Source organism: Malania oleifera, chromosome 4 (assembly GCF_029873635.1).
Source record: "Malania oleifera isolate guangnan ecotype guangnan chromosome 4, ASM2987363v1, whole genome shotgun sequence".
Lineage (NCBI taxonomy): Eukaryota > Viridiplantae > Streptophyta > Magnoliopsida > Santalales > Ximeniaceae > Malania > Malania oleifera.
This window is the reverse complement of record NC_080420.1, coordinates 7,882,445-7,954,533: the sequence shown is the minus strand read 5'-3', so window position 1 is coordinate 7,954,533 and position 72,089 is coordinate 7,882,445. Positions and strand designations below refer to the sequence as shown.

Below are 72,089 nucleotides of genomic sequence, written 5' to 3'. Positions count from 1 at the left end.
TCTTGTCCCAACCCAGGGTAGGTATGTATATACAAGGTTCTTCATGGCTCTATCATAGTTAGGGAAGACTATAGACAAGTATGTGTGGGTAAGCTCTAATCCCTATATACAAAGGTTCCCAATCTAACCCCCATCCTCACCCAAAAGGGGTTTGGACAAAGTTTAAATTGAGCGGAGTGGTTCGCGCGCCCCCAAGGACCTTGTCCCATGAGGGCTAACGGTACTGTGCTCCTTTCTAATCCTAAAGGGTGAAGCCCGGGTAGAGGGCTAGTGAAAGTGTGTGATTCCAGATTTAACCTAATCCCGTTATCCCCACATTTATTCACATGCTATTAAAAAATATGGAAACAAGATATTTACAATTAATATATATATTCAAAAGATAAGGAAACACAATATATGCAATTAATATGTTTATTCACAAAAAATTTGGAAACAAAAATAAGGAAACAAAATATTTACGATTAGTATACAAAATATCTATAATTAATTTACTTTTTCAAAATATCTTACAATTAAAATGCTTTATCCAAAATATTTGGAAACAAAATATTTACAATCAATGTTCACAAAATTAGGAAACAAAATATTTTCAATTAAGTAAGGTTATTTGTAAATTATGGAAGCAAAATATTTACAATTAATCAAGGTTATTTATGAATTACTATATTTACAAAATAAGGAGTAATTAAAAGATTTATTAACTTTAAACTTGGGATAATTTTCAATTAATTAATGGCTCAACTCTCTAAGTCCCCAGCGGAGTCGCCAAGCTGTCGCGGCGTCCCGGGAGCGCGTGTGCCCCGGGTGGCGAAATTAAAAATCAATTTTAATATTTTCATAGAAAAATATGGTGTAGGAGTCGCCACTAACCTTTAGTGTGGTTAGAACACATGATTACTACCCCGCTAGGGGTAGAATCGGTCTACATTACAGAGTTAGGCTCGGGAGTTCGGTTACGCGAGGGGAAGGTACGAGCACCCCCTACGCTCCCGTTCTTACGAACGGTACCTAATTAATTTGAAATTATCCCCAAGTTAATCTAATAAATCTTTAAATTACTCCTTTTTGTGAATTTATAAATACCTATGAAAAATAAATAAATAAATAAATAAATATATACATATATATTCCCTCAGAGCTTAGGGTACGTGAAGCCCGAAGGCTCATACCCCCGCATTAAAATCATAGGGATAATAATTAGGAAAATACACTTCCAAAATTTTGAAATTATATATAAAATTTTATAGGAAAATACTAACATGAGAGGTTTTTAATATATGGTAATAGAATAATAAGCCTCACATACCTACCAACATATTATGAATGTCAAAATAAGTAACTAAATACTATATATATTAATATATTAAGGATACATAATACTAAATATAGTCAGGTTCTAATAATGATTAATACTAAACCTATTTATATACTAAAAAATAGCTGATACTAAAAATACTAGGATACTAATAATTAATACTAACTAGATTAATATACTAAAAAAAAATATAATAATGATTGATGCTAAACATGTGATTAAAATGCTAATTTACTAAACATATAACATCCATTAAACCCTAAATCACTAAATATATAATATAAAAAAATACAAAAATGCTAAATATGTAATATTTACCAATATGCTAATATATGATATACATATAACCAAAATTATTAATTTACATATAATGTCAATAAAACACCAAGCTCTTAAATATGTAATGCGACATTATCACAATAATAAATTTACAATATTATAAAAATGCTAATTAATATAATGAATATATGATATCAATAAAAATTCTACCACACTAACATTAATCGTTTAATATATATACAATAGATACCACAAAAATCTAACCCTAAAATATGAACATTAACATCAATAACAAAATTCAAACTTTGAATGTTAAAACGACAAAAAATTCTACAATAATAATAATAATCGTACAACCATAAACACAACAAAAATGTAAACATGAATATCAACATTTAAACAAATATTATAGCGTTATAAACCCTACACCATGAATATTAATTGATGTATAACAACAAGACAAACAAAGCATATATATTGAACATTAAAGCAAACATTACAATCCTAAAACCTTACAATAACAACCCTAGAGCATATGTAAACATTATCATAAAAAAAAAAAAAAAAAACTTTGAAACTACTCCAACAATTAATAATCTCAAACCCCAGGTAAATATAAACAAGAAATTATGTGACTAATTCAACACCAATAAAAAGTTTAACTTAAATAATAACAAATAAATCAAGAACACCGAACATATAAATAATAAAACATAATAAAAAGACTCAAAATATTATCATCTCAATACCTAATCCTAAATAATACAATACCAATTAAACATATATATATACACACATAATGCGACAACAATAAAAACATGAGTATATGACCAAACAGAAATAACAATGCCACAAAGATGCAGTATAACATAAATATACAATAGGATAATAATAATAACTAAGAATAGTAGACCATAAATATCTATATACAAAATAATGCAAAACCATGAATATATATGGCATCAAGATAATAAACCGTGTTGTTGCGGGTTGGATCGCCGGAATCTGGGAAACCAAGACGCAAGAGCTGTCGGAAAAATTGACTCCTCTCAACGATAACGACGGCAACTGCTCCAGCTACTCTCTCTGGTGATGAAAACTAATGATGGAGACGATGGACCAGGCCTCGACGCTCGCGGCTGCCCTGCATGAGGCCGTGCCTGAGGTGTGAGGCTGAGTGTGTGGAGACCTCTCTACGGCAGTGGGTCTCCACGACCGCGGGCGGTGCTGTGTGGGGTGATGCTCGGCTGGCAGTGATGGGGTGATGATGACAGCGTGTGGAACTAGTGACAGAGATGAGGCTGGATCAGCGGCGTGGAGTTTTGATTCTGCGAGACTAGGTTGGTTCCGCTTGACGCCGGTGAGGATTGATGGGCTGTGAGCAGGGGAGTTCTGTTGCAGCGGGGGCTGTGGGAACACGGCTGTGGTGGTTGTGTATGCCAGAGAAGGTGCAGGGGATTCGCTGCTGGGATAGTTGCAGGGCGGTTGTGCTGCTGCCTCCGCCGTGTTGCCAGAGATGGAGAGGATGATGAGAGTGTGGTGTTGGTTTGTTGCAGCAAAGGGGGTTGCTTGTGGGTGTGGGAGTCTGGCCGTGAGAAAAGGAACAGAGAGGGAGACGCGGGAGTTGCAGAGTAGAGGGGCGGCGAAGAAGAAGAAGGAAAAGACCTAGAAGAAGAAAAAGCAGAATGAAATTTTTTTTTTTTTTTTTGCTCCCCCCTCCTCCTTGTGTGCTGCGCCCCCTCTTATAAAAATAATTTTTGAAAAAAAAAAAACCCTAAAAACATTTCCTTTTTCGGTTTTTGGTATTTTTCTTTTTTTTGAAATAATATATACTACTATTATGGTTATAAGGAAATAATAATAATAATAAGGTAAAAATAATAATAATAATAATAATAATAAAATAATAGTAAAAATAGTAATAAAAAAGATAAATAAATAAAATAATAATAATAATAGTAATAATAAAGGTAAAAATACTAATAATAATAATAATTAAAAATAATGTCAATAATAATGAAAATAATAAATAATAATAATAATAATAAACAATATAAATAGAAATAAAAATAAAAGTAATAATAATAATACTAATGAAAAATAATAATAATAATAATAATAATAATAATAATAATAATAATAAATAAGATAATAGTAATAATAGTAATAAAAATACTAATAATAATGATAATAAAAATAATAAAAATAATAATGAAAATAATAAATAATAATAATAATAAAATAGACGTAAAAAAATAAAAATAAAAGTAATATTAATAATACTAATGAAAAATAATAATAATAAAGAAAATAATAATAATAATAATAATAATAACAATAATAATAATAATAATAAGATTAGTGAAAATTAATAATAATAATAAAATAATAATAATAATAATAATAATAAAATAACAATAATAATAATAATAGTAATACATATATTGGGCCTGGGTAAAAATGGGGTGTCTACACCGTGCATATCCAACACCACCAAATATGTAATGACCTCAAATTCCTTAACATAAAATGTAATATATTAAATGGAAAATTTGACCCGAACCCGTGGGTAACGGGACGCCTGTCAATCACAGCAGAAACCTAAGCAGCAGTAAGTATAAAATTTCAATCATCCATCCATAAAACATAATACCAGAGTTTACTACAAACATCATAAAACTGTATTTATACACATCCTCGTAAACATCAAAATAACTCTAGGATCAAACACAAAATAATTCTGACCCTAGTACAAAACCCTCCTAACGGGGTAATATCACTAACTCAACGGCGGCAACGACCCGCCGGTCACTCAAGGTCTCCTGAAAAATTAATTAATGTTAGAGGTGAGACAGATCTCAGTAAGGGAAAATAAACTAAATACAGTTATGTGGTAACATGAATATTTAGCGTAATTATACATATACAGTACATTTCAAATTTTTGTAAACGTTCATCATATCATACTGAATAACCGCATGCTTTCATATTTTCTAATAAGTCATATCATACATAAAACATCTATTATAACTGATAATACTGAAAACATACCCATGATGAATAGCTAGCTAATGTCATGTATTACCCCCCATGACGGGTTGTGCAGGACCCAATAATGGCTGGCCGACCACTGCCGAGTTAAAAATATGTCTGTAAGTACGATGGGCCCGTCACACCCTTGTCCGGACTGCCAGGTGGACGTCTACAACTCTACACTGAAAGCCACATCGACTATCCATCTCCCACCCCCTTGTGGGGTGGTTAGCACAAGTCTGAACATAGATATCTGATCTATATAGTTACGGTACCGAGCTCCTGAAACTGAACTAAACTAACATCCGGGTTCTAATAACATATAATACGTGATATTATAGAATTTTTCATAATTACGGCCTTGTGTCGAACATTTCATAATTACAGCCTTGCGCCGAACATTTCATAATTACGACCTTCCGCCGAACATTCATAAATACGGTCTTGTACCGAACATTTCATAGATACGGCCTTGCGCCAAAATCATACATACATACGTTATTCTGAAAATAATCATTTAATCATATATTTTCTAGAATCATAATGTATTATATACTTTTATAACTTCTTAAATCATACTGCATTCATATCATCATCATATCATAATATTTTCTCACGTAAAATAATATTCATGCCACACATTTGCTGTATAAAACTATACTTGCATTTTAAAATTATACTTCCTGACATCTCATACATATTTATACATTTCAACATATTAGCAGTATTTTTCTCAAACGTACATTTCCTTCGTAATCTATAGATATAATACATACTTTTCAGAAAATAACTTTTCTCATAAATAATAATAATATGCATGAAAATGACTGCTTTAGTTTATTCCTTTACCTAACTACTGAGAAAGCCCCTAAAATATCCTAACCTGACACTCGCAGGATTTCCTTATCAAGACCCTGAAAATAAAAACTCACAGTACTAAACTTCAGTATTTTTACTTGTACATTTCCTATAACTACCGTAAGGTCAAATTTGGCTTAAAAAGTCTTACCTCAACTTAGGGATGATTTCCAACTTGCTTTCACCAACGATCCGCTCTGGCAGATTTGGAGAGGATTTCCCTAGGAGTATCGTGGTGACTTCAGATTGTTGATCCGGCGTAAATTCGGCCCAAAATCAATGAGAGAGAGAGAGAACCGAAAGGAAGAGAGAGAATGAGTTTGCTTAGTTGTGAAGTAACAAAAATCTGAATTTTTTTATATTTATAGAACTAGATTCATCAACGAACCACGTCATTCATCGACGAATCCTTTAATATTTTTGTCAACAAAATTCAGTCCTCGTCGACGAAATTCAGTCGGTTCAAAACCTCTCTCGGTATTTTTTCGTCGATGAAATTCAGTCTTCGTCAACAAATTCTCTTATACCCTTGTCGACGAATCCTGACTTCATCGATGAATTTATTTGGGTTGTCACAAAATCAGCAGATAAAATTCTCCCTTATACATCAATTGGACAACCATAGAGTATCTTACTACATTTCACCGCTGACCAGGTCGGTATAGCCACTAATAACCCGATATCTAATGATTGCATTTCCGCCCCACATAATTTAACACACCCCAAGGACACAAATGAGTGTGTGGCACGAGAATCAAAAAGTACAATAACGTTAAATGAAAACATATTAATCATACCTGTCACCACGTCGCCTGCTATCTCAGTATCACCCGGCGTCAAAGCAAAACCCTAGTTGAGGCCATATTCCTCTGCTAGCCTCCACGTGGCGCTTGGTAGCCTCCTCGAGCAAGTCTAGGAGCAGAAGTTGTACCAATCTATGTCGGACACTCCCTCATCATATGTCTTGGCTCCCCGCACCTATAGCAGACACCTCGCCCGGCATGACACTCCCCCGAGGGCCTCTTCCCACAAGTCAAGCAAACTGGAGGTGGCTGCACACCCTGGAAACCGCGATTCCCGGTCTCCTGTCTTCGGTCTCTATAATAGCCACCTCTCTTCCATGAAGCACGACCGACTCCCTATTAGGAACCAGAAGGTGTGGATCTCTTCTTCTGCCTCTACTCCTCAGCCTCCAACCGATCCCCAATCTTTGCTATAGTGGCTCGGTTAACCAGCTCGGCAAAATCTTGCAGCTTCAGTATCGATACCTGCTTGTTTATTTCTCTCCTCAAGCCTCTTTCAAACTGTCGTACCTTATTTACCTCATCTAGAATGATGTACGGAGCGAAGCGAGATAGCTCGATAAACCTTACTGCGTATTGCTGCACTGACAGCTGTCCCTGCTTCAGATTCAGGAACTCCTTAATCTTAGCCTCCCTGGACGAGGCCGGAAAATACCTATCGAATAATATTTCTTTAAATCGCTCTCACATCATCTACATAGGTACAGTCCTCTGCTGCTCTAATAATCTCACTGCCGACCACCATCTCTCGGCCTCTCCAGCCAATTTATATGTGGCAAATAGTACCCTCTGCTCCTTCGAACACTGCAATACTGCAAACACTTTTTCTATTTCCTACACCCAGTTTTCAGCGACTGTAGGATCTATCCCTCCTGAGAAATCCAGAGGATTCATCTTAATAAACTTCTCAATCGAGCTACCGTGGCATGCCGATGGACCACCCTGTTCCTTAGAACTCCTAAAAATTTCTGCCATAACCTGTTACGCCACGCTGCGTAAGACGACATCTGAATCACTACCCGCAGCGCCTGAGGGTCCAGCACCCTCACTCCTACTAGCGTGGGCACTACTGCTACCAAGGTCCATCCTGAAAAGCAAGTAACTTAACTCAGAACCCCTTTCTCTATACATATCATCCAACTCATATAATATTTTTCCCTAATTAATTCATCTCTCTTGATCTTAATTCAAGGTTCAATCCTGCAACCTAGATACCAAACCAAACGATAGTTTACCATGACTTTCCTGAAATCGTCACCCCAGGAAAATCACACAAACCACCACGGAAGTCCTGCATCTAGACTACAAAACTAGACCTCAAATTCCCTTATCCTATACTCTGGTATTATTACTGCTGCACTCTAAAGTCTATAGAACCTAGAATCCTAGGCTCTGATTCCAAATTATAACGACCTCAAAATCTTAATATAAATGTAATATAATAGATAGAAAAGTCTACCCGAACCCGTGGGTAACGGGGACACTTGTCAATCATAGTAGAAACCTAAGCAGCAGCAAGTATAAAATCTCAATCATCCAACCATAAAACATAATACTAGAGTCTCTTTACACCAAAATAGCATACATATATTTTCAATCTCCCATAACGTTCCAAATACAATTAGGACCTCACAACAAAATAATCCTGATCTTAGAACAAAATCTTACCCTCCTAGTAGGGTAACTTAATAAGCTCAATGGCGGCCACGACCCGCCGGTCTCTCAGAGTCTCCTAAAAAATATATTAAGTTTGGGGGTGAGACACTTCTCAGTAAGGGAAAATAAACTAAATATAGTTGTGTGGCAGCATGAACATTTAAGGCAATTATACATATATAGTACATTTCATATTTTTGTAAACATTCATCATATCATACTGGATAATCATATACTTTTATATTTGCTAATAAACCATATCATACATAAAACATATGTTATAACTGGTAATACTAAAAACATACCCAGGATGAATAGCTAGCTAATGTCATGTATTACCCCCCCCATGACGGGTTGTGTAGCCCGAAGTGGGACTCGACAATGGCTGGTCGACCACTGCCGAGTCAAAAATGTCTGTAAGTATGATGGGCCTGCCGCACCCTGGTTTGAACTGCCAAGTGGACATCAACAGTTCTACACTGAAAGTCACATCCACTATCTATCTCCCACCCCCTCGTGGAGTGGTTAGCACAAGTCTGAACATAGATATCTAATCTATATAGCTACGGTACCGAGCTTCTAAATTGAAACTAAACTATCATCCAAGTTCTGATAACATATAATACATTATATTATAGCGGTCTTGTGCCGATCATTTCATAAATACGGCATTGTGCCTATCATCTCATAAATACGGTCTCACGCCAAAATCATACATAAATACGGCCTCGCGCCAAAATCATACATAAATATGGCCTCGTGCCGAAATCATACATATATATATATATATATATATATATCACACTGAAAATAAATCAATTATCATGTATTTCAAAATCATCATATACTACATTATTACGTAAATCCTAAAAACATGCTTATTTATAAAATTACCGTAACATAATACATTTCATGAAAAATAATATTCATGCCACACAAAACTGAGTAAATCCGTATGTTTCATTCTAAAATCACATTTCTGTATAACAATAGTATTTTCCCAATAACATACATTTTCTCAATAATATTCAGATATAATACATATTCCTTGAAAATTTCTTTATTGATAATAATAATAATAATACGTGTGGAAAAATAACTGCTTTAATTTATTCCCTTACCTAACTACTGAGAAAGCCCCTAAAATATCTTGGTCTAACACCCGTAGGTTTTCCTAATCAATACCCTGAAAATAAAAACTCACAGTATTAAACTTCAGTATTTTCACGTGTACATCATTTCCTATTTCTACCGTAAGACTAAATTTGACTTCAAAAGTCTTACCTCAACTCAGGGATGATTTCCAACTTGCTTTCACCAACGATCCGCTCCGGCAGATTTGGAGAGAACTTCCGCAGGAGTGTTGTGGTGGCTTCAAACTGTCGATCCGGCGTAAATGGAAATCAAAGAAAGAGAGAGAGAGAGAGAGAGAGAGAGAGAGAGAGAGAGAGAGAGAGAGAGAGAGAGAGTTGAAGGGGAGGGAGGGTGGATGATATTTTGTGAATTTTTGACGTTTAAATCAGGTTTTTGATATTTATAGGACTAGATTCGTCGACGAGCCACGTCATCTAGTCGACGAGTCCTTCAGTAATTTTGTCGATAAAACCCACTCCTCATCGATGAAATTTAGTCGATTCAAAAACCTCTCTCGGTATTTCCTTGTCGACGAATCCCCTGTGTTCGTCGACGAGTCCTCTGGTAATTTCTCTTCCTCTTAATTATTTTAAATACCATGTTTATTTGGGTTGTCATGCTAACCCTGGAGTGGTGTCTACGGCATGCAGAAGACGAAATCTCCCCGATTAAATCTTTGAAGAGCAGAGCTGGGACCCGAAAATGATGTATGTTCTTTAACTTTGCAAAGAAACGCAAGAAACATTAAGAGAGAGAGAGAGGAGGGGGGGGAGAGAGAGAGACAGAGAGAGAGAGAGAGAGAGAAACTGAGAGAGATTAGAGAGATTGAGGGGGAAAGAAGAAGAAGAAGAAGGATGCTTCCTGATTGCTCAAGAAGTATCTCCTTCAAAAGTGACTGGTTTTATCATCAAGGATTGGAAAATGGGTGGAGTGCTGGAGGAAGCAACATCTTTTGTTTTAAAGACTGTTTTCACCGTTCCATTAGAGAGCCTCTCAAACTTGGAATCTGAGAAATGACTAAAGCTGTTTGTTGATGAAGTTGTTCATAGATGGTGATCCATTCCAAAGGAATAAGTTCTTTCAGTTCTTCTTTGGGAATTTGTCTTAGAATCTAAAGAATGGTAGGCACATCTTCTTCTCTTTCAGTAGTGATAAGTATTGTATCTTGAGATTGCCCTAGAAGGGGAAGATCCATAGCATGATATTGGAGTCTGTAGATCAGTTGATGATGGAGAGTAGTCATATATGCAGTGGCTACTTGTGGGGCACCTGTATTTGTAGCTGGACCTTTATGCAATTCCTCAAGTTTTTATCTCTCAGAGGAATATTAAAATTTGGGAAGAAGGTGAGGCAAACGCTACCAGCTTGGAGGGTGGTAAGAGAAGTTCCAATAGCAGCATGTTCATACTGAGTGTAAGTAGTATTTAGGAGGGTAATTCTAACTGTAATAGGGAGTCCCTTACGGCCATAAACGGTGAGAAGTAGTCGAACTGCTCCAAAGTGAAGGTGGGTATAACCTTCCCTAATCCAATGATTAATCAGGTCTTGATCAAGCTCAAGATCAACATAGTGTTCTTTGGAAGATGCTAGGATAAGGCAGTTATCAGGGGCAGTGATCTGGACATATTCTTTGACATGGGGTCTATTATAGGATATTAGAAGAGTACGAACCTGACTGGCATGGGATTTTTTTTTGCTTTTGAAAATATTATAGGGTTTTACAAGAGGAAGAGAGGTTTCTTGAATCTAGGCAAAGTCAGGAATATAAGAGTACTCAACAAGGTTGGTGATTTTGGAAAAGGTGGTCCTTTTAACAGAAGAAGGAATAGATATGGAAGAAGAAAGTCTAGTAGGGGTTATTTCGGAATCTTGTGAAAGAGAATACATGATAACAAATTTCCCTATTCACTATCTGTACCTCGTTCTTATGTGGTCGCCTTTATGATCTTAACTTCCTGGACTCCGGGTAAGAACTTGGCTTTTATACCACACAGAGTCGGGAGCCCCTAGATCTATTTCGTTGTCAAACATTGTCACAGAGCCCTTTCTCCAACACTATCCTTCACACGGATTCAAACGGAGACTCTGGGTTGATAACCAATGTTTACCAAGGAAGATCAAAGGGGACTGTACAATCCAAAATTACCCTCCTAAATACTACTTACACTCAGTATGAACATGCTGCTATTGGAAATTCTCTTACCACCCTCCAAGCTGGTAGTGTTTGCCTCACCTTCTTCCCAAATTTTAATATTCCGCTGAGAGATAAAAACTTGAGGAATTGCATAAAGGTCTAGCTACAAAATACATGTGCCCCACAAGTAGCCACTGCATATATGGCAACTGCCAAGAGACCGCCATGGAATTTAGAAATGAGAGAGGTGAGAGAATTATGGGAGAGAATTAAGAGAAGGAGAAGAAAAACAGAAAAGAAGAAGAGGGCAGACTGCTGCTGGACAATAGGGAATTATAGACAGAACAGGAGATCAAAAATAAAGAAAAGGTCGATCCTCTTAGGCTCTCACTCTCTCAGTTTTTACATTTTATGTTGTTTTTATTTAGATATTAATAAATAAAATGCAGTATTTTTTTTTTAAATAGTCATTTTATATGAAAATTTTAAAAAATTTTAAAATAAATAAATTATATTTTTTAAATAGGTGACCCATGACCCTCCCGTTTATTAAACGGGTAACCCATGACCCGCCCATTTATTAAATGGGCAGGTTAGGATTGGCATGTGTGTAACCCATTTAACATTGATTCATTTATAACCTAGCTCGTTGATGACTCGCCAGGACCCAGCCCGCCTGCCCTTTTTGCCACCCCTAGTGTCATGCAAAAATTGTTTATCCAAATAGTGTTGTCTACATAAAATATGTTACCTCAAGTAGTGTCTTCTTTATAAAAGACGCTGCCTCAAGTAGCGCCTTTTTATAAAAGACATTGCCTCAAGTAGTGCCTTTTTATAAAAGAAGCTGTCTAAAGTAGCGTCTTTTTATAAAAGATGTTGAATCATGCTGCGTCTTTTATTTAAAAGGTCCAACAAATAGAAAAATAAAATCACACCGAACTTTTCTAAATTTTTTTTAAATAAATTTAAATTTAAATTCAAAAAAACAAAAAAACTCATCTAGCTTAAGCATTATGTATACCAAAAGGGAATATGTCACATCAGCCTTTTGTTGAGCATCCCCAATTTGAATTATTAGTATATATATATATATATATCCCAAGCTGGCATTGTGATATTTATCTAGTCATATATTATATGAGCAGCCTTTGACTATTTGAGCATGCTTTGTCGGTGGGGATTTAGCACTCATGAATGTCAAGAATTTGACATGTGAAGCAACTTGTTTGTTGGAACTGTGATGGGTGAGTTGGGTTTTAAAATTTTTTTAACTACTTTAATCATGTCATCGAATTGTCATAAATTATATTTTATTTATAATATAAACGCGTATATAAAATTATTAAATTATAAGTATAGGTATACATGTGTACAGTAAATCTCATTTAATTTAATATGAGCATGCAAATAGTTATACCTATAAAAAAATAAGCATACACACATAGAAATTAAAGTACATAAAACAAATGAGAGAGAGAGAGAGAGAGAGAGAGAGAGACATAATATTTGTTATCGAGATTCGATCAAATCAGCTTACGTCCCTCTTTGGACATATCTCTTAAGAATTACACTATTCCTACTCACTTAAACGAGCTAATTAAGATTTTTTTTTTTTTAGTATGATTAGGATTTTTTTTTTTTTTTCATTTTTTTGGCTCATTGAACATGATTGTAGCTTTTGAAAATTTTGACTATTTGTACAAATGAGTTAACGATAAGTTGGTAATTACTATCAATTATTTAACGGTCCATTTGGAATTTAAAAAATATGCTTAAACAAAAAAGAAAGAAAAGAAAAGAAAAATAAAAAAATTCTATTTTTTATATGTTTGCTTGTCAAGAAAAGTGAGAAAAAATATTTAATTTTTAATAATTTTTAATCATATTAGAAATTTTTTTATTTTAAATGGTCTTTGATATAGAGAAAGAAAAGAAGAATAAAAAATATTATATTTTTTTATATGTTTGGTTATCAAGAAAAGTGAGATAGAAAATATTTAATTTTTAATAATTTTTAATCATATTAGAACATTTTTTTAAAAAATTTTAAATGGTCTTTGATATAGAGATAGAAAAGAAAAATAAAAAAGATTCTATTTTTTATATGATTGGTTATCAAGAAAAGTGGAAAAGAAAATATTTAATTTTTAATCATATTAAAACATTTTTTTTATTTAAAATGGTCTTTGATATAGAAAAAGAAAAGAAAAATAAAAAAATATTTTATTTTTTATATCTCCGGTTATCAAGAAAAGTGGGAAAGAAATATTTAATTTTTAATCACATTAGAACATTTTTTTTATTTTAAATGGTCTTTGATATAGAGAAAGAAAAGAAAAATAAAAAAGATTCTATATTTTTTATATGTTTGGTTATCAAGAAAAGTGGGAAAGAAAATATTTAATTTTTAATCATATTAGAACATTTTTTATTTTAAATGGTCTTATTTTTCTTTACTTCTTTTTGTTCAAATAAATTTTTTATCCAGACTGGTCCTAAGTCTATTATTAATGACTTGGGAATAAAATGCAATGATTAGAGGCCCAAGTTTATCGGTCTTTTTCTTGCTATTTAAATAAACTTATTTTTTGGTTTGATTTTTTGGGAATTATATTTCATAATTTTAAATGAATGTCACTGAGAGGCATAATTGTTAGAAATTTGGTATGTGTTTGGTGCTGGTGAATTATGAAAAAGTATATTAATCTATACAAAATTGTGATTTTCGGGTAGAAGTGTGTCTTGACTTATATTACCGAGCATTGAAATTTTGGTTAGAAGTTGGTATTGAAGAGATGAATTTCTAATTTAAATTTTGTCAGTTTAATACTAGTACGAGATGGATATTGTTAATTAAATCAGCATACTTTAACAAACATATCATTAAATGAATTAAATTTTTTTAAATAAATCATTCTACTATTGAATCTCACATCTCATCTTATTTCATTATCCATATTTTTGTTATTACAAATGTATAATCCTCCCAGACTATCTAACTTAAGTGATCTCCCGAAATATACTCGTCTCCTCAAACCGTTTTTCTCTTATTCTTGACCAGTGATCAAAGTCATGACATGTGTATATTCCATATATGGTACTTGGAAAAAATCCAAATAGCCAGATATTTCATACATTGTATATGTATATAAACTACTGCAATAGCATACTCCCTCTCTCTCTCTCTCTCTCTCTCTCAAGTTCTGTCTCTAGCGCTGCATGCCATGCTGGACTGAAGGGGGGACTGCACCCATTGCCACCCCTCCACTTTGTCGGTCCATATTTCCTTGCCATCCTAATAATAGATTATACAGACCGTCAGCAAGTATTGTACCCCACTATAATAAAATAAAATAACTATATATTAAAATATAAGACAAAAAATATATTTATTTTAAAAAGTTATATGAACGTACATCAATTTATTTTTTAGTTTGGTATACCAATTGACAAATTAAAAAAAAATATTGTTTTGTTATTTTTCAAATTTTATGTGTAAATTAATGCCGAAAAACAACATAAACACATGTATTTTTTTTAGAAAAAATAAAAAAAAAGATATGAAAACTATTTTTTTTTTAGAACTATAGCCCTTTATTTATTTATTTGCTAAGAATCTATAATATTAATTAGTTAATTATACCCACAAAATTAATTTCTATATCCGTAGTTTAATTAATTTATATGGGAGGGATGGAGATGGAGGAGTAAGCACTTACCAATGGACATGTCAAACCCACGGGATTTGAGCTCGCGATGTTCTTGACACAGAGCGCAGGCCTCACAGCAGCAATGAAGAAGGCAGTCACCGCAGGGACGCTCTTCCAGCTGATATCGCCTTCTCATCTTTGTTCTGTAAGTGCACGAGTAGATGCACCCACATCCAGTCAACACCGCAAGCAGTGCGTAGATTGCTCCGTTTGTTGCGCATGCTGTACGCACCAGTAATATTATTTTTACATTTAATTACTTATTAATTAACAGCAACCCAATTAATAAGCGATCGTTAATCAATCATACTTCATTAAAAAAAAATTTTGATTATTAGCCCATATCTATTACTTACAGGTTGATCCTTCGTCAACAATCTCTGAAATTTGCCCAAAGGTGATGCACGGGCACCAGCATGTTATGCAACCTGCGTGAGAGTGAATTTAAAGCATTAAATACGCAAGTAATTTTGATTAAATTAAGAGCTTTATTTTACACAAAGGTGAAACTATATGTATAAGATGGCACGTAATTAAATAAATAACTCACAGTTTGAGACGTCGGAGCCACAATCACAGAGGCCGGAGGACCATGGGACCGGACGCCCGGAGGTGGGCTGAAGGTAAGCCGGGGCGCCGGCGGTGATCGGAACACCGGTTGCTGGGGGTTGAGTACCGTACATGGACGGCGCCTGCGTAGCGGTCGGAAACTTCTGATAGTCATTTGAGGAGTGCATGATGGATTTGGCAGCAGGTGAAGAAACCAAGAAAAGGGCAAAAAAATTGAAGCGCAGAAGAGGGTTTGCTTCTTTGGGACAAGATGCGAAGGCTGTTTCTGGAGATTAATAGTGAGAGAGAGAGAGAGAGTCAAGAGTCGGCCATGATTGAGTCTACCCTACTGTACAGCCAGCCATATATGACGTGAAGACCTCATTAGCCCATCAGGGGGGCCCAGAAGGAAGTGGAGGACTCTGAAGATATGAAAGATTGACATTAAAAGATTGGGTTATCTTTTTATATTGCCCGGTCACTGCACACAATGAGCACGCAACGAGAAAATTAGATGGGAATTCTATGAACTTATTAAAGGAAATGGAGAAAATATTATAAAGACGCGTCAAGTTCGTGAGATGCTTACTTTCCTTCCACGCTGTTTAGAACTTCAAAGCTTAATTTCAAACTTGTAAAAAAATTAGGTAAAAAAAAAAAAATTTAAAGGAATTTATTTTTTTATATTTGGTTATTAGGAAAAGTGAAATTAAAAATAAAAAATACATCAAATTTTAATTTTAAAACATTTTAGTCATTGTTGTGCGGAGTTGTAGTATACCAGCGTAGCGGAAACCAGCAAATCAAATTCGGATCAAACAATGCAAGCAACCAAATGATGAATATATGGAAACAATCAATCACAAAAAGAATAAAATAAAGTACTAAGAACACACGACACAAGAAATTACGTAGTTCGGCAATGTGCTTACATCCACGAGAGCAAGCAGCAAATTTTCACTATCAAAACATCAAAGCTTACATCTATGGTTTATATCTCAACCTTATGCGTATAGAAGACTTAGATTATATCTAAAACACTCTTGCAGCAATCCCCGGAAGAAAATCCTCCAAAATCTCTCAATCTACTGATCTCCTGATTCAAAAATCTCTTATCAGCGCTGAATGAAATCGTCGACAGTTTCAACAAACTGTCAACGATTTAATACTGAGAGTTGTTTCTTGCATACTAAAATCGTCGACGATTTCTTCTTACAACCCAACTTCCTTGTTTTTTGCTTCACCATGCTTTCCCAATGTATGCGTTCCACTCAATATAAGCCACATATCCAACAATCTCCACCTTACACTACAAAAAAACTTGTTTTAGTGACGAAAGAATTAGTGACGAACCATCACAAATACGACACTTTTAGTCATGAAATTAAAACGGTCACTAATTTTCGTCTCTAAAAACAAGTTTTCCAGCTCAAACTATAGCGGGAAACAACTTTTTCGTGCTCAAACTATCTCGAAAAGTAATGACATTTTTGAAGTATTAGTGTCATTTTTAATTCGTCACTAATAGGTACTTATTAGTGACAGTTTATGGACAGTCACTAATAGTTCATTATTAGTAATGGTACAAAAAAAATCATTATTAATAATCTTGTATTAGTAACGGTATACACAATCGTCACTAATAATGCGTTGTTGACTGGGAATAAGATCAACACTATTAGTGACGGTTCTCCACAACCGTCACTATTAGTCTATTAGTAGTAATGGCTCTCATAAATCGTCACTAATAATACATTAGTTGACTGGGGAAAAGGTCAACAATATTAATGACGGTTCTCAGTAATTGTCACTAATAGTCTATTATTAGTGACGATTTTTATAAATCGTCACTAATAGTACTAGTCTTATATTAGTAACGGTTTATAATACCATCACTAATATTGCAATAGTTGACTGGAGAAAAGGTTAACAATATTTATAAGAACCGTTATTAATATCCTATTATTAGCGACACTTTTTCTAAATCATCACTAAGAGTTTATCATTAGCGACAATTTTTTTAAACCGTCACTAATAGTCTTGTATGTGTCTTGTACGTATTTGTGGTGAATTTCTGCAATAATTGGACTGATTTTTTTAAATGCAATAGAGTTTGAGAGATCTTTTGAAGTTGTTTATCACAGTAAAAAGGAATGGGATTTGCACAAAAAAAAATAGTGCACTTGGTTCAAATATCGAAATCTATGGGCTGATTGCTCATGAAGATGATTACAATTTGGAAGGCGCAGCCAGTGGGAGACTAGCTTAGTAGCAATGGATAGATAAAAATAGTTGCTCATATTGTCTAGTAAGCAACTTGACATCATAAATGAGAATTTGGATGAGTTGAAAATAAAATACAATGAGTAGAAAAGTATGTCCTTATGTAGAATGCTTGAAGAGAAAGACAGTCACTAATAGTCTTACAATTCAGAAGGGTCGGCTAGTTGGAGACTATCTTCGTAGCAGTGAACAGATAAAAACAGTTGCTGATATTGTCTACAAAGCAAAACATGATAGAAATAATGTTATGGCTAACCTAGCTAGTCTATCTAACACCACAAATGAAAATTGGATGATTGAGTTGAAGTTAAAATACAACGAGAGTAGAATGCTTGAAGAGAAAGACCATCACTAATTAATGACGGTTTTTGTAGTGACCTGAAGAATAATAGCATTTTAATAATAATAAGAGAGAGAGAAAATAGAAACAGAAACAGAAGAAGGCCGTAGACTTCGTCGACGATATTGCATTTTGGAGAATAAAATAAATTCAAGAAATTACAAGGACTCGTTGACGAATACAGGGCTTCGTTGACGAGTGGCTAAGAAATTTCGTCGACGAATACAGGGCTTCGTAGACGAGAAAATACCGAGAGAGATTCCTGGCTGCTCTGAATTTCGTCGACGAATACAGGGTTTCATCGAAGAATTTTATGAAAGACTCGTCGACGAGGTGACGTGTCTCGTCGACGAATCTGGCAGTATAAAAGGAGGAAAACTGGGATATTTGTCATTTCTCGCGCCGCTCTCTCTCTCTCTCTCTCTCTCTCTCAACGTTTCCCTCTCCCTTCTCTCTTCGATTCCGGCTCCACCAGTCGCTAGATCGACGATCCGAAGCTACCACGACACTCTTGGCGGAGTTCTCTGCAAATCTGTCGGAGCGGATCGTTGGGAAAACAGAGTTGGATTTCTTCCCAAATTTAGGGTAAGGTCTTTTAGTTCCTTTTTGGCCTTATGGCAATTATAGGAAATAATGTAGGCGGAGAAATACTGATATTATGTTCTGGCATATATTGTTTTTAGGGTGTTTTGTAGGAAGCCCTGCGGGAGTTAGGCTAGTATTCCATAGGGGCTTTCCAGTAGTCAGGTAAGGGAAATATGTTATGCTAGGTATTTCTTAAAATACTATACAACTTATTTAATTATGAAAATTATGTATTTATGTATGGTGTGGCTTGTGAATATGAATATGATACAGGTATATGTTTTTACGAATGCTAGTTTCATGATTTTACGAATTTCAGTATTATGATTATGCAAATTTCAATACCATGATTTTATGGATTTTAGTACCATGATTATATGAATCTTAGTACCATGATTACATGAATATCAGTATTACAATTATGCAGTTTCAGTGTTATGATTATTCAGTTTTCAGTATTACGACATATGAGTTATAGTACAGTTATGCAACATCATGGTTATTACAAATACTTCAGAATCATGGTAAATCAGATAGATATGTATAGAAAAGTATTATATGTTATCAGACCCTGTTGGACTTGCAGCTACAGAGCACGGTACCGTTGCTACAGATATTATGTTACTTTATGAGTGTAACCACCTATTCAAATAATACGTGGTAATTTCGACCACCTAGGCCTTTGAAGAGGTTAGGCTCCCCATCCAGATATGGGTTGAGGTGGGCAGGTCGACTGACGGAGTTCAATGATTTATTTCTGGTTGGCCAGTCAGGGTAAATCCAGCCTACGGGTCGCACAAACTTGTCATGAGGGGGCATGTCATGACACAAATAGCCATAGGGAACAGTTTCAGTTACTATTACATACGTACGGATTTACAGAAACAGGGACTCTACTTATGTACACTAAAAGTATTTTGAATTATAACCTATAATACTGCTATGTTAAGCAACATGGAAAGGGGTGGTGTATTTTATTATTTACACTGTACTTTTGCCAGTTATTTATGTTTATATGAAAACAGATTTCATGATATATATATATATATATATATATATATATATATATATATATATATAGTAGCTCATTTGCCACACACCAGTAATAGCATATTTCTTCTTACTGAGCGTTGACTCATCCCAGTGTTGAAATATTTTTCAGGTGATCCAGGTAAGCGAGCAGACTAGCCTCGCAAATAGGGGGGCTTCAGTAGTGCCCTGTCAGAGAGTGAGTATCATTTTTGGGAGCGTTTTTGTATAACCCTCACCAGTGGAGGTTATTTTGGGAACTGTGATATATGTGTATATTTTGGGAAAACATGTAGCACTCTGGTATTGTATGATATGGATATGTTTATTCAGTTTATGCTTTTCGTTGCTTAGGTTTATGGATGGATTTGTCCCAGCATGGTATTAGAGCATGTAAAATATTAGTGTAAAAAAAAAAAAAACCCCCCAGTTTATTAAGCAGGTTGTTACAGTTTTTCTAATTACTTGGGCAGTGTGCTTCAAATGCAATGACTAAAAACCATTTGCAAAGATTGATTGACAGAGACTTCTAATGGATCGAGCAACAAAAATTGCCATGAAGTGCAATCAGTGAATGCAAACATAAAAAATGACATTGCCTTGGTAGAATACGTGGAAGCTGACCTAGCTGATGAGTCAAACCATACACAACCCTATTTATCGAACCAGCACCCATCTTTAGCTCAAACTGCAAAGCAGAATGATCCTTATATATATGTCTGGTCATGGACTATGATTGTTCTTAACATATATAGTGGACGAAAAAATGGTAGAGCTGTCATTGATAGTGAATATTTGTTGAAAAGATTCTCTTAATTTATGCATGGGTGGGTTGCTCTTGAAGCTGCTCACAATTCAGCAAGACCACTAGGAGACTATCTTTGTAGCAATGGATAGATAAAAACAGTTGTTGATATTATCCAGAAAGTAAAACAAGATAGGAATAATGTTGTGGCTAACCTAACTAGTGTTCTTGACACCACAATGGATGAGTTGAAGATAAAATACAACAAGAAGAGCATGTCCTTAATTAAGTAGAATGCTTGAAGAGAAAGACCATCACTAATAGTTTATATATTAGTGATGGTTTTTTTTAACCGTTACTAATAATGCATTTGTTGACAGAGAAAAAGGTCAAAAGGTTACCAAGTACAGAGGACTCGTCTCTACGCAGTCTCACCGAGAAGAAATTATCCTCTTGACCTTTATAAGTCGATTCAAGATCTCCAAAGGGTCGGGGTGCGCACCATTAATCATGTTGGTATGATTTGGTAAGAATATAAAAGGTTTCTAATTTCAATTGCTTAGTATTGTTCTTACCCCCTGGCCCTTTGCCTCAATTATACTTTTATTTTTTTTCTCAAGGAATTATTGATAGCATTTAAGAGATCAACTAGGCACAAACCTCACAGAATATTAATATTCTATAGGTGAATTTACTTATGGCATGTTTCTTGATATTTTTTTAGAAGTTAGACGGTATTTTACCATGGCTAATAGTATTTTCTTTATTAAAAAAACACATAAACAATTTATTTAACTATTAGTGACGGTTTTCATAACCGTCACTAATAGTCCATTATTAGTGATGGTTATGAAAACCGTCACTAATAGTGTTTTCTTTATTAAAAAATATATAAATAATCTACTTAACTATTAGTGATGGTTTATTAGAATATTAGTGACGGTCTAAAACCGTCACTAATACTCTAAAATATTAAAACCCTAGCCCGCACAGATTTCCCCCATTTTTTCCTTCATTCTCTCCTCCTCCCTGTGCGCATCATCTCCAGCCACCTTCCGCTGTTCTTTCCTCCTCCCCCTGCCGCCGCCACTTACATGAGCTACTCCGGCCGCTGCCATCACTACTGCTGCCGTCAAGCTTCCCTGTTCTCAGGTTCTTCTTCTTCTTCTTCTTCTTCTTCTTATGGAAATGGTTGTGCGCGTGTGTGAGTGTGTGTGTGTGTGTGTGTGTGTGTGTGTGTGTTCGTGTGTGTGTGTGCGTGCGTGCGTGTGTGTGTGTGTATGCATGTGTGTGTGTGTGTGTGTGTGTGTGTGTGTGTGTGTGTGACGGTGTCTGTGTCTGTGTCTGTGTGTGTGATATGAAAATTGATAATGATATTGATGTAGAGGTTCGAGCCTTTAAACCAGCAGGAGCCCTTCATCGTCGAGGTTCGAGCCTTCATGAGTCATCAGGTTACTTCGATTTTCAAACTAGTAAGTCGCCTCGTCTTCTTCTTCTTCTTCAGTTCCTACTACTTCTTTTTATAATATTAACTAGCATTAAACAATTAAGTTAATATTATGTAATGTCTAATTGATGCGGTAGTTTAATTCAGGTTTATACTTTATAATTAATTTATACCATTTTTTACTGAATTTTGCTGTTGTTCTAGCATTTGTTTGTCAATGCAGGGTACGACCACCTGCATTTTGAATATATTCATCCTTTGGTTTTCTTGTTCTCTTCTAAAATTTTTTTGTTTGATGATCATTTAGCTTTGTTCGCTATCAATGTTTTGATATTGTTTCATAATGAAATGTATGCCCATCAATTTTTTTTAATAGATACATGCTTGTTCTCCAATAGTTGAATTGTTTCATTCTTAATGGTTTTTTGAATGGAGCCTATGCCTCATTTAGCTTTATTCACGGGGAATATATATAAGTTTCATTCATCCCACAGTTAAAAGCAAGATCATGTGGAATATACAAATATGGACGTTTGGTTTTTTTTTTTTTTTTTAAATGTTCAGATTAAAATTTTAGCTAAATTTGCATGAACTAATCAAATATTGTACTACTAGATGGGCCTTACACTTTTTTTAACATTTGAAAGATTCTTCTCTTAATTTTTTTCTCAGATTCACTTCCAATATGATTGGGAGAGTACACATCAGTTGAAATGATAAAAGTAGAAATCTCACTACATCTTTGTAGGGAACTTTAATGTAATGTTGGGTGTGCAAAAATAAAATTCATCATTCAGTTTGTATACCAAAACTATTATCTCGAATTTGACTTAATTTGTTGTTTGGGTTGCAACTTCTAAATAGTTTAGTATTAATTACTGATCATTGCCCGTAATTAGCATATGCTAAAGTTGTAGGAATTTTAATAGACCAAGTTGAGGAGAGGAATTTTGACTCTCATCACTATTATATAACGTAGTTGTGGTGTTAAAAGTGCATATTCAAGAATGAATTCATCTTATTACTTATATGGAAATAAGTTTGAGAATTCAATTCCAGCTTCAATACTTGAGGAGTATTTATTTTATGAGGAATTCTAGAGTTTGCGAACTGAGTCCATTGAGGGAGCAAAATAATTAAATGAGAATGAAATTATCTATACTACGGTTGAGAGTATGAATTTTGAATTTTGAATTTGAATTTGAGAAAATTTTGTTAAGATATCTTTCAAACATAGAGTTAAAAGTTCATTCTAATGAAATATATAGAAATATTTTCAGAATGAATAAAATATTAATTTTAATACCAATGTATTATGTTATTCTCCACTCATCCTACTCATACAAGTGTTAATATATGGTTGAAAATCACAAATTACTTAGGCATTTTGATAAATCTCACTTCTTTTTCTCCAATTCTAGACTATTTATCTCATGAGAACGATACTTACATATAGCAATTGCAATACAACTTTTGATTTTTTTTTTTTTTTTTTAAAGTAGAGAACTAGAAACTCGTAACTAGCCTTGATTCAGGCTGGTTCAAGTCAATATTTACCAAGTTAGTCAAGTAAATGTCGATTCATGTCATTTTCTAGTTTTAAGGATATGATCAAATTGGTCAATTAATTCTAAGTTTGGGTTTAGTCTTTCTTCCTTAGATCCTGAGAACCACTGGTGCGCAGAGCACGTCGAGATGGTGGAAACTGAGAAGTAAACGTTAAAATAGCATATGGTTGATATGCAAGCCTAGAGAGCAAAGATGGAACAACTGGTGCACGGAGCACGTCGAGATGATGCGGGTGGCTCCTCCTCTTATTATAATGGATGTAAATGGTAATAACGCAGTAAAAACCAGCGTAGGGTTATAGGGAAATAGGATAACTTTGACATGGTCCAAAAGTGAAGACTTTGATAACTACTAGTATTGCAAACATTTGCACACTCCAATCTTGTGCACAAACACATTGTTTTGAATCTGAACCACAAGTATGGTGATTTTTATCTTTTCCATTGCATTTAGGAAAGAGTTTAAAATTGAAAGAGTCTGCACACAAGATTAGAGTGTGCAAATGTTTGCAATACTAATAGCTATCAAAGTCCCAACTTTTGGACCATGTCCAAGTCATCCTATTTCCGTAGGACCTAACCGTTGCTTTGTACTGTATCATTATCATTTACATGCATTCTTCTTCTTCTTGACGATCACCAGAGCATATGCCAAACACGACAGTCAGATGTGGCTTTGGACTTTTCCTGTATTTTTTGTTATCTGAACTGAATTAATTTTTGTATTTTAATTTGAATTTGTACTTGAATTTTGAACAATTTGTATTTTAATTTTGAATAATTTATGAATGTTTTAGCAATTCTAGTTTAATTTTATGTATGCTACAATGTAATTACATGTTTTCACAAGAAATTAATGAATGAAATTAAAAAATTATTTATTTTAAAGTATTAGTGACGGTTTGAAAACCATCACTAATAACACCACAACAAAGTATTAGTCAAGGCTCAATGTTGGTGATTTTATTAAACTTCCTAAAGTTGCACAAGAAAATCTTGTAAAGGTCCTTAAAAGTATGGAGGACATCAACTCTTGAAATGCCTTCAAATATTCAAGAAAGGGAAGACGATGCCCTTTGTTGGTCCGTAATTTCCTTCCCATATGAAAATCTTTTTTATTGGGTTCAAAACCTCATAATCGACCACTTTTTAGTTTCCGATTATATTCAAGAACAAAAAGTTAATCCTCTTTTTTATTGGGTTCAAAACCTCATAATCGACCACTTTTTAGTTTCCGATTATATTTAAGAACAAAAAGTTAATCCTGATGGTGAATCTACAATCAATATCATGCCAAAAGTAATTATGAAAGAACTTGGAATCACAATGGATGATTTATCCCAAAGTCTCTTAGTAATCCAAGGATTTAATCAAGGTGGTCAGCGTGCAATTGGTATGATTTCTCTTAAAGTTATTACAGGTAACCTGAAGACAGATGTCATGTTCCATGTCATGCCAAAACAACTTACAAGGTATTGCTAGGAAGGCCATGGATTCATGAAAATGGCATTGTGTCTTCAACTCTTCATCAATGCTTTAAGTATTTCCAAGGAGTAGTGAGAAAAGTAGAAGCTAACGTCAAGCCCTTCTCAAAGGCAAAGGGTCATTTTGTTGATGCCAAGTTTTATCAAGAAGGCAAAGTAATAAAAGAGGTACTTCCTTCAAATATTCCTTCCATAAGCAATGTGAAACAAGGGGCAAAGCACATTGAGCCTTTCAAACCAAAATGCAATGAGATTAAGAGTACTTCAATACTAATGGTGAACAGTACTAAACTACCTACTCATTCATTACAAAGAGAAGAAGATAAATCTTTACAGTCTTCCAGTTCTCCTCCAATTTTGTTACTAAGGGTGTATAAAAATTACTGAAAAATCAAAAATTAGACTGAAACTAGGCTGAAATCACAAGCGATTTGATTTTTCAATATTCAATTTTGGTTTCGATTTTAGAAAGTATAAATTTTTTGTTTTAGTTTCGATTTCGATTTTGGTTTTCAAAGTATAACCGAACCAAAAAATCAATTTTAATTTAAACTATAAGTATAAATGAATATGATTATTTAATTATGATTGGTCCATATAAAAAGTTAATCCAAATTACTTAATTATGGTTAATTGATATGTAATTTGCATTATGATGGTTTGTGGGAGCTACTAAGCTAGTAGAAATTAGGAAAAAAAAAAAAAAAAAGATCCAACAAGGCCAACATTCTCAGCTGTCTAAATTATTTAACAGGTTTAATTTTGTTAAAATTATAAAACATTATAAAATATCAAAATGCCTAATAGATTCTCGACAACCCTTATGAAAAATAATTGTTGAATATTTAAAAAATCGGTTAAAAATCGAAAAAAACAAAGCATAACTAAACTGCTAAATGTTCGGTTCTCCATGGGATAATAAATTTGGTTCGGTTTCGATTTTGATTTCGATTCGGGCATTCCAAAAACTGCAAGGTTCGGTTCAATTTTTGGTTTGGCACATAACTGAACTGATTACACCCCAATTTGTTATATTACATTGTTTTGACACAAGAAAGGGGAATCGTCAATTGCAGAGTGTTCTTAAGTTTTAAGTAGGCAAGGAGACTTGCTCTCAATTACTGAAGTCACGGGACGTTGAAAAACTCGAAGAAGGAGGTCACACCTTTGACAAAATTGTCCAACTCAATTGTTAGGAAACTTTTATAAAGTTTATGCCTCCATCTCAAGCTTTTTCGGAATGTGACAATCTTCCAAGCCAACAAACAAAAGAAAGATTTGATCTAAAAGCTTATAAAATTTTGGTAAAATCAGGGTTTAACTTTGGAAGTCATAATCCATTAGGAAAGTTAATGGATAGAATATCCATGGTTTGAGCAAAACACAAAAGAAATTACGACAACAATTATTTGATATAATTCAAAACCATCAATTTAAATATCAGTTAAAAAGAAGGCTAAGGTGGTGAATTCGCCGCATATAACAGTAGAGATCACGAACAAGCCTGAGCAAGAACTTCCTTAGCCAACTCCTCGTATTTCAATGTTTGTGTTGGCCTAATAAGGCTTATGAATTGTATTTTGATGATAACAAATAAAGGAAACTTAACATGTTTTGGTTAAATGATGATGTTTCAGGAAATCAAGCGTATGAATTCAAAAACACAGCGCTCACAAGCCTTATTGAAAGAAAAAGCTTATACTTAAGGAAAATAAAATGAAAGCTTAAAAAATATTGAAGCTTGGATTCAAAGATAGATAAATTTGATGGAGCTCAAAGTATGTAGAAGCTTGAAGTCAAAATGGACTCAAGGAAAGACAAACATGAAGACTTAGAGTGTTTAGAATATTTTAAGTTTAAGAAAGTCTCATGTGAGTACTTCAGAATTAAATTTCAATATGGATGCGTTGAAGCTCTTAGGATTTAATCATTAACTTAGAGACCAAAAGTTTGAAAACCCCGAAAAATATTTTTCAAAGTCTCAAAGTAATATGGAAAGTATAAAAATTAACAAGAGTTTTTGGAAACAAACGAAAACAAACATATGAGTTCTAACTGTTTAGGCGACTGGCCTTGACTGGTCAGGCGACTAACTTTTCTATGCTGAATAAATTTGGGAAACAGAAAAGGTTCGGTCAACTGACCTTGTAAGTTCAGGCGACTAACCTCATTCTGACATTGAAATTGTGCTAAATTTTAAAAGTTCAGGCGACTAACCCTAAAGTTCAGTCGACTGACCCTTTGAGAAATTCAAATTTAAAAAGCAACTGGAAGTTTTCAAAAATAAGTTTTTCAAATCTAAACATTATGAAAACATGGAAAACACTCCAAGTCACTTATGGAACATGAAAATCACTTTTTGAACTTTATATATATTCCCTAATCCTAATGATTTTTACAACAACTACTTACAATCAAGTATTCAATGTTTCTAATTCTCATACTCTTCAAAAGCTCTCTTGCTCACACATCGTTGTTGAAGTAATACTAATTTTCTGCTGATACAACCACTCAGTTCTTGTGCTCTTACTGAATTCCTTCAATCAAAAGAAGAATCCAGTGATAAATCTCTTGAGCTTCAAATTCATTCTTTATTGATATTTAATTTGAAGTATATTAGTGCTCTAACTTGTACTAATCAACTCTATTGTGAAAGTATCTTTGTACACAAGAATTTGTTCTTGTTTTTGTTATTGTTTTTTGACGGTTTAGGTTGCTGAATCGTTGTACCAAGCGTGGGGTATCGCTTTGAGAGGAGGGCTCTATCCCATTTGAAGGAATGTAAACGGTTTGCTCCGCCCGGTTAAAGGAGTGGTATAGTGCAATCATTGGGTAGTGTACCTAAGGCGAGGACGTAGGCGGGTATAGCCAAACCTCGTAAAAATCTTGGTGTCACTCTCTTCCCTATTCTCTTAAATTTCAGCACATATATGTTGCATGGATGTTTATTTAAATTGCTGGAAATAACTTTGTAATTGGGAATTGCGGAAAACTCAAAAGAGGAGTACGTTGATTGAATCTTGCGAAAACCTTATAAGGGAGTACGTCTATTAAACAGGTCTTTCATTAGCTACAAATCAACATCAAAAGATTGAATCTTGGAAACTTGCTAAAATAGTTATAGCAATTCACATTGTGAAGCATTATCTTGATTGATTGAATCATTCTATTAGTTTTTGGTTTAAATTGTGTCTTGGTTGAATTTGAGGTTGAAAATCAAACCATACATGTATGTTTGCTAAATTCAAAAATTAGTTGAGAAAGAATTTATAAAAAGAGTTTAAAACAAATTTTTAAATCCCAATTCACCCCCCTCTTGAGAGTACACCTTACTTTTCAATTGGTATCAGAGCGGGGTTATAGCAAATCTTAAATTAGAAGCTATATAAAGATCTCTATGGCACACTTAGGCATATCTCCCATTACCGAGGATCAATCCTCAACTAGACCTCCTATCTTTTGTGGTATTAACTACACCTTTTGGAAACAAAGAATGAGAATTTACTTGCAAACTATGGATTGGAAAGCATGGAAAGTTGTCACACAAGGTGACCTTATCTCCACTAAAATTGTAGAAGGTAAAGAAATACCCAAAGAGGAAAAAAAGATGACCGATAATGACCATAAGATGTTGCAAATAAATTTAAGTGCTATGAATGCATTATATTGTGCTCTTAATGTAAATGAATTCAATAGGGTCATGACATATAAATTAGCCAAAGAAATATGAGAAAAATTAGAGGTAACTTATGAAGGAACAATTGATGTTAAAGATAGTAGAATTGACATGCTCACAAGTGAGTATGAGGCTTTTAGGATGAACCCGGATGCTATTACTAATATGTACACTAGGTTCACCCATATAATAAACTCCTTCAATGTTTTAGGGAAAAACTACTCAATCTATGAGATGATTCGAAAAATTCTTAGAGGACTTCCTCCAATATGGGAACGTAAGGCCACTGCTATAACAGAAGGAAGAAACTTGAAAAATACTTCCTTAAACGAATTAATTGGATCTCTTTTCACTTATGAGATGGCTATGAATGAAAGGAATACTAAAAATAACAAACAAAAGAAATCAATAGCCTTTAAAGCTGCAAAAGAAAACTCTAGTGAAGAAGAAGATGAAAACGAATTAGACGATGATGAAATAGTATTACTCACTAGGAGAGTTGAAAAGTTCTTTAAGCGAAATAAGAAATTGGCTAGAAAATTCAGAGACTCAAAATCTAAAAAAGGAGAAATAAGTAAGAAAGAAACTAAGAATGAACCTCCTACTTGTTATAATAGCAAAAAAAGTTGGGCATCTTAAACCTGATTGTTCACGGCTCAAGAAAGACAAAAAGAAGAAGAAGAAGAAGAAGAAGAAGAAGAAGAATGCTATGAAAACTACTACATGGGATGGCACAAGTTCAAGTGAATCGGAGAACGAATCAAGTGAACAAGAAGTAGCGAACATCTGCTTCATGGCAAAAAATGTTGAGGTAAATTACTATTCTAGCTCATCTAAAGAATCAAGTGATGAATCATGTAGTGACTCATGTGAAAGTACGTCATCATATAAAAAAATTTAGGTTCAATTGTTTGCATTACATAATAGGTTTATAAAAGTAACAAAAAGAAACAAAGCTTTAAAAGAACAAAATGAAACACTCAAAAATCAACTAGAAACTTCAAAATCAGTTGAAAAAGAAAAGAAATCATACATTGATGAACTCATGAAGAAAATCAACAAGATGTCTTAAGAGTTGGTAAAACTTCAAGTAAATGGTGAAAGCAAGAAAGAGTTAGAAATAAAAGACCTTAAAAGTAAAATTGAGGATAAGGATAAAATCATCTACAATTTTACAAAAGAAAAAGAGAACTTTGAAAAGTTGATTGGAACCCAAAGAATGTCATTAGACAAAGAAGGAATTAGATATAATGGAAGTGAGAACAAAAGGAAAAAGAATCTATATATGGGATACTGTGTAACGGAATCAAAGTATTATGCAAACACATCTTTCACAAATATCTATGAACACACTACGTGCTTCTTGTGTTAAAAAAAGGGACACGTAAATTTTGAATGTCCATTTAAAAAAAAAAATATTAAAGTCAATAAAGTATGGAAAGTCAAAGAAAATAAACATGAAATAAAAAGACCTAAAAAGGTTTGGGTACCTAAAAATAACATATTGAATCCTTCTTGTAAGTTTGCTTTAGGACAACCCCATCAAAAGACAAATGGTACTTGACAGCAGGTGTTCAAGGCACATGACCGGAGATAAATCCAAATTTACCACACTAATGCAAAAAGATTGTGGATACATCATGTTCGGTGATAATGCTAAAAGTAAAATCATTAGAATTGGAAAAATAGGTAAAGAAGCTTCTTACCATTGATGATGTTTTGTTGGTAGATGGATTGAAACATAATCTTTTAAGTATAAGTCAATTAAGTGATAAAGGATTTGACATAATTTTCAAACAAAATAAATGCATTGTTGAAAATATAGAAAAACATAATGTTTTGTTCACCGCTAAAAGAATTGATAACGCGTATTGCATAAATTTTGAAGATCTAAAATCTCAATATATCACATGCTTAGCAGCCATGAATGAAGCAAGTTGGCTATGGCATAGAAGACTAGGAAACACTAGTATAGACTTACTATCAAAATTAGTTAAAAGAACTTAGTTAGAGGAATACCAAGCACAAAGTTTGTAAAGGATAAAATATGTGATGTTTGTCAACTAGAAAAGCAAACTAAGTCCAGCTTTAAGAAGAAGAAATATATTTCCACTAGCAGACCCTTAGAGCTTATGCACTTAGATTTATTTGGCCCTACTAGAACACAAAGTCTAGAAGGAAAGCAATATGTTTTCGTCATCGTTGATAACTACTCCAACTTTACTTGGGTACTATTCTTAGCCTCCAAAGATGAAGCTTACAATATGTTGATAAACTTGTCTAAAATACTTCAAAATGAAAAAGGATATGGTGTTTTAAATATTAGGAGTGATCAAGAAAGAGAACTCAATAATAAAGATGTTGATAAATTTTGCAATGAACATGGAATAAAACACAATTTTTCAACACCTAAAACTCCACAACAAAATGGAGTTGTTGAAAGAAAGAATAGATCCCTTCAAGAAATGGCTAGGACTATGTTAAATGAACACAAATTACCTAAGTACTTTTGGACTGAAGTGGTTAATACCGTATGCTATGTAGTGAATAGAGTTTCCATAAGATCGACCTTAAATAAAATCCCCTATGAACTATGGAAAGGAAGAAGACCTAACATAGCTTACTTTCATGTATTTGGATGCAAGTGCTTTGTACTAAATGATAAAGATAACTTAAGGAAATTTGATTCAAAATCATATGAATGAATCTTTTTAGGGTATGCATTGAATAGCAAAGCATTTAGAATCTATAATAAAAAAACAGTCACAATTATAGAGTCAATTTATGTAACCTTTGATGAAGTAAATCCATATACACAAGTAATGGATATTGAAGAAGTTAAAACTAATCCTATACAAAAACTAGAAGACTTAGAAATCACAGAAGTGAAAGAAGAGAAAAATGAAGTAACTCCAAATAATGATTCTACTAAAAATTCTAATTTACTTAAAAAATGGAAATTTGTAAGAAATCATCCAAAAGATCAAATCATAGAAGAACCATCACGAGGAATATCAACTAGATCCTCATTGAAAAACCTATGCAATCATTATGCATTTCTACCCCAAGAAAAACCTAAGAACATTGAAGAAGCATTAAGTGATGATTCATGGATAATAGCAATGCAAGAAGAATTAAATCAGTTTGAAAGAAATAAAGTACTTCCATAAGTCTTGATAAGGATGAAAAAGGAAAACCAGTTGACATGAAATACTATCGAGGTAGGATAGGTAGTCTACTATACTTTACAGCTAGTAGACCAGATATAATGTTTAGTGTATGCATGTGTGCCCGATTTTAATCAGCTCCTAAGGAATCTCATCAGATTGCGGTAAAGAGACTCCTAAGATATTTGATAGGCACTATTGACCTAGGACTATGGTATCCTAAGGACACTAGATTTGAGATAACTAGTTATTGGCATGCAGATTATACGGGATGTAAAATTGATAAAAAAAAAAAAAACACAAGTGGAACTTCTTATTTTCTAGGACGATCTCTTGTGTCTTGGTTCTCCAAGAAACAAAATTTCGTAGGCTTATCAATTGTTGAAGCTGAGTATGTAGCAGCAGGTAGCTGTTGTGCTCAAACACTCTATATGAAGCAACAATTAAAAGACTTTAATTTAGAGTACTCATTTATACCTATAAAGTGTGATGATACAAGTGCTATAAATATTTCAAAAAATTCTATATCACACTCAAGGACCAAGCATACTGACATAAGAAATCATTTTCTAAGAGATCGTGTACAAAAAGAGGATATTATACTTGAATTTGTGAATACAAGTGACCAATGGGTGGATATTTTTACCAAACCTCTACCAAAAGATAGATTTGTATCAATTAGAAGAGAACTTGGTTTATTACATAATAAAGAAGTTGCTTAGAAAATAAAAATTGGATGGGTTGTCAAGAAAATTGAAAAATAAGTAAGTTCAGGTGACTAACTTCTGAGCTCAGTCGACTCACATGCTACTGTCGGAGGATAATTAAAATACGCTAAATGTTCAGGCAACTGAACTCAACTTCAGTCGACTGAACTAACGGGTTTTTTAAATACTGGCAGTGCGCGAACCCTAACTTTTCAGTTCCTCAATCAACTAAACAAGTCTCTTCACTCACTCGAACTCACCTTTCTTTGATCTCAAGCATTTCTACATCCAAAAATCACCGATTAAATCAAGGATTTCATCTTCCCATCTCAAAAATTTTAGGGTTTTCACCGTTTATCTTGAAATCAAAATGCCAAGAACTAAGCAAACGGCAAATCGAGGATCTTCTTCAGGAAAGGAAGATGACAACATTGAAAGATGGCTCGTTTCTCCTCACGCCATGCGACGATATAAGGTTCACCTTCGTTTCACAGATCCGATCTTTGGTAAAATTATGGATACTACGTTCTTCGAATCTGACTTTCCTAACATCCTACCAACCTTTAGGAAACTAGGATGGCATAATTTTGTCGCATATCAAGCCAAAGGACTTTATTCAAATTTGGTGAAAATTGTCTACGCAAATTTAGCCCAAAATGATTCTGTAATCACTTCTGAGATTAAAGGAAAATCCAATCGCCTAACTCCATAAACCTTGGCCCCCATTCTCCATGTCCAACAAGGAGAATTTAAGCGTCCTAATTTTGGGAAAAATTGAATTATGGAGCAAGGATTCACTCCTGAGGAATTCTTACCTTTGATTATGACTGAAGCTCCTATTTATTTTGGAAATCCACCACTATACAAGCAACAGACCCTCCAGGCACAGATTCTCCAGAAGATAATCACATATAATATATTGCCTCAAGCTGGTTCTCATGACCACATATCCTACTTGAATCGCTTTGTCATGTGGTGTTTGTTGAAAGGAAAGAAGCTTGACCTCTGAAGCTTAGTACTTAAGTGGATGCTCTCGAGATTGGAAACTCGCCGAGTAACCCAACTTTATGGTGGAATACTAAACCTCCTCTTTGCTCGCCTTGATATAACCTCACCCACTGATTTGTTTATCAAACGTACCCATTATGATCTTTTCACCTCCACAACACTAAAACAAATAGGGTATGAGAAATACGAGCAAGGTTGGTTTCATAGAGGTGGTAGATGTCCAATGCAAGCTCCTGCACCAGCTCCACCTTAGGAACAACAACCAGCACCTCTGCTAGATGCACCAACATGGTTTACTACATATCACCAACAGTTCATGGAATTTAGTACTGAAATGTGTGCTAATTACAGCAATCTTTGTTCGCTTTGGTGTATTCCCAAGAGGGAAGTGAATTAGGTATTTAAAAATTCTTCCTAGATTCAACTAATCTGACAACAGTAATACTCAACCTAAAGTCTGTCTATATACACATTAACTCAAATGCGCAGATAAATGTAAAATGCGAAAATTAAATCATACGCAACATTCACAAAATAACATACATGTGCAAAAATGAAAATTGCGGAAATGTAAAGTGCACACACGATATGTTATCGAGGTTTGGCCAATTGTGCCTACGTCCCCACCTCTAGATCGCAAGCCCGAGGATTCCACTAATGCTCACTTAACGGGTCGAGCGGCACCGGTTACAGTCAGGTCAATTCACGGGACTGACCTCAACCTACAACCGCAACTTACCAGGATGGTGCACCTAACTTTCCTAACCGAGTCTAAGCCAATCCATGACTATTCCACAGGGTTTATCTCTCTCTTCAGGTCCACGCCTAGAATACAACCAATACAGTACAAAACAAACTGGGTACAGTGATTGTGCTTCTTAATCAAGCAAATATGTATCAATTACAATCAATCAATGCACATCAAACATGTAAGAACAATAAGTTCAGTGGTGTTTATGTGCAATCAACACTCAGTATAGTGATAATCTCAAATATGCACAAGAGTATTCAAACAAACTAATCTTTGAAAGCAAAGTATATCAAATCTTAATATCATATTAGTGTTTAAAAGATGCTAGCAATAATATTCAAATGAACTCAAAAATATTTTCTCAAATGTATCAAGTACAAGAGTTGTTTGAAATCGAGTTTTGTAAAATATTTTGCACACACAAAAATTGCTTAAGGAATCTTATAATATCAATGCAAAGACCCTAAAGCAAATGAAATTTTCCACACAAGATTTATTTATTCAAATCAATGGGAAGAACTCTAACCAAACTGTCAACCCAAAAATCATGCAATATAAATTTCAAATGAGAGTATAGGGCTATTTAGAATGAAGCACAACTAATTTAAATTTTCTCTCTAGGCTTGAATAATCAAGGAATATGAAGCATAAGAGTATTTGGGAATATTATGGGCAAAATAGGATTTGGAAATTTGAGAAAGTTTTGGCTTAATCTTATTTGCTAATCCGCCTTAATTTTGACAAATGAAAGCATATATATAGAGATGGGGCAAATCATGACCGTTGGGGACTCAAGGGTAATTTTAAAATTTATTTTAATTATGTTTAAGAAATTAACCCCCTTTTTACCCCAAATTACCTCGGTTAAAAATTTGCCAACCCGAGAGTTTCAGGTGGCTGAACCACGATTCAGTTGCCCGAACAAAAATAATGAAAAAAGTTAGTTTTTGAAGTTTGGTCGCCTGAGTATGGGTTCGGTTTACTGAACCAAGGCGATTCCCCCTATGTCCGAGATTCAAGTGCCCGGTCCTAAGTAGGGTCTGCCAAATCCATGTGTTCAGTAGCCCGAGGCAATTTTGAACGTGACGTTCGGGTTGCCGAGTTGGTGGGAAAAGTTAAATACAAGGTTCGGTTGCCCGTGGACGGTACGTTCAAAATGGTTCTGTTAACCTTTTATATGTTTTAATGATATTAACCAATTTGTTGTTCTTAGCATTTTTCATCCTTGCAGATCTTATCTAGTATAGGTACAAAGTGTCGGATACACAAAGGTACGAAATCAGAAACAAAGATCGGATTGAGTAGACATCAAATAGGAAAGATCAGAAGGATGCTAACTCGAAAGCACCAAAGCACATCCTGAAGTTTTTATTGTGTATAAATTAATTGTAATAAAGTTTGTGTAAGTGAGTGTGTATTGTAACCTTTTAGTGTGTGTCTTGCATGATTTCTGAGTAAGAATTGAGTCATTGCATAAGCATACTAGGACACATAAGCACATAGGATCTGCACAAAAGTAACAAACTCACAATTCATAGTTTTCTAAGTTAAAACAGGAGTTTGTCAAATGAATCCTAAAACTCAAATATGTTTTCAAATGGACAAGTTTTTAACATCCTAATTTTAAGAACATTTTTATACTTAATCTCAATTGTGTTAAAATAAGTTTTATGTCCTAAAGATTCAAAGAAAGTTAAGAATATTTATAAAAGGACATACTAAGCATACAAGATATCAAATTGGGTTTTCAAACATGTTTTATTAATTAAGATATCTTATATTCAAAAGGAAACTCATTTGGACAAGTTTTAATCTTCATTAGACTTAATATATTTCATATACTTTTATCCAAGAATGTTTTGAGTCATTAAAACGCTTTTTGATAAGGAAAAACAAAGCAATCGTCACTATCATAGTGTAGCCTTGAGTCCTGAACATCTTTCGGTATTTGGGCATAACTTTTGCTAGAAAAGTCCAAATGGGACGATCTTGGTGCCCCTGAGAAGCTAAGACAAAATGTCACAACTTACATGTTGACGACTTTTTCTAATTCAGGGATCTCATCGACGAACACAAGGAATTCGTCGACGAGTTACAATATATAATTAGTCGACGAGTGCAGGGGCCTAATCGATGAGTCCAACAGGCATAATGACGCTAATGGGTGGAAAGCGGCTAATTTACCAAATAAAATATTTTTACTTCCCCCAATGGCTAGTTAACGGCTCCTTTGGCTCTTGGGCTATAAATACAAGCTATTAGACTTGTATAAACATGATTTTGAAGACTTTTGATCATTCTTAGTGAAAAATATCTTTTTACACCAAAACCTAAGCACCTAGCACTTTGCATTGATGTTCTTCATTCATAAGTACTCATTCTCTCTTACTCTTTAATTGTATTTGATTCACTACTTGAGAGATAGTGTGAGGTTTGCTTTGTATTTAATATTTGCTCATTTGAGGAGTATCATATTATATTTTTATCATCTTCTTGTCAGGTTCTTTGTGAACTGTTTGGTAAAGGTTCTTTGTGAACAGAAGAGGCTCTTGGTGAGCGGGTAGAGATTTGTTCCCAAGTTGTAAGGCTTCTTCGCCGATGAAGGAATCCGTATAGTGGAATCCTTGAATTGGTCCCAATGCGTGGATGTAGGCTTGGTGCCAAACCACGTAAAAATATCGGTGTTAATTTTCTCTCCTTATACTCTTTATTATTTGTCTTGTGTATGATTTAAATTTCATATATTGTGATATAATTGCTTGCATCTTGCCAAGTGTTTTATTTTGTAGAGAAAGTTTGTAATTCCACAAAAGAGTCCATTCACCCCCCCCCCCTCTGGACTATATACTCCAGGGCTGGGACATCTAACAGGTTCGGTCGCCCAAAACCCAAGTCAACAAGTTGACTCGTCAAGGGTTCGGTCTCCAGAGGTGTATTGAACACCTGGGGTTCGGTCGCCCGAAGCCTCACAATTTTTACCTATAAGTCCATTTTCACTTCAATTAATTTTCCTGATATTATAAGTGATTTTGGGGACATCTTATGTGCTTGTGCATGGACCTAAGGTCTTTTTGAGTTAGTCCCACAAACCTGGCATCGGTCAACCAGTCCTCCCTAAGATCATTTTATGGTCTTGAGCTTATAGTCCTACATACATGATATGCAGATTATTACAGAATTTTTGCATTATAATTACAAACACCGAATAAAGCATAATATAAATTACAATACAAGTAAACATTCAAGGTCTTCAGTCTTGGAGTCTTCATATGTCATCAAGTGAAATGCTCGTATGGACCTGCACACAAACTTAATAAACATTAAAATACCGGAGTATTTGTCATTATCAAAACCAGGTCTGACCTATAAGGTCAACAATCTTCAAGCAAACTATGTCTCTCTAGACTAAAGACTTAGCCGAATTAAGCAGCATATGACTGGTACTTCCTCTTCGTGTGGAAAAGCTCCTATGGAAGCAACGTCCCATAAAAGTGAGGAAGGAGATGAACAAGAAGAAGACGATACTGAGTCTGATGATGATGATGCTGGAGATGCTTGGATCTATTTTCAATTAAACATTTTGACTTTGTACTAAGAACAGCTGTGTGTACTACTTTGTGTATTTTGTTTTTCATGCTTGATGATTTTATTGCTCATCTCTTTGCAGCATGTTATATTTATGTTTTGTTTTGAACTTGTTGTTTATGCCATGATAAATGGTATTCTCTATTCTTATGTGCTCAATTCAATACTTTGTCTTAGTGTGTTTTATGCATTATCTCTTTTTTATTGATGTCAAAAGGGGGTGAACTCTTGAGCAAAACTGAGACAACAGCAAAACAGAGACACAACTAATATAACACTAAGAACACTAAGAGTTTTGATCCTTGACATTGATACTTGAAAAGAGTTTTGATACTTGAAATTGATACTTGAAAATTAACTTTTGATTGGATGAATGAAATATATTTTGTTGATACTTTTTGAAAAATGAACTTACATGAAATTTGAAACTGAATTTGATTCTATTTGATATACCATCATATGAAAAATTAATTTATTTTTCAAATATTGTTAAGAGTATGTTTATTGTAAGAGGGAGTCTTGTCAAGGTTCACTCATTTTTACTCCTTATTTGTCATCATCAAAAAGGAAAAGATTGTTGACCTAACAAGACTTATAAATTTTATTTTAATGATAAAAAATAAAAAAAATTTAATATGTTTTGATTAAGTGATGATGTCTTAGGAAATCAAGCATATGAATTCCAAAAACAGAGTGCTCACAAAGCCTTATTGAAAGCAAAAGCTTATACTTAAGGAAAATAAAATGAAAGCTTAAAGGATATTGAAGCTTGGATTCAAAGATAGATAGATTTCATGAAGTTCAAAGTATATTGAAACTTGAAGTCAAAATGGACTCAAGGAAAGACAAGCATGAAGACTTAAGAGTGCTTAGAATATTTTAAGTTTAAGAAAGTCTCATGTAAGAACTGTAGAATTAAATTTCAATATGGATGCATTAAAGCTCTGAGGATTTAATCATTGACTTAGAGATCAAAGTTTGAAAACCCCGGAAAATATTTTTCAAAGTCTCAAAGTAATATGGAAAGTATAAAAGTCAACAAAAGTTTTTGGAAACAAAAGAAAACAAACATATGAATTTTAACTGTTGAGGCAACTAACCTTTTTATGCTGAATAAATTTGGGAAACAGAACATGTTCAATCGACTGACCTCATCCTGACTTTGAAATTGTGCTGAATTTTAGAAGTTCAAATGCAATTCTTGTATTGTGTACTTTGATATTTACTTAGTAAAATTCTTGTGCCGATTGCTTCCGTGGATATAGGTTTTGCCAAACCACGTAAATCTTATTATTGTGCTTGTTATTTCTTGTTTACTAGTTGTAATTGAGTTACTTCTTGTGTTTTTATTCTGCTGTGCATCCTATATCTGATCATTATTACGACAGTAGATATGCAGATCGAATTCTTGAATCGGCAAATCCACTTCCAAGGAGTTCGAATCAGAGGAATTTTTTATTTTTCATAGTAAAAATCCACAAAAATTATACCCATTATTTCAAAAATTAAATATTTGTACAAAATCTTCCCGTCTTAATTCAATGCACGAATTTAGTCGTTACAAAGAGGTTAGAGGAAGCTGAACACAACAGTTTTACCTTATAATTATGTTAGTACAAAGTACGCATAAGATAATTCATTGTCATTTTGAATAAGGCACGTAAGGAACACAAGTATATGGATCCTTAACCAAGCTACCCAAATATTTTTCGCTGGTACTATTGAATGGCACTCCTTGGTTCTAGACATTTGTAAACATCTGCCGAACCCCTACGCAAAATGTCAATTCTTCCCACAACTGTAGTTTGTTCTTGCTGGATGGGTTCAGAAATGCAGCCTACGCGAAGCGGAGAATGGTGAAGTTGTACCTTCAGATTTCGCAATTTCATGTATGGATTTTGAAACGTGGTGATTCCACAAAACCTCCTTCGAGTCCTTCTCATTCCCCATGCACATGCAATGTCCTGCCCTCAGCCCTACATTATTAATGTTCCCATTGAAACTCGCTATATCAAGAGGAATGGTCTATGATTATATGATATGACACTCGGACATCAGAACTAAGAGCCCTTACAGCAGTAACCCAGCTGCCCTCACTTGTAGCACATCTAAATTCTACAGATTGAGCACTTCCTAACTCCTCTCATTTTTGTTTCTCCGTAGTAGAGGATTTTATGGAGTTCGACCCACAAGAAACCAAAGAAAAGATTTAAGTAAACATTCAGCAGGTCATTTTTTGGATTTTGTAAATTTACACAAGAATGGTCAAAGCTAAGAAATTGGCCGTGTTGAAATACCATACAGAACATGCAGACACAAGAATGATCAAAGCTAAGAAATTGACTGTGTTGAGAAATACTATACAGAACATGCAAACACACGGCAACACATTCATTAGAACATTTGACATGCTATTGAGCAGAGAGTAGAACAGATCGAGAGAGATTTTATATATAAATGAATGTTATGGAAAATGGGCTAGTCCTCCTCCTCAATCAGGCATTGTCCTCCTCTTAATTTTAGTAGGTTTGCTTTGTACATCCCTGTAAAAATGGGGGAAGGCAGAGACCTAAAAATTTATCAGTGTCTGAGGTGCTGTGTTTTTGCCATGCATTAATAGCCTGGCATGCTTGCTAGCAATGGCAGCAAAGTGGATGGTTTCACATTTTGGGGGCTTCTTGAGTCTTTGCGATGTGGGAATTGAAGACTTAAGTTTGACTTTTTTAGGCTCAGACCATGTTAGGGGCCTTTGCACACATCCCAAGCCTACAGCTGGCTTCAATTAAAAGGATAATAAGCCCACGGTGGGCCTTAAATTCAAGCATGGGCCCATATAGGTCAAATATATCATGTTTTAAGTTCTACTTTTGGCTATGCATATAAAATCAGTGAAAAAAAATCATAATTTTATTTATTTTTTATTTTTTTTAATCAGTAAATTTTGTTATGTATGTTTGGCCTTAAAGTCCTCTCAAATAAGAATAATATATAATAGAAAGTATTGTTCCAACATTATTTAAGGGGCCTAAGTAGCTTCATTTCATTCATTACACTTTGCATGTACTTAGATACTATTTGTGCCTAACACAGAATATGCATATTTGCATTTAAAGAAGAAACTCGAATCACAATATACATAATGTCACAAGCTATTTTGATGGGATGAAAATAAAAAATACAAGAATCAAAAGAATTAATATTAACACCAATTTCTCAATTATCAATGCTTCTACTGCATCAGTTCTCATGAGAATATCCATCTTGATTGGTTTTGTCACCCTTAACAGATTGATCCAATAAATTGAATGAAAGCCCATTTCGCTCTTTCAAACAATAGATGAAGCTTAGGTTCAATGAGCTAATTACCATGAATTGATCTTACTTAACCTAGTTGAGTAAAAGTTTAGATATGATCTTTTTGTCAAATGCCATTCAATTCTAGAAAACCGGTAAGTAATTGGTAATTAAACTTCTTAAAAGATTGAAATAATCCATTATGCAATAATAAACAATGGAATAAACATTTAACTCTTTAGGTTTAGCTTAAAATTGCATCCACTGTATATATTTTTGAACCAATCTTAAACACCAAAAACTTATATTTGCAATCTGTGCTTAGCTTCTTGTGCTCCCTCAAGTTTGGAACAAACTTGTTTGAGAATTAGACAATGAAGTTTACCACATTTAGATTTTAAATTTGAAGACATAATTTCCAATATTTATTAACATTCTCAATAACTCCAAATCTATTCCAAAGCACTATTGAGAAACCTTCATTACCATAAAACACATAAATCAATAAATTACTAGAAAATAAATTTCTAGTCCTTCAAAATAGAGGATTAATAACAATATAACTAAACCAAATAAAGCAATTCAATAACCACAAGCTATATCCATATTTAGACCAAAAGCACGATACAATTCCCATAGATAATCATCAAATTTTTTTATAAATTAAATCTGGATGGAAGAAATATAGTGAAATTGTCATTTACCAGACTTATTCAGATCAATTCAAATATTAAATAGTTATTATTTGTTTGTAAATAACATATATGAGCTTTATATTACTGTTATTATTTTGTTATATTGTCCAATATATATATATATATATATAAATATATATATATATATTTAAAAAAGAAATGCTAATATATATCAAGTTTCTTTAATGAAGCTCCATTCATGGTAGTTCTAACGAAAAATGAAATGTACCTACCCTAAGAAAAAATAGGATGTCCCTAAACTATATAGTTCCAAGTAAATAATGTAAGAAAATCTATATTTGTACTATAAAAGCACGTATACTTTGTATTTCGACTAAAAGCATGAGTGTCTAACATCTCATATAGCCCACGAAGTATTTCATGGCAATAATTGAAATTTGGAACCTAATAGTAGACTTAGTTACAGTGATAGTTACAAATATCCAACTTTTCTCCTTCATTTTCACTTTCAACTATTTCGTACCAATCAAGTAGAGAACAAAAACATCGTAATAAAGAGCAAAGCAACACATTCTAAAGAGCCAAACCAATAAAATCATGATTGGCGTATTGGTGGGTAGTCAATCCTCAATCACCACCAAAGACTCAATTGGTGACAAAAACGCCATCAACCATCATCCTAAGACACTTGTGCCTGAACTAGAGATCGGGCGTGGGCCAGAAGAATGAGGCAAAATGGTCTTGACGCACTTGTTCCATTTGTGCAAAAGAAAGTGACTATATTGGCAGTCATTGATCTTGATTAACACAAGGAGGAAGGAGCCACGAACCTATTGAGGATCTTGAGCACAGGTTGTGATGAAGAAGGGGCATTGTGTAGGTGCAGTTTTGTTAAGGAAAGCTAGAAAGAATGGCTTCGCAAACACGAGAACTACTTTAATGAGGAATTGTTATGAGATGAGCAGAAGGTGGACTCCATAACGAAGAGTTTAGCATGACTGACGAAGTAGTTCAAGCAGTTCAAGAGCATGGCAATGAATTGGGAGAAAAAGTTTAGGAGTAGAGAGAGAGAGAGAGAGAGAGAGCGACGAGGTTAATAGAATGGATCAAGACTAAAGGTAATTGATAGATAAGAAAGATTAATAGAGGGCTTATAACTGGCCTTCCACTAGATGCCAGCAGGATAGAAACTTTCTACAACTATATATAGACCTAAAAGCGTGAATCAAATTCATCTATATCGCTAGAAGACTAATACTCAATGATGCTTGCACTCCCACAATAAATGCAAGAAGATGAATAGACACTTCCTAATATAATAGATGAAATTGAAGGCAAAGTTGTAAGGTCACATCTAGCTAGAAGATGTACGGATGCTAAGAAATAATAAATCTTAATGCAAGATGTTTTTGTATAAAAGTGTTCATTGAGAATTCAATTGTGGGACACATGAGTAATTTAAATTTTAAATGACTACTTTATAAAGAGTAAACTTGAAATTTTGATTTTTGCCACTTTGAGGACTACTCTATTTTCCCTTTTAGTCTGTTAGGAATAATTTAATTGGGTTAAGTTTTTAGGTAAAATTGGTGCTCATCAATAACTCTAGGAAAACAAACATTATAAAGTACAAGTATGAATCTAATTCTCCTAACGTGTTAGCAGTTAGAGGACCAAGTGTGTGACGAGATCAATAAGGATCATTTAAACTCGATAGATGGATCTAGATAGGGTTAGGACATGAGAGGTAAAATTAATTCGAAGGCATGTGGAATGCAATTTGAGATGCCTAAATTGCAGGGGTAAAGAGCACTTGAATAATTTTGGAAGAACTGGCTTGCTCCCACAAGGGAGACAATTGATACTCAAGAGGGCGAGTTCAGATTGGTTCAAGAGTTCATGCACGTGTTCCTGTGAACGTAAACGCGTAATGGCTCCTAGTTGGTTGCATAAAAAATGATGACTTTTATTCAAAGGATAGTAATTGGAACTTGCAAGTGATAAGGAGATTGCTGAGAATTTCACTCATAAGTTTGTCCCACATTAAATGGTTGGACTCAAGACCCAATAAACTTAAACTTTTAGATCAAGTTTTTGCTCAACTATGCATATCAAACTTGTGCATAAACTCTCCCATTACTAACAAGGAAAATAAAAGAAAAGAAGATTATGCATGGACACAACAATAGGGAAAAATCAAGAGAAAAGAAGAACACGATACATATGCATGGTTTGGTAGTGTATCTACATCCATGGAACCCTTGTGTAATTTCTACTACATTATTAAAAAAAAAAAAGTGTTACGGTTTCAACCCTCGGTTATAATATGTATTTATAGTCTTACATGAAAATCTCAAAATACCCTCATATAACAATACAATTACACCACATTCTCACACGTACCCATACAATTATATGGTGCAGATATGTTCTTTTGTTTTGGTCAATTACACAATCAAATTTTATTATAATTTGCAATCAAACATTAATTACATGCGTTAGTGATTTTTAATCCCATAATTTTATTATGGAATCACAAATTTTTTAAAGTCGTTAAAGCTAAATAATATTAACCAATCATGCAAGTGTTACTAATAAGAACTTGTTACTTTCTTTAAAACTATCTATTTAAAGCATTCAATTTATAGAAATAGGGCGAAACTAATAGTGACACTATAAAATCGCCACCAAGTTGAACAATAAAAAAGAGAACACTCTTACCCAACATTTAGGAAACCATAAGCCGAAAAATCTTTTACTACACAAGAAATCAAACACAAGGCACATGAATATGAATGCTTTTCCATAATTCTCTCTTAAGTAATTAATGAATAAGGCAAATTTCAACAACCCCTAAATTTTTCAAATATAATATTTCGACTCTTGAGTACTTTCAAAAACTACCCAAAAAAAATTTGTGTAGTAGAATTTTAGTTTACAATTTTTTTAACATTATATTTGATAGGTTATTTTGAATTTAAAAATATTAAACTATGTTTTATTTGTTTTATGAAGTGTTCAATGCTTAAGTTTTTTAAAAATTTACATTAACAAGATTTTGTACCACTATAATTACAAGGCCTTTTATTGCTTATTATTTATTAATATTTTTAAATTTTTCATATACTTTTTGTAAAAAATGAATTAAAAAAATTATAATGTTGATGTTATTTGCTTAATCCAAAACAATTAGATCAGCAAGCCTAGTCAATTCGAGAATTAGTTAAGTCTATAATTCACTTATCAGAACATTATACTAATCAATTTTCTCAATTTAATTTATTAAATTAATATCATTTTAAAATATTATTTTATTATGAGTAAAATTTAATTTTCACATATATTTAACAATTGACTAACACTGAACTAATGAAAGGTTCATTTTGTCAATAAAATTAAAATTCAAGGAGTTTTTTAATAATTTTTGAAAACTAGGGGCTTGTTTGGTATTATTGTTCTTGTGTTCCTCTTTCTCCACAGTAAATAAATAAATTATAAAAATACGTTTGTTTATGTTATCTATTTTTATTTTTGTTGCCAATTTTCAATTATTTACCAAAAAATCGAAATACCAAAATTTATGGTTTTCAGTTGTTTTGACAACCTCTTACTAGAAATTTTAATATCTAGAAATAGTTTTTTATATTAAATTATTCATTTTATAAACTTTTAAATTAAAATTAAAATTAAAATTAAATGATCATATAAATTTACATATAATTAAAAGAAAAACATACATAAATTTTAAAAAAATAAAAATAAGGCCAATTACAAAATACCTTCACCATTTTCAATTGTCATATCCAAAAAAATATTTATTATAAATTAAATTTTAAAAATATAATAATTAAGTAAAATAATTATAATAAATTTTATTTATTATAATAATTTTTTAATGTGTATTAAATATAATTTTATTATTTTAATTATATTTTTATAATATTATTTTATTTAAAGATGAAAATGAGTATTTTTTTTAATTAAGTTTTTAACTTGTATTAGCTTTGTAAGTATTAACCAAACAGCTTACTAGTTTCTAGTTTTTAATTTTTATTTCTAGTTTTTGATTTTTATTTCTCTAATTTTTTACAGTGAAACCAAACAGGAAGTGAAGTGTCATATTTGAAAAACAGAGAGGGTGTTACTAAATTTTACCCTAATCGATATAAATATAAAATATAAAAGCATGCATCAATCAATCAGTGGCTCATATAAGACCCATAAAAGTCTCTTCCCTCCCACCTTCATTCAAAAACAATTTGATATATCATGAGGTGTCTGTAGTTTTCATTAAGTTTGCATTGGCAAGCATAATTTCAAAACTTAAATTTGAATTTTGTTAAAGGTACTCTCCAACAGCATCCAACCCACCAGCCATGCTCAAATTATTAGACATTTCATTTGCTATTGCATTTCCTTTGATCTTGGTCAATTACATAATAAAATACTATTATGATTTGCAATTAAACATTAATTATGTTTTTTTAACTTCTACTATTATAATTTTTGCAAACTATACCTAATTTGTGTGCTCGAAATTGATCATGAGACATGTAACAATTCTTCTTATCAATCTTGGATGGAGATTTGCCCCAAATCGCACTCTAATTGATAATGCTCTACTTTTTAGTATTTAATTAGCTCTCCTTCAAAGTTAAATTGGCAGGACTAAACATTAGTTCCCATAATGAATTTGTGACCAAAGCTCTTAAATTACTTTCTTATCCCTCTAAACCATAAAGGTCAGCCCAGTGCACAGAGCTCCCAGGGTCCGAGGAAGAGACAGACCATGATGGATTGGATTTATAAAAAAATTAAAACATAACTAGTATGCGTTAGATAATTTAGCAATTAGCGATCAAATTGCAATTTAGTTACAAATTAAAGAAATTAAATGCAAACTTTAAATATCAGAAATGAAAGAGGAAATAGGTGAAACTTCAAAAACTAGTCAACAATGCGATATATTCATGTCTACATCAAAAATATTTAAAGATTGATCCTTTATATGTGCAAGTATATAATTAATTGATTGATAATATGCACGAAGGGGTCTAATTGAACCCAATATTAAAGTTTGAGACTTTTATATTGAAAGTTTAGGATCCAAAGCTCAAGTATTGATAACATTTATATGAAATGACATTATATTTTTCATTAGAGATTTATTATCTTTGAGCTAGACACCTATATCCTCGCATCCACTACTCATCCATGCATTATATTATAGATCAAATGTTTCTATATTTGTTCTAATTAGACTCAAATTCCTCCTTAGTCAAAGTATTGTAAGCCATAATTTGCAAACTATATTTTAGTGCCTCATGCTTTGAATAACCTCTTAATTTTTCAAGTATTTTCTTCATGGGTGCCGTATGCACCAATAATGCCTACTAGTAGGACACTAAGCATGTGCCCATCCATGCATGAGAGTCGAGCATTAAACAACCACACAAATGATGGAACGTCCTCATTTGATGATAATTTAAATCCCAACAATATCGACTAATTGTGGTGGTTTATCCTAACAAAGGGTATAAGTGGCATGTCATACTTAATTGTCAAGTATGTTATGTGAAATGTCACTGCTTCACAAAATGAAGCATAAGTTGTCCTACTCCTACTATGCATTCTTAATTCAGTCATTGTCATCCATATCCAAATAATAAAAGAATCCCTTGGTTTTTGCCTACATCTTTTGGAAGTATTTAAGAGGGGGGGGGGGGTGTTGGGCGGAAGAATAGGGCAACTCCTACTTTGTATTCAACCCAATATGTACTTTTAAGCTTATTAGTACAAATTCAGAGCAGTAGTTAAAGGATTGATGTTGGCGAACCACAAGATATATTTGTCACTCTATTTTTTTTTTCTCTTATATATATTATTACTTGCGTAATTCTTATTATTAGTGTTTGTTTTCTCATAATGTCTTGATTAAACACCTGGTACAAACATTTGAATCTGCAATGAATTTATCTCCCACTACAGTGATATATTGGATCAGCAAAGTTCAAATAAATCAACCCATCAGTAACTCAAATTCAACTCAATGGATAGCTCAACCCTGCTCAAATTAATTTGAGTTTAAATCAAGCTCAAAGTATTTGAATGACTTAATGAATCAACCCACTTACAACCTAGTTGAACTTCTACTATTTCAATATTTTGGATTGTATAAGCAATATATAAAATATTTAGCATATATATTTAATATTTTATAGTACATTCTATATAGCATGGATATATTCCCCAGCCTCAGAAAATAATATTTCAGCATTTTTTGGTTACCGTCAAGGATTGGGAAGAGGGAAGAGGTTAGAGGAAGTTGGGAAGTTTTTGCTTATTGCGTTTTCAAATGGTATTTTTAAGCACAAAATATGCACGAGTACAGAATCTGCATATTATAAGTTATTCTCATTTTCAGATAGGCACAAGTTTTTTGGATTGTTAACCAAGCCACCCAAAATTTTTTGGTACTATTAAATGGCACTCCTTGGTTCTAGCCATTTGTAAACAAGCTAGAACCCTCAGTAAAGCCAGCCCTGGAAGCCAAATTTGCAATCAGGTATGCCAGATTTGCAGCAGACATAAAAATATAGAGGCCCACATCTATACGTTTCTCAAGCTGAAAACTCAATTTTTTACCTCTAATAAGCCGCTGTTTCAACTTAATGTTATCTCTGAATCTGTCTGCATCTCACATCTGCCACAAGATGACGGATGTGGGGAGCATACCATTTCACTCTCTCAACATGATCTATTGAAATTTCCCAACAGTAACCTGCACATACCAACAATTTTGACAAAGTACTCAACGTCAAATTTTCCCACAACTCTGATTTGATCTTTTGGATGTGTTCAGAATGCAACATGCCCAAAGTAAAGAATGGTGAAAATGCACCTTCAGATTGAGCAATTTCATGTATAGATTTTGATATATGGTCAGTCCACAAAACCTCCTCCGAGTCCTTCACATTCCCATGTAAATGCAATATTCCACCTTCAGCCCTGCATTATCAGTATTCCCATTGAAAACATGTGCATCTACACACAAAGTATCAAAAGGAAGTATATGTAAGTGTGCGTGTGTGTGTTAAAAAATTGATGTGACACTCAGGATGACAGACCTTAAAGCCCTTACAGCAGTAACCCAGCTGCCCTCGCTTGTTGGAAGGAGGCCAAGACAAACCCGATCAGCAACTCCCTGATAGAAACAATATCGAAAGGAATCAATATCAAGCCAGCTTACTCTTTGAATAAATCAATAAATCATGGGCTATCATCATAGTATCTATCATGCTAGGTTCCAATTTGATTTAAAAAAGCCAATTGATGCATTAACAAAACTAAAGCTTTTTAAATCGGGGTTGCGGGTAGCGTAACGTAACGGTAACGGGTGTAACGGGAAGCAAGAGTAGCGGATGTTACATAACGGGAAGCGGGTGTAACGGCCGTGAATTTTTTTGAAGCACGCACAACCTTGTACATATTTGCATACTTGCATGTTTTAAACTTTTAGCCCTTCTTAGAAAGAGTTTAGTGTATTTTGAATTCTTTAGTTTGAATAACTAAGTTATTTGGTAAGGGCAACAAGTTTACGTTTGTTTTAAACCACCATTGATAGAAAAATTAGGTGTGTGTGTGTGTGTGTGTATTTATACTTCTCATTGTTCTTATCTATGATAAATTCTTATGTGTGCTCAATTAATTAATAGAATAAAATATATTATACACTCCATTAATCTATTAGATAACACATACGAATAATACAAATATAAAATAGCTACAAAAGAAAGAAGGTTGAAGTTGAAAAATGTAGAACATAAATATCACATTACTAATATTATCAAAATAAAATATTTTCCTAACAAGTTAGTATTTTCAAATTATTAATTAATGCATCTATTGTGAGTATTTAAAGAAATAGTAAATTTTGTATCATTTTCATCCTCATTATAATCATTTCCCCCTCTTGCCACATGGTATATTGAAAATGATTTATGAAAGAGAGGGAAAAAGTGAGAAGAAAAAGTAAAAAATAAAATAATTTTTTTGGTGTAACAATCTTGTAGCGGTTACGTAACAGCCGCAGCGACCTTTATGTAACGGTTGTGGTCCGTAACAGCCGCTATGGCCGTGATTTTTCTTCCCACTGATTTTGCAGTGTGTAATGGTATCGATAACCTAAAAAACTGTTATGTAATGGCGTTACGTAACGGTCGCGGCCGTTATTTAAAACCATGCACTGCTGTGAACTTCTACTCGTCTGAAATTGATTTTTATTAATCTGGAAGAACTCATAAGGGTTAAAATCATGATGGATTTGGTTCCTATGATTTCAATTACTCCTAAACATTCTAAACATGAGAGTTTCCAGGATTACAGTTGAAAAATAATAAATAAATAAATAAATATTCTATACCAAAAAAATAAAAAATAAAAAAAGGAAAGAAAATTAGAGTAAGCACGTACTTTAGGAGCCAAAATCCAGTTATCTCCTTCAAGTATGATGCAACGATCAGACACAGAATTGGCTTGTAGATTATGTTGGAGTGCCTCAACAGCATATGGATTCCACTCACAAGCATAAACCAGTTTAGCCTTGGCCCTGGTCAACCAACATTATTGTTAGAATCGGAAAGGGGAGAGAGAGAGAGAGAGAGAGAGAACTACAAAAGATGAGATCAAAAGCAGAAAGACGAATCTGGTAAACAATACTTGTAAGAATGATCAAGCAAAGGCACTGCAAATATAACAGTAAACAAATAGAATGGGTGAGCACCTGGCCAAGTAACTTATTCAGGAAAGCTTCTAAAAGTATGAACATGCATTTGAATTCAAGGATTTGGATTTTTAATTTTGAAAATTGGAGTTTAAATAACAGGGTAATTTCAAATCTGTTACTACTTATGCCCAAAATTCCTTCAGATTTTGAGCAAATCTAATTTCACAAGTGTTTTTTTATCAATTCAAATAGATTCAAATCATGGCATCCAAAAGGATCAAGAGAAAAAAAAAATTAAGGATATGATAAGAAGTTAAAGAAAAAGATGTGACACAAGAGTTGAGATAATCATATACCTAATCCGACTGTGATCTGGGAGGTGGAAATGGAAAGACTCAGCAACCTTAATTCAGGCCCTCAGGCCTCAAGCTGATTTTTGTTTCACTACTTTTGCTGCAAGTGTCTAGCACATGTGGTGGAGCAGAAACAAAAGGAAATTTGAAAGCAAAGATACTATTACGGATGCAATTGTTTTTTGCATTGCAGAGGGCGTAAAATGTAGAATTTTGGGTGTAAGGAGACTGGGAATTGGGAGATTCTGATTTTGTATTGTGGAAGTATTGGCTGTATTGTTTCCCTTCGTGCTAATATATTTCTTCTTCGCTTCTTATAAAGAAACAAATGAGGGAAGCAATCCCCAATGCCATGCCATATTTATCTTCATGCATTTTCAACTAACTTAATTATGTTTAAGGTTCTCCCCAAGATGTAAGGTATTCATCACAACTTCAGTTTCTTAATAGAATCAATACTAATGACTAGTTGCATGTGAGGAGAACTAATAGAGCAACTCATCCACATATTCGTGCAATGTGCTTTGTTTCTAATGAGACAAATGAACACTAGATCCTTCATTTCTCAGTAGCTAGGCAACTTAGATGCAAGCTTGATTCTTTTGCCAGTTAGATGCTGGCAACTACTCGGGCAGTCCATGATTTTTTTTCTTTTGTTAGTGAAGTTTGGGGGCTTTGGGGAAAAATAAAAAAGGAAAAGACTGTTAAAAGGTTGTGCTTGGAAAGCCATTCTTTGGATTTCATGGATGCAAGTTATTTGGCTCAATCCATAGTCCACAGGGAGGAATGCTAGAATCTTCAAAGATCAAGTCATGCGTTCTTATTTGCTGTGGGATAGAGGTTTTTCTAACTTCTCTTTGGACCTTAGGTTCTAGGATTTTTTTCCCGAGTGTTTCTTTGACTGATTTGCAAAGAGATTGGGGCTCGCTTGTAATTTTTTTTATTTTCATAATTTGTTGGGTATCTTGTTCTCTAGCTCCTGCGCTTCTCCTTTTCCTAAAAAATTTCTTTTTCTATCCAAAAATATTACATAGGATAAATATTGATAGAACATTCTTACAAATGTTGGAAATTAGAAAATAGGGTGGCATCTTTCTCAAGCCCTTCAAAAACTGAAAATGGAATACATATATATATATATATATATATATATATATATATGTGTAAGCAGAAGCTATTGAATCTTTTCTACATTACATTGTTCATATGTACATCCCAATATATAATACGATTACCTATTCTAAACAAGGAAACAATTCCCTTACTGAATAATATCAAATCCGCCATATTTACCCACTTTCCTAATTTGTATATTATTTACAATGATACTTGGGATTGGGATTTTAACACTCCCCCTCAAGCTGGATCATAAATATTAATCATCTCCAACTTGTTAATAAGATCATCAAAGCTCTGTCGTCCCAACCCTTTAGTGGGAATATTTGCAGTTTGTTCCTTGGTTGGTACATAAGTCATACATATAATTCCTTCTTCAATTTTCTCTTTGATGAAGTGTCTATCTACTTCCATATGTTTAGTCCTATTGTGTTGAACTGGATTGAGAGAGATGTTGATAGCTGCATTATTGTCACTGTAGAGTCTGATAGGAAAGTTCGCCGGGACCTGTAATTCCTCCAAGAGTTTTCGTAACCACAATCCTTCACATATCCCTTGAGCGACAACCCTAAATTCAGCTTCAGCACTACTACGAGCCATCACGTTCTGTTTTTTGCTTCTCCAAGTTACTAGGTTTCCCCAGACGAATGTACAATAACCTATGGTGGACTTTCTATCTTCCATTGATCCTGCCCAATCTGCATCTGTAAAGATCTCTACTTCCTTGCTTTCACATTTTTTAAAGAAGAGTCCTCTTCCCGGGGATCCCTTGAGATATCTAAGGATCTTGTACACAACATCTAAGTGAACTTCTTTTGGTGAATGCATGTGTTGACTCACTACACTGACTGCAAATGCAATATCTAGTCTAGTATGTGATAGGTAGATTAGCTTGCCAACCAATCTCTGATACCTCTCCTTTTCTACTGGTTTTTCACAGTCTTCAACCCTCTTTACTGTCTCCATCGGGGTTTCGCTAGGTTTGCATCCCAGCATGCCATTTTCAACTAGGAGGTCAGTAACATACTTTCGCTGAGAAACACTAATTCCCTTTTTCGTTCTCGCCACTTCCATGCCCAAAAAATACCGCATCTGTCCCAAGTTTTTAACTTCAAATTCAGCAGCCAGAACTTTCTTCAATCTCTCCATTTCTACAGTATCATCACCAGTAAGGATTATATCATCAACATACACTATTAGAATTGTTCTCTAACCTCCTTCAGACTGTTGGAAGAACAGTGTATGGTCTGATTGCCCTTGTCGATAACCTTGATTCTTTAGTACTTTTGCGAATCTGTCGAACCACGCTTTAGGAGATTGTTTGAGGCCATATAAGGATTTCTTGAGTTTACACACTCTGTTTTCTTCACCTGTTTCACTGAATCCTGGTGGTATAGTCATGTATACTTCCTCTTCTAATTCTCCATTTAAGAAGCATTTTTAATATTAATTTGTTGTAGTGACTAATCTAAATTGGCTGCCAAGGACAAGAGAACCCGAACTGTATTTAAGTTTGCCACCGGTGCAAATGTTTCAGTATAGTCAATGCCGTAAGTCTGTGTAAAACCTTTTGCAACAAGTCTGGCTTTATATCTTTCAACTGTTCCATCCGATTTATATTTCACTGTGAAGACCCATTTACAACCCACTGGCTTCTTCCCTTTCGGTAGATTTGTCAACTTCCAAGTTCCATTTTTTTCTAGGGCTCGCATTTCTTCCATGACTGCCTCTCTCCATTTCGGTATTTCTAGACCTTCCTGAATGTTCATTGGTATTTTCATCCTGCCAAGGTTAGAAACAAACGCACGATATCCTGTAGACAAACTTTTATAAGACATGTATTTAGACCAAGGGTATTGAGTACATGACCTGGTTTGTTTTCTAATTGCAATAGGTAAATTGATATCATCAGGTGCAGGATTATCAGAGGAAGACTCAATTAACATATCGGGATTGGGCATGGGCTCATGGTTATTCAGAGCCATCACCGGTTCCAACGTTCTTGGTGCCTCAGGTATGAGATTTTCCTTATCCTTTGTTTTCGGCTTTCTTGAGTAAACGAGTATGTCTGCGTTGTTTTGCTCTCTTGCATCTCCCCCTGAGGGTAAGTGTTCTGTTGTGTTTGGCAAGTCAAGAAGTAATGCAATGGAAAGCTCAATGGATGGGTCAGGGAATGGAGTAACCAAAGGGAATGACACAGATTCAATAGATTCAGTAGTAAAGAGGTCAAAGAACAGATCTTCACTCCATTTCTCCCCCTGAAGAGAGGGCTTTGGGAAATAAGGAGTGGTTTCAAAGAAAGTGACATCAAGACTAACAAACAGTCGTTTTGGGACCGGATCATAGCATTTGTTGGCTTTCTGGGTAGGCGAATAACGAAGGAAGACACATTTAATGGCAAGAGGATCCAATTTATCGCGATGGTGTGCATGAACACGAACAAAAGCAGTACAACCAAAGATTTTCAGCGAGAGAGTGGAGGGGAGTCGAGAGGTAAGAAAATGTTCCTGGAATTTCTAAAGAGGGGTGACAAATGAAAGTGCTCGACTCGGCATTCAATTAATGAGATGTGTGGCTGTTAAGATGGCATCGCCCCAAAAATAATGTTTCATGTTGGTAGTAAACATTAATGCCCGGGCTACTTCAAGTATATGTCTATTTTTTCGTTCAGCAACCCTATTTTGTTGTAGGGTATCCACACAAGAACTTTGATGAACAATCCCATTTTCTTGAAGATAAGTTCCCAGAATAGTATTAAAATATTCCGTACCATTATCAGTACGTAAAATCCAAATATGAGTATGGAACTGTGTATGAATCATGGAATGGAAACTGATGAAAATGAAGCGGACTTCAGTTTTGTCTTTCAGTTAGTAGACCCAACAAAGACGAGTATGGTCATCAATAAAGGTAACAAACCATTTTGTATCGGTACGATTGAGGGAACGTGAGGGACCCCATACATCACCGTGAAACATAATAAATGGGCGAGATGGTTTGTGTATGGATGATGGAAAAGAAGTACAACGATGTTTGGCAAGCTATCACACTTCACATTGAAACTCAGAAGCCATTTTATTTGAACAAATAGAAGGAAACAAACGTTTTAAATATTGAAAATTGGGATGACTCACCCTTGAATGCCATAATAAAAGTTCACTATTTCTAGAAGTAGATGCAGAATCACAAATTGCAGTATTACATAGTTCACTCAAACTTGCCTTCTCAAAGTAGTAGTCTCTCATACGCTTTAGCAGTGCCAATCGTCTTCCCCGATGATAGGTCCTGAAAAACACAATGAGAGGAAACAAATTTAGTAAAACAATTTAAGTCTTTTGCTAATTGGATAACAGGTTGCAAGATAACTTGGAGACATGTAGGACAGATTGTAAAGTTATAGAATTAGATATGCGAATACTTCCTTTTCTAGCAACTGGTGAGAGAGAGTCATCTGCAATTTTTGCCTTCAAATTCCCGAAATATGGTGAGTAGGATGAAAAACATTGATAAGACCTAGTCATATGATCGGATGCACCTGAATCAATTATCCATGGAGATTTGTAACAGGATGTAGTATTTAAAGCTGACAGATAATTGCCTCGATGAGCTAGGGAACCAGAGGAAGACTGACCCGATATTTGAATTGACAAAATCATCTTATATAGCTGATCCAACTGTTCAGGACTGAATGCACTACTGGGAGAGGTATTGGTGTTTTCTCCCTGTAATCTTTCAGTTGATCTTTCAATGCTGGCTTGGTACCCACGATTTTTTTGGTATTGTCTCGGCTTCCAATCTGCCGATTTTCCATGAATCTCCCAGTAGGTATTTTTTAAATGACCTTTTTTTCGGCAATTTTTGCACCGTAATTTACCTTTTTTGTGGTTGTTGACTAGGTCCCCCTGGGCCTTCTAATACAAGAGCCAAAACATCCGGCCCAGTGTGTCTAGCGTGCCTATCTAATTTTTGGGCAGATACAGGTACAGGGAGGTCCAGCCCAACAGGTTCATTTTGAGGCCTCAGCATCACACGCCTCCTGTTCTCCTCCCCCCTAACCTCTGCGAAGACCTTTCGGGTTGAAGGAAGAGATCGCCGACCAAGGATCCGTCCCCTCACGTCATTGTGCTCTCGGTTCAGGCCGGCAAGGAACTCGAAGACCCTCTCGTTTTCGAGCCTCCTTCGGTATCATGTGCTGTCGCCGGAGCACTCCCACTCCTCGTCGATGCTCAGATCGAGCTCCTGCCAGAGATGAGTCATCTCCATGAAATACTCGGTAATGCCTCTCTCACCTTGCCTCATCTGCCACAATCGGCTCTTGATTTGGAAGATTTGCGAGTAGCTTTTGACGTCGGAGTATGTCTCATGTACGGCTTCCTAGACTTCCTTCACCGTTGGCAAGAACAGGTAGACTTTTCCGATTGATGGCTGCATCGAGTTGACAAGCCAAGCTGTGACCATGGAGTTTGCAGACCTCCATCTTTGCAAGGCTACAACGTCGGTACGGTCTGGTTTCCTCCGCTCACCGGTAAGATAACCTAACTTTCTTTTTCCCTCAATCACCAATTTCATGGATTGAGCCCACTCACGAAAATTTTTTCTGTTTAATTTTTTCAATGAGAGTGGAAAGGCTATGTTATCCAGCCCATTCGAACTCCCAACGGATGTGGCCCCTGAGTCACCGTTGATATTTGCAGAAGAGGTAGAGCCTCTATTGTTGACGAAGCTGTTGGCCATCGTTTAGCTAAGGTTGAGAAACCCTAGCTCTGATACCATGTAAGCAGAAGCTATTAAATCTTTTCTACATTACATTGTTCATATGTACATCCCAATATATAATACGATTATCTTTTCTAAACAACGAAACAATTCCCTTACTGAATAATATCAAATCCCCCATATTTACCCACTTTCCAAATTTGTATATTATTTACAATGATACTTGGGATTGGGATTTTAACAATATCAATATATATATATATATATATTGACAACTAAATACAGCGTAAATATTTCGCCAGCGAAAAAAAGTCAACACAACAAAGTAAAGACTTATGATTTTTTGTTTGCATTCTTTAGCAAACACCAACAATCTACAAGTTAGAAAATAAGGTGGTTTTCTACATCAGCTCAATGTGTCCAAGCAGTGGTGAATCTACTTTTCATCTTTTCTTGCATTGTTCTACAATTCTTTTTGGGTAGTTTAGAGAGCATTGGATTTGCTCAGGTTCTTTGGATAGCTCACATCTTTGAGGGGCTTTTGGAAGGATCTGGAAGATAGGAATTTGTACAGTTTTCCTGTTTTCGCTGTGATTTGGCATCAAAATATTTGCCATTGTCTGCTTTGTGATAAGAGAATTTTTCCCTCCTCATGAAATGCTACATCTGGAGCTTTTAAAAGAATGCTTCTGCAGGGTGGAAGGCTTTATCATCAGTTTCTTTTTTATTTTTATTTTTATTTTTGGGGGGGGGGGGGGGGGGAGGGGAGGGAAGAGATGGGGAGGAGGGGATTTATTATCCTTTCCTTGTACTGTTTTGTTTTTCTCTCTCTTCTATTCAATAAAAACTGTTCTTTTCTTTTAAAAAAAAATAGTTAATAAGAAAGGAAGACTTAAGATCTCAAAACAATGAAAATGAAAATTGATACTATTCGCCATCAATCCCACATATACATACACAATAGAAAGAAAAAGGAAAAAAAAAAATAATAATACAGATCCTGCATTCTAGACATAGTAGGAAGGCTCACATTTCCTGCACCCCTCTCTCCAAAACATACAAGATCAAGAAATACAGAACAAAGGAAAAGACAATATGCCAGATCCTACATCCTAGACATAGTTAAAGAGTTCAGCATACTTGAAACAGTAATCCCCAAATGTGAATTAAAATACCTGACAAGGAATGGCAAAACAAAATATCCAATACCAGCAAACAAGTCCACAATAACTTCATCTCTACAATCCAGCTGGCCCATGCGAATCTTCTCAGAAAGATTGCCCCAGGAGAACATGCACTTGGTTACATTAAAAGAATAAAGAATTCCATTTTCACAATGATCAACCCAACCACCATCCCCCAAAAGAATCTCCAAGGTACTGTCCCTTGTGCCAGTTGGGGCAACACGTCCCTACAAAATGCCATCCAATTGATGAACCAAATACATAAGAAAACCAATTCACTATAATAAGAATAGCAGAAACATTGGGGGAGTGAAATTTGCAGGCATTGTCATATGACTTTCTCTCCCCAAAAAGATTATTTGAGTTTTAAGCCCAAAGTTCAACATTGCGCGAGATCTTCGTGTCTATTATACGTGCAGACACAATATGTGGTCTTAATGACTACCTAGGGTTTTTATGATTTAAATATTTTTACAATTATGCACTGGCCTAATTTTAGAGATTGTTTGCATATAGGATTTGATATTATCTCCTAGAGATTGTTTCCTCACATCACTTAGCATTATTTTGATTGTTTGCTTATTTAGAATAAGGAGAAAGCCTATATCAAGGGTTAGTGCGTAACCATGAGTGGCAGATTTTTGAATTTCGAGAATTAAGGCCTAAATTGAGAGTTGCTTTAGTTTTTCCCTTTCTTTTTATTTTTCTCATTTAATTTCCGTGAACTTCATTTTTCTCTTTATCTTTTGTCATTTTCTAGCTGATTACTGCATCAATTCGGTATCAGAGCCTCATTTCAGTCCTTCACCACCATCCACCACTTCCAGCCCAACTAGCATGTCTTCCTTAAGGAATAACTCCAAAATCATCCACAGTATCTCTTTTTGCTTCAATCGAAGGCCATGGCTACGGCACCATCATTCATAGCTTCATGGGTAATGATTGCAACAATACAAGCTGCATGCTGCACGTCTCCAACATCACGTATTCATGGGTCCATCATTGTCTGCCTCTGTGTGCCATCAAACATGAGGAGTTCCCAAATCCCTAACCCACATAAGGCCCCATCCTCCTATTTCTCTTCCTTTAACCTTATTCCTTTTACGGCAAAGAACAACAAAGCTCAGCCCATAACTGCATAAGCCCAACCAGCTTTTACTATAACCTGCTCCACCTAGATCAGACCAAACCAAACCCAACATGTCGACTAGGGCAACTCAGGTCGCACACAAGTCAGGGCTGACACAACTTTAATGCTATTTGATCCAGTTCAGTCTTCAGGGAAAAAAAATTCAGAGCAGAGCAGAGAGAGAGATCTTAAGCAAAAATATAGCCAAAAAACAAAAACTCTCATCACTCGTACAACATTTACTAATCCTTCGACATTTTCTCATTCATGAAACTACGCTCTCATCTCAAACTTCCTGCATCTGTTTTCAGTCAAACTCATTGACAGTTTCCAAGTTACAAATTGAAATTTTGCTGCTTGTCAGCCCAACCATCTCCAGTGTGACAAACATTCAATTGGTAGACTTTGAGACGTCAGGAAAGGTACAAGTTCCAGCTTTCAGAATAGTCATTCATGTTCAATTTATTGTTAATTTATAGAATGAGTTATAGTGCCTCTCTACACTATTTGCATACTTGCTATGAGCTCCAGTAATTGTGAACTATCAAATTTCACCTAACCAACTGCGCAGACCCAAATAGCACTCATTCATTTGCATTCTTACTATGAGCTACAGTAATTGTGAACTGTCAAACTTTTTTAGTTTCCTTGAGTCTAATATCAGCACACCTAACCTACTTATCTACATTTCCCCACTCATGACCATCAAAAACTTGAAAGAAGCTCATGCTACCATCGAAAAAGAAACCTATACAACTAAAACTAACAATTATCATTATTAAAAAACCATAATCCAAATCCATGACTTGGTTAACCAACTCAAGAAAGGCTACTCTCCACACTAACATGGAAACTTTGTTCAGTCAACGAATAGAACAACAACTTACCTTGCATGAAAAGTGTTTAGGGAAACAATCTATCAACGTGGCCCAGGTAGAATCATAGGATACCAGATCTTTGTGTCAACCCAAGGTACTCTCCACTCTAGTTGAGTCCTTATGACTGCTAAGTATAGTCAAGTCTTTACCCCAATTCTCCACAGATGCAACACACGCAGGAGCTTGCACTAGGCAACCTTCGTTGCCATGTCACAGAACATAGGTATCAGTCAGTTGCTCCTCCACCTGGGGTTACTACACCTAGAGTCTCTCCTAAGGATATGATAATAGACTCCATTGGACTATTGGAGACAAGCTTCATTATGATGATGCACGTAGACGCAGCTCCTCACCGGACTTGGTGGGATTGTTAGATGTCAACCAATGGCTTATGCTCAGTTTCAACCTAGGTATGCATGTAATGATGACATTTCAAAGAATGTTAAATTTGATGTGCCTTCCTATGATGCAGGCTAGACTCTTCCAAATTCTTAGGTTGGCTACAAGAGTTAGAGGACACTTAGTGGTATGGCATGACTAATGCATCCCAAATTTGGTTCGCCAAGATGAAACTTACTAGCTCTGCTAAGCAATATTAGCAAACAATTCATTGTGGCTTAGAGCGTACAAGCACCACAGGTTCAATGTGAACTAAGAGGATTAAATTGTGTATAAGTATGTCCCTGCATACCATAGGAGATGGTTACTAGACCGATGATATAATCTTAGGCAGGTCACCATCAGTTTCACTGATTACATGGCTCATTTCGAGGATGATGCTGCTTTGCAACTATTCTAATGACTCCATGAACAACCTGTCCAAGTTTCTAGTGGGTTAAGGAATGAATTGAAGCAAGAGGTTTTCTTGAACTTTTAAAGGGAGGCCTTTCATAATTCATAAGACATTGGAGCTACAGAGAATCAGAGATATCATAGGACTTCAATGCAAAAGAGAGTCATTCCCCAGGCTGGAATCACGGGTCAGCCTAGATTGGTGACCTTTGATAGGAGGTTCCACCTGATCCCGTTAGCCCAACAAATCTTACAACCCTAATCCTTGACCTACGCTAGCAAGTCAAAGTGTCACCCAATGTCCCTCCTCTTCTAAGGGATAGAGGATCAACTCCTGTCATGTTCGACCACTTAACCCCCTCATTGAGTGTCATCATTGCAATGCTAATGAACACATAGGTGCCCATTGTACTCAGCACACCCTAACCCCGAGCCAAAGATGAGAAACCCCAAGAAAACAACAACATTACAAACTATGAATCATTATACTAACCTGACTTTGGGGAGTGTGCAGATGAGGACCTTGTCTAAATCTTATTAGGTGTACAGTGGTCTCTTCAACGGAATTTGAGTCATGAAAGCGCATCATCATCTTGTATTCTCGTGATAAGCTAAGAGATAAAATCTACAAACTTATCATCGATAGGGGTAGTTCCATTTAATGTAGTGTGAAAGTTGTCCATAAATAGATTGCATCTCAGGCCCCAGCCTCACCCTCATCCATATAGGTTGCTTGGGTGGATAAGACTTCCTTGCCAATTTCTGAGTGTTGTAGGGTACACCATACATCTCCGGATAGGTGCATACTCCACTAAAATATCATGTGATGTATTGCCCATGGAGGTAGCGAGTATATTATTTGGTTGTCTTTGGATCTATCACATTAATGCCTATAACTATGAGCAAAAGAATGCTGACGTGTTCCAACACGGCAATAAGTTCAAGAACCTCAAAGACAGAGCAAACAAACTAACAAAATAAATTGAAATCAACAAAAATGCACCAGTTCAAAGATCTACCCATTTTTAAATCCAGCTTATTATAAAAATCTACTGACTGAAACTGAGTATCAAATGGGTAGGCTGCGCACCATATTGGAAACCGGGGGGGGGGGGGGGGATGGTAGGCACATCAGTGTAAAGAAGATTTTTTAAATGGATGAAAAATAAAGCAACAAGTATGCCTGAGTAAATGTAATTTGCAGCTTACTTGGCGAGCAAGGCGACGAGTGTTAAGTGATTTGGCAACAGTGGGCCAAAGCTCCTCCACTATTGAGTCCCATTGCGGGTCCTTGAAGCATGCCACGGGAAGCACAACAATATCACCAAGTCTCTCCCATCTAAGGCAGCCAAAGATGTCAATCTAAGTCATTTTTCATACTATAGCATACAAAAAAACTGCAAACATGAATATAAAACAAGCAGGAAACCTGAACTCTTGTTAGAGAAGCAAAATTTTGTCTGCAGTAAATCTGCATCTCACTGAAGGTTACTGGCAAGAAACAAATTTATAAAACAAACCTTGCGGGTAGCTGCTTTAAGAGCTGTTCTGATAGGCCTCTACGCTTTATCAAAGAGGCCACAGCTACACCCATTATTTGTAATGGAGATTTGGGAGCTCTTCTAATTTCAACAACCTCATCTGCAATCTTAGAAGCACCACAGGCCATTAGAAGATTCAAAGCTGTCAAAGATGAGACGTTGTTTAATGAGACCCCCCCTCTTATATATGGTTTGAACAAATGAGGATCATTCAGCCCTTCAAATGAATCTCCTATCTGATGTTGATTTTCTGGGAAAATGTTGCAAAAATTTTCACTTACAGGAAAACAAATATGCATTCCATCTTCCTGTGAGTATGCCTTCCTACCAAGATCTAACCATCCAAATTTCTTCAATATGTCCTTCCCCAATTTTGCATATTTTCTCTCAAGTTGTAGCGCACATTGTGAAGCAACCATCTTATGTCCAACATCCATGGAAGACAGATCAGCTTCAATATTTAAGCTAGGGCCTTTGGTTAAATTTAATGCAACTCCATTTTGTGGATGTTGAAAGTCACCAGCTTTTGTTTCCATAACCTGTTCAAACTGAATAGCATGCTCTGCTCCAGTTTCAGAAGGCATAAGAATGTTATCAAAAGTCATCAATGGAAGCAAGTTGACCCTCACTGGCTCACTAAACTTTGTTCCGAATGCATAACAAGATGCCCCACCACCAATTACAACAAGATCATCACCAACAACATTGGCTGTACTACGAACAAATAGATCTTTACCAATAGAGTTGAGTATCACATGCTTCCACAAACGTAACCTCATATCAAACAATGCTAATTCTTGACAGTGTTGTCTCACAGGGCAACCACCAATAATGCCAAGATAATTTTTGTAAGCAAACATTGAGTGGGAGAACCTTGCATGTGGAGGTTTCCCCGCCATCTTTTCCTTCTTCCATAAACATGTTTGAATGCTGAAACTGTAAAGGTCTCCTAGTGGTTTCTCCCTGTTATACCCTCCAAACATAAATAATTGAGATCCATATGCCACCAATGAGTGAGAATGACGAGCAGAAGGCCATTCCCCATGGACGCATATCTCACTCCACTGCAAATCGTCTGTATCAAGGACATGCAAGGATGAAGAGATTATATCATTGTTAAGCCCGCCAAATACATAAATCTTTGAACCTATGGCTGCTGCTGCATGCCGATGCCTGCATAAAAGTAGCTTATATTTACTTAAGGGGATAAAAAAAAAAAATTCAATACTTCTAAGGAAATTATAACAAACACAGTAACACTAATACTACATTTGGAAGAATGGCAGTGGAGGCTTGGACTTGTGTGGAACTCAACAAAACCAAGTACAGCTCTCTATTACATTTTCTCCAAATTCACACAACTCAGAATCCGAAGCTTGAACTCCATCCTCACAAACACAATGTAAAATTTATCATAAAAGATAATAAAGACAGCTTAAAAAAAGAACTAGCTAAGCTCAAGTGGAACGATGTATCATATTTCTAAGTTGATCATTTATTTTTCAATTAAATTGTGAATGAATATCCCAGTAGCAGATATAAAAAAATATACATAAAAAAAGAGGTCATGATTGAGGCAAATTTCATCAAAGCCTCAACTTTTTCCCCTGTAAGTGCTTCATGGCCACAAATCTTTGAACCTATGGCAGCGGCTGCCTGTATAAAATTAGCTTATATTTACTTAAGGCATCAAAAATAAATAAATAAATTCAATATTTAAGTGGATTTTATCAAACATGGTACTACTAATACTATATATGGAAGCACGGAGTTAGAGGGTTGTACTCAGATTTGTGTGGAACTCAACAAAACTAAGTACAATTTTCTATTACATTTTGTCTCAAATTCACACGACTCCAAATCAATGGCCCCAACTCCCTCCTCACAAACACAATGTGAAAATTTTTGTGACAGATGGCTAAAAAAATTAGCTAAGCTCAAGTAAAATGATGTATCCTATTTCAAAGTTGGTGTCGTTTTGTCAATTAAATCATGAATGAATATCCCAGTAGCAGATATAAAACAAAGGTTATAAGAAACGTGCTTGAGGCAAATTTCATTCAGAGCCTGAACTTTTTCCCCTGATAAGTACTTAAAGGCCACAATGTTAAAATACAAAGAACTAAAAGTGGCTAAACAGCAAAAGAAGCACAAATGTGCCAAAGACATCACCTTGGAGGGAAAAAACAACCAGTGCACTTCAACAATTTCCACTTATTCTCAGCTATCATGAAAGCCCACACATCATTCAAAATTTTTGTGGGATCAGCCCTGCCTCCAATAACAAACATAGAATGTTCAACCAAAGAAGACGTATGACCCAGGCGTGGAGATGGACTGTCCTCAGTGTCAAGTGATTTTAATTTACCAGAGATTGGATCAAGCAGCAAAGAGTCATTTCTTCTTGTATGCCTTCCCATGCCTCCAAAACCACCAAATACTAAAATTTTGCTGTCACTTGTGTTATACAATGTACAGGCTGAATGACCCCAAAGAAAAAGCTTCTCCAAAGGTTGACCAGCAATTGCCATTGGAGCGACAGATAGGTTACAACCAGGAAATTCAGATGACCCTGCCAATGATTCAAAGATTCAAACTTGCTGTCACATTAGAAGGAAATGGGTCCTGCAACCAAACATATATTAGTAGGTAACAGTACCACTCAGGCTATCCAAACACATGCACACACGATAAAAGATATAATGGCCCTGTGCTAGTGTATAAATCCAAATAATTAAATATATACTCATCAATACATGTCAAGTTCAGCTGCTCTTTGTAATCAAAAACAGGTTTTTGGGTTCTTTGCTCTTGTACCAAAGTCATGTAAAAACTCACTTGCCAAATAAATACAAAACTGACACTACGATCTACCCCAGTTTTCCGAGTTATAAATGATTCAAAAGATGGAAAGAGCATGCATATGAGAGAAAAAGAATCATGCTTAACCAGAATACAGTAATACATTAATATATGCAATCATGTGCTCTTAAAAGCAAAGTTCAAGTCGAACAGATAATACTCATAATAACAGCAACAATGGAACCAAAAAAATAAACAAATAAATATATTTAAACATCATATTGGATGCACAAAAATTAACAGATAATCCAGCTAGCTGTTGTATAACAGCAATAAGAAAATAAAATAAAAATATTTTAAACATTTCATTGGATGCAAGAAACTGACATCAGGGAGCTTGCTGCAGTGTAACCTTTTAGAGAAATCAAGCTGTACATGACAGTTCCCAAGAAAGAATAAATTCAGCATGCTTTCAATATTACAAAAATTTCAGAGTATTGAGGAGAATAAAAGTACATAAATAATTTTTTGTAGTAAGGAAATGTTGAATTGCAGTCCATTGATATTGTCCCTTGAGAATACAGCTTTTCATCATTTTTAGTATGAGCTTCTGACATAGTGACATGTACTTGACCTCCACAAGATATAAACTGTTTGCAGTTCAATATCTATGTATAAAGTGGGGTAGAGTGCAGAAAATAGTGTCAACAATTTCTAAAATTTTGTAAAAGACTTTCATCAACTTATAAAGAAGATTATTTTTCCACCAAAGCCCTGCTGAGCATCTATAACTTTTAGCCACTTAATATTTAGATACTTAGCACAATGAATAGTTCATCCAAGAGTCCAGAGGCAACTGTCCGACTCAAGGTATGCAGGCCTTGTAAAGCTCTCATTAAGATGTATAGAGCATACAGTTTGAATACATGAGTGTACTGCATCAATATGAGGAACCACCACCCTGCAAAAGTAGAACATGTATCTTTATCAGATTAATGGCTCTTTTCACTTTGAAGTTTGAACTCCCTATGTCCAATGTCTAAGCTGCTTTGATGGAATTTTCACCAGAAGCCTTGTGTTCACAGTCACACTGACATTAGGACAAACTATTTGCATACAACAGACAGGTTCTTACACTATTAAGCATTCAGATAAAGTCTTTCTAACTTCACACAAAAATTCAAATGTGCAACTATAAATAATTGATAACTGTATCAAACCATCAGACAGAAACATGGTCATTAAATCCATTTCCCAGCATTATTGTGGCAAAGTATAATTTTTTGGACTGGTGCTTAGTACTTCAAGATGGCCATTAAAAATCAGTCATGGCAGTCAATATATAAACAATGAACTGGATTGGATGGGGGTACAATTCTTCAATTTCTAATAAAGTTGTTTGTTCAAAACCAACTTATCAAAATCTCACACATTATCCACTTTTCTAAACAGTCAAAATAAGATTATCCTCTAAAACCACAACTTATGCAATTAGAAACAACACATAATTAAAATGGATATAGCTGTCCATATTCACATCATAACTCCATCACTGATCAAATTACCAAAATAGGTGTCAGTATCTGTTCTCGGCAAATTACTATCCTGATCTTGACTGACACTACAAGCATGACCCTCGCTGCAGACTGAGCCATTCTTATCATCTTCTGTTGCAGTATTCGAAAAAATTTCATTACCCACAAACCCATTGCGCCGAAGCGCTTGAAGGAACCCCTCAGTTCTCCCCCGATTCGCCTCCATCTTCTCATTGGCGATCCCAACAAGGTACCGGACATACTCCGGAGAAACCATCATCCGACAAGTGTCCCCCAACGGCACCTCCAGGCGTATAGAACAGCGAATCGCTACAATCACGCGCTTGTGCGCACTTGTAATACCCGATTCCCTGAACCCACAAGAAATAGCTGTAGAAACGAGCGATTGAGCTGAGCCTACGTCTCTGCACTCGACGGCGACGATGAAGGGCTCGAACCTGAAGACGAGGTCGCTGTGCTGAGCGGAGGGCTGAGTCGACTCGGCGGGGAAGAGGAGGTCGGTGACCAAGTCGGGGTCGGCAGGGTCGTGGGTTATGAACAGCCAGAAGCCCCCTTTGGCTTTCTTCGACTTGGTGGTGGGTATGGCGGGTTGAGAGAGGATGGAGATGCGGCCAGAGCATGAGCTGGTGGTGAAGAAGGAGGGGTGTGAGTTGAGGGTGTTGAGGATTGGTATGATGAGTGTGTCTAGCGTGCCTTCGGGCGATTTATCGCTCTCCGCCTCGCCCATGGCGGCTAATGCCAATGCCTTCCTCTCCTCAAACTCCATTGATGTTCAGAGCAGAGCGCGAAGGGGGAGGAAGAGGAGGGTTTATGGAATGGACTGGGAGAGATGGGCCTTCAAAATTTTTATGGGCTTGGAAGTGAAAACTCGATCCATGTTAACTCGTAGAAATAGTGTTGTTTATTTTGATTTTTCACAAAATTATTAACCGTAAAAAAATATTATTTGTTCAATTAAATATGTCCTGAGATGATTTTGGCTTGCAATTAAAAAATTGAAACAAATTAAAATAAAAAATACAATTTTTTATTTGGTTCAAATAAAACTGAAATAAGAATTATGTTGTTACTATTTGAAATAGAATAATTGTTATAATTTATCAATTATTTCTACTATGTAATATAATTTTTTTATATTCAATCATATAATAATTGTTTGATCTATATGAATATTTGTTTGTAGAAATTTTCTTATTAATATATGTGCTTTATTATTAATATAGTAAATTAATATTTGTTTGTAGAAATTTTCTTATCATTTATCATCAATTTATAAAGAATTATAAATTTTTAATTTATATTGAATTTTTCAAGATTTGTATGTAAAATATTTTGTCATTTTTTATTTATAAATTTTTAAATAATTACAAAAAAGATAAATTTTTTAATTTTCAAAAATTTTAAAAGATAATTTTTGGGATCATGAATTTTTGTGATTTGCATTTAAATTTCTATGGATTTGCAAAAGAAAAACTCAATAAATTTTACTATCATTTTTAATCAAGGAATTATTGTTTATTTTATTAACTTCGTAATTTTCTTCTTCTCTAAAATTCTTTTTTAGATTATGAATAGTTTCTTCTTTGTTTAAAACGTTTAAATTGCACCTTGTTGTGTGTATTAAGCTGATTACTTATTCTAATTTTCAAATTTCAATCAATTACAAAACATTAAGAATCTGATTTTACCTAAACATTAACCACAATCACACCTAAACTAAAACTTGTTTATTTTAACGTGTGCGTGTGTGCTAAGCCTCATCAAGAAAAATATTTTATTCACCAAATAAAATTCAACAAAGCCTCAATAAATCCAGAAAAACATAAACATGTCAATTACACAATCACAATAACACATTTACGTGGTTCGACCCAAAAATTGGCCTACATCCACGGCAAAAACTCGCCTTTAGAGATATTATATTTAATTCGGTGGAAATAAATATACATACATAGATTTACCCTTACTTGGCTTACCAATCTCCTTTGGAAATTAGCTCAAGAACGACCCAAGAAAGCCCCTCTTCGCACCTACAAAGAACCTTAGGCTTCTTTCTATCCTTCTCCCTAATTTCCCTAAAAGAAAACTCTCCCAAGAAATAGATTTGTGCATTACCTTCCCTTACTCTTGTGTGAACCTCCGCTGGAGGCTGGAGATACCCAATGCTGCACCCATCTCTTGTCGTCTCCCTCTCTCGTGCGCTGCGGCTGAAAGGTTCTCTCGGCGGTGATGCTTCCTCGGGTTGCAGGTCTCCCTCTCTCACTGAATACTCTTGCGACTCGGGTGAAGCAAAAGACTCTCTCTCGGCTGCCTTTTTTGAAGCTACAAAACTGAAGAAATCTGAAATCCCCCTCCCCTCTACTGTTTTTCTATTTACAATTAAGGAAAAGCAAATTACATCCATGCCCCTATAACAAAAATTTAAAAGGAATAGCAGTCGTTGGTTCTCCAACAGCGTGGACGGCTCAGATCTGTCCCATATTCAAGCTTGACACTCCAACAATTCTCCACCTTGGCAAGCTTGTGACCTTTGCACCTCCTTAGCATCTTCTATGACGGTTCCTGCAAAACAAACACTACCAACATCCAAGGTTAACCAAGTTCGAAAAATGTTCAAACTTGGATTTAGGTACTGCTTTAGTCATCGTATCAGAAGGATTATCCTCTGTTGGAATTTTCCTTACTTTTATTTCACCACTAGAAACAATATTCCTCATAAAATGCAGCCTAACATCTATATGTTTGGACCTATCATGCTAAACATGATTCCTAACCAAATGAATTGTGTTTTAATTGTCACAGTAAATTATAACGGTTCCACTATACATTCCTAACTCTAGGCACAATCCTTTTATCCATATAGCCTCCTTAAAGGCTTCAGTCATGGCAACATATTCAGTCTCCGTGGTAGACAAGGCTACCACCGACTGCATGTGTGATTTCCAACTAATAACACTACCTAAAAAATAAAAGATCATACCAGACAAAGATTTCCTTGTATCTAGATTTCCAGTATAATCAGAATCTACATATCCTTTTAACCCTATTTCACAATGCATATCCCTTTTTCCAAATATTAATCCTTGTTGTTTTGTTCCAAACAAGTATTGAAAAATTTATTTCAAAGCATGCCAATGTGATTTCCCAGGTTTGCTCATAAATCTACTCACTTGACTTACAACATAAGATAGATCAGGTCTAGAATATACCATAGCATACATTACACTACCAACCATACTAGCATAAGATATTCTATTCATAAATAATGACTCATTTTCAGTTTCAGGACACTGTTTTCTAGACAATTTAACATGCTTGCAACAGGAACAGAATTAGATTTAACATGACTCATTCCAAATCTTTTTAACACCTTTGAAATATAAGACTTTTGAGACAAGTAGAGAAGTTTTTTATTCCTTTCTCTAATTATTTCCATACCAAGTATTCTTTTAACAGGTCTTAAGTCTTTCATTTCAAATTCAGATTTAAGCATGCACTTAACTTGATTTAGCATATCCAAGTCTCTACAAGTGACCAACATGTCACCAACATATAATAACAAATATATATGACATTTATCACATGATTTATAATAAACACAGCCATCATAATTGCTTTTATAGAAATTATTTTGAATCATGTAAGAATCAAATCATTTATACCATTGTCTAGGTGATTGTTTCAACCCATATAAAGATTTCTTTAATAAACATACATGATTTTTATTCATTTTTGTATCAAAACCCTCGAAAGGTTGCATATAAACTGTTTCTTCTAAAGTACCATGCATGAAAGCAGTTTTAACATCAAGTTATTCCAAATGTAAGTCATGTACAACAACAAAAGGTAATAGAATTCTAATTGAACTATGCCTCACAACAGGAGAAAATATTTCATTATAGTCTACCCCTTCCCTTTGTGTAAATCCCTTAGCCACTAACCTAGCTTTATACCTAGGTGGTTCAACTCAAGGGATTCCCTCTTTCCTCTTAAAGATCCACTTGGATCCTATGAGTTTTTGTTTCTCCGGTCTAGGTACCATCACCCATGTCTTATTCTTGTTTAGAGACTCCATTTATTCTTGCATTGTAAGAATCCATTTTTCAGTCTCTTTACTATTCATGGCCTCTTTAAAAGTCCTAAGGTCCCCCTCAATTTTTGTTTCAGCAACAGAAAGAGCAAAAGTTGTCATATCAATTTTCCCATACCTTTGAGGAGGTCTTATGACCCTCCTCTCCCTATCCCATGCTAGAAGGTAGGTTTTACTTAATTCACAGGTTTCTATTTCTGAGTTTTACTCCTCAAAATCTACAGCATCTGTTTCTAAATGGCTATAAGAAGTGGAGGGTTGCTCCACCTTAAGCTGTAGGTCACTAATATCAGAGTGCCTAACACTTTCATCTAAATTTTTTGGTTTTCCCCCCATTTGAGTTTCATTAAAAACTATATCTCTGCTAATAATACATTTTTGTTTTTCAGGTTCTACAACCTAGAGCTTATAGCCTTTAACCTCCTCTAGGTATCCCACAAAAATGCATTTAATAGCCCTAGGCTCTAATTTATCAGTTCTAATGTGGGCATAGGTTACGCACCCAAAAACTTTTAAACCCTGATAATTAATAGGCTTACCCGACCAGATTTCTTGAGGGGTTTTAAAATTTAGAGTTGTGGAAGGACACCTATTAACAAGGTATACAACAGTGGTCACCGCCTCTGCCCAAAAGGTCTTGGGCAGACCTGAAGTGGCTAACATGCATCTTACCCTTTCCAAAATAGTCTTATTCATCCTTTCAGCTAATCCATTATGTTGGAGAGTATCCTTAACAGTCCTATGTCTAGTTATGCCATCAGCTTTACAAAATTCAGAAAATTCATTTGACAAGTATTCTAATCCATTGTTTGTTCTCAGTGTTTTAACTTTTCTGCCAACTTGAGTTTCAACTAAGGTTTTCCATTCTTTAAATTTTTCAAAATTATCACTTTTATGTTTTAGAATATAAACTCATACTTTCCTAAAAAAGTCATCTATAATTGACAGAAAATACCTAAAACCACTATGAGAACTAACCGTAGCAGGCCCCCACAAGTCGAAATGTATATAATCAAGAGTCTGTTTCGTGGTGTGAGTGAACTTCTTAAAACTAACCCTAGTAGACTTACCCAAGATACACTCCTCACAGAATGACAATTCCTCAAGTTTCCTATCCCCAAGCAGCCCCAGTTTCTCTAGCTCCTTCAGGCCTTGTTGGCTAACATGTCCTAGCCTCTTATGCCACAAGGAAACCTGATTAAAGCCTCACCAATCACTGTCTTTCCTACTAAGGTGTACAACCCATTCTTTAGCACCCCTTTCATCACTACCAGTGAACCTCTACATACTCTTAGGCTACCTCCTTCATACTTAAGCGTGTACCCTTTCTTATCTAAGCTACCAAGAGAAATCAAGTTTCTCTTCAGCTCAGGTATGTACCTCATATCTCTTAGCACTCTTTCAATCC

The 72,089-nt window shown here is 34.8% G+C and overlaps 2 protein-coding genes across 4 annotated transcripts; both read right to left on the bottom strand.

Moving 5' to 3' along the window:
- Nucleotides 1-14,132: 14,132 nt before the first annotated feature.
- LOC131152803 (protein PLANT CADMIUM RESISTANCE 2-like) lies at nt 14,133-15,977 on the bottom strand. Its single transcript, XM_058104673.1, has 4 exons — nt 15,476-15,977; nt 15,282-15,353; nt 14,935-15,147; nt 14,133-14,510 (listed from the first exon to the last, which is right to left on the bottom strand). The coding sequence occupies exons 1-4, from the start codon at nt 15,660-15,662 to the stop codon at nt 14,425-14,427; spliced, it is 558 nt and encodes a 185-aa protein (XP_057960656.1). The 5' UTR covers nt 15,663-15,977; the 3' UTR covers nt 14,133-14,424.
- Nucleotides 15,978-39,345: 23,368 nt separating this feature from the next.
- Nucleotides 39,346-67,433, bottom strand: LOC131152802 (tRNA wybutosine-synthesizing protein 2/3/4-like). 3 transcript variants are annotated; one of them, XM_058104670.1, is made up of 10 exons: nt 66,601-67,433; nt 64,406-64,805; nt 62,213-63,406; nt 61,902-62,031; nt 57,885-58,120; nt 50,272-50,407; nt 48,927-49,003; nt 48,701-48,807; nt 48,445-48,580; nt 39,346-39,825 (listed from the first exon to the last, which is right to left on the bottom strand). In XM_058104670.1, exons 1-9 carry the CDS (start codon nt 67,355-67,357, stop codon nt 48,474-48,476), a joined length of 3,144 nt encoding a protein of 1,047 aa, XP_057960653.1. In that variant the 5' UTR covers nt 67,358-67,433; the 3' UTR covers nt 39,346-39,825; nt 48,445-48,473. The 3 variants fall into 3 exon arrangements, with proteins under 3 accessions (XP_057960653.1, XP_057960654.1, XP_057960655.1); XM_058104671.1 differs by having other exon boundaries at nt 39,346-39,813; XM_058104672.1 differs by lacking the exons at nt 50,272-50,407; nt 57,885-58,120.
- Nucleotides 67,434-72,089: the final 4,656 nt, after the last annotated feature.

Excerpts from the sequence above, each read along its gene's own strand:
- LOC131152803 (XM_058104673.1), bottom strand. The coding sequence starts at position 15,662 with ATGCACTCCTCAAATGACTATCAGAAGTTTCCGACCGCTACGCAGGCG. Across the intron at positions 15,354-15,475 it reads TGGCTCCGACGTCTCAAACT|GTTGCATAACATGCTGGTGC; the intron begins GTGAGTTATTTA and ends ACTCTCACGCAG. Across the intron at positions 14,511-14,934 it reads TGGGTTTGACATGTCCATTG|GATGGCAAGGAAATATGGAC; the intron begins GTAAGTGCTTAC and ends ATCTATTATTAG.
- LOC131152802 (XM_058104670.1), bottom strand. The coding sequence starts at position 67,357 with ATGGAGTTTGAGGAGAGGAAGGCATTGGCATTAGCCGCCATGGGCGAG. Across the intron at positions 62,032-62,212 it reads TTAAAGCAGCTACCCGCAAG|ATGGGAGAGACTTGGTGATA; the intron begins GTTTGTTTTATA and ends TGGCTGCCTTAG. Across the intron at positions 50,408-57,884 it reads GTTTTGCCATTCCTTGTCAG|GGCCAAGGCTAAACTGGTTT; the intron begins GTATTTTAATTC and ends TTGGTTGACCAG.